This window comes from Cucumis melo, chromosome 1 (genome assembly GCF_025177605.1).
Source record: "Cucumis melo cultivar AY chromosome 1, USDA_Cmelo_AY_1.0, whole genome shotgun sequence".
NCBI classification, from domain to species: domain Eukaryota; kingdom Viridiplantae; phylum Streptophyta; class Magnoliopsida; order Cucurbitales; family Cucurbitaceae; genus Cucumis; species Cucumis melo.
The window spans coordinates 9,387,895-9,459,983 of NC_066857.1; the positions used below are offsets into that span (position 1 = coordinate 9,387,895).

General features: G+C 36.8%; 4 protein-coding genes and 1 long non-coding RNA gene across 8 annotated transcripts in view; 2 read left to right on the forward strand and 3 right to left on the reverse strand.

Moving 5' to 3' along the window:
• Positions 1 to 3,473, reverse strand: part of LOC103500419 (probable U6 snRNA-associated Sm-like protein LSm4) — a 5,495-nt gene extending 2,022 nt beyond the window's left edge. The window contains exons 1-4 of the mRNA XM_008463714.3: positions 2,882 to 3,473; positions 2,639 to 2,680; positions 2,181 to 2,279; positions 1,996 to 2,073 (exon numbers count right to left, since the gene is read on the reverse strand). Of these exons, the coding sequence (XP_008461936.2) occupies positions 1,996 to 2,073; positions 2,181 to 2,279; positions 2,639 to 2,680; positions 2,882 to 2,962 (300 nt within the window). The 5' untranslated portion in view covers positions 2,963 to 3,473. The remainder of the gene's footprint in view (positions 1 to 1,995; positions 2,074 to 2,180; positions 2,280 to 2,638; positions 2,681 to 2,881) is intronic.
• A 15,867-nt stretch (positions 3,474 to 19,340) lies between these two features.
• LOC103500420 (exocyst complex component SEC5A-like) lies at positions 19,341 to 51,340 on the forward strand. Of its 4 annotated transcripts, none has more exons than XM_008463717.3 (21): positions 19,341 to 19,982; positions 20,331 to 20,482; positions 28,268 to 28,362; positions 28,920 to 29,114; positions 29,429 to 29,556; positions 29,642 to 29,800; positions 30,946 to 31,050; positions 31,733 to 31,807; positions 34,559 to 34,696; positions 34,797 to 34,985; positions 35,157 to 35,300; positions 36,106 to 36,232; positions 36,312 to 36,522; positions 37,354 to 37,469; positions 37,565 to 37,796; positions 38,577 to 38,673; positions 48,927 to 49,004; positions 49,161 to 49,217; positions 49,492 to 49,641; positions 49,990 to 50,199; positions 51,010 to 51,340. In XM_008463717.3, exons 1-21 carry the CDS (start codon positions 19,581 to 19,583, stop codon positions 51,217 to 51,219), a joined length of 3,270 nt encoding a protein of 1,089 aa, XP_008461939.1. In that variant the 5' UTR covers positions 19,341 to 19,580; the 3' UTR covers positions 51,220 to 51,340. The 4 variants fall into 4 exon arrangements, with proteins under 4 accessions (XP_008461939.1, XP_008461938.1, XP_008461937.1 ...); XM_008463716.3 differs by having other exon boundaries at positions 19,347 to 19,982; positions 30,940 to 31,050; positions 34,559 to 34,700; positions 34,801 to 34,985; XM_008463715.3 differs by having other exon boundaries at positions 19,347 to 19,982; positions 30,940 to 31,050.
• LOC107991886 (uncharacterized) lies at positions 40,142 to 43,383 on the reverse strand. Its single transcript, XR_001764172.2, has 2 exons — positions 42,685 to 43,383; positions 40,142 to 42,507 (listed from the first exon to the last, which is right to left on the reverse strand). It is a non-coding gene; the product is annotated as an uncharacterized LOC107991886 (long non-coding RNA).
• A 2,962-nt stretch (positions 51,341 to 54,302) lies between the features above and the next one.
• LOC127144513 (uncharacterized) lies at positions 54,303 to 57,260 on the forward strand (the record flags this gene model as incomplete). The annotated part of the gene is made up of 1 exon (XM_051080659.1): positions 54,303 to 57,260. A coding segment is annotated over exon 1 (2,388 nt), but the record flags the coding sequence as incomplete, so codon positions are not given.
• Positions 57,261 to 64,618: 7,358 nt separating this feature from the next.
• On the reverse strand, positions 64,619 to 65,119 carry LOC107991885 (extensin-3-like). Its single transcript, XM_051081831.1, has one exon. The coding sequence runs from the start codon at positions 65,117 to 65,119 to the stop codon at positions 64,619 to 64,621; it is 501 nt and encodes a 166-aa protein (XP_050937788.1).
• Positions 65,120 to 72,089: the final 6,970 nt, after the last annotated feature.

Here is a 72,089-nt window from a genome sequence, read left to right on the forward strand (position 1 = left end):
GCCACACATAACAGGCTATAGTATAACCATATCGTCATTTACATCATACTAACATTGATTTCAGGCATCGTACCGTCTAATCCTCAACATGCAAAATTGGAGTATACATAGTCTCATAATTCTAAGCATGGAGCTAGTAGTAGAATCTCTTACCTGGAGATTTACTTGACGAGTCCTAACCGCGAGGCAGTATGCTTTCCAAGCGACGAGGTCCTAACTGTGTAATATGCCAAGATTCGTAATTAGGTCACCAACGACTAACGGTTCAAGACTCATTTGAAATGACTTACCCTAGAGAGAGGTTGCAGTGCTCAAGCCCCTACTGAAGAAATCCCCCGCTGCAGCAGTTACTTGGTCCAGGACGTCCCTTAAGGAGAAATAATCTAATTTAATTCCAAATTAAATCATTTAGTGCCCAAAAATATTGAATCTTACTGGATAATGCCAAAATAGTTGATTTAATTACCAAAATTAGGTGGAAGGGGCCAAATTAAGCTTGGCGGCTCGGCTGGAAGGAGAACAGGGATCGGCTCGGCTCGGCTTGGCGCAAGGATCTTGCGCGTGCGGCTCGGCTCGCGACAGCAAGGAGGCGCGGCTCGGCTTGCAGTGCAGGCGGCGCGGCGCGGCTTGCACGCGGGGAGAGCTGGGCACGTGTGGGCACGGACGCGGGTTCGGTTTCGGGTTCGGGCGAGCGGGCGTGGAGCGGTTCCGGGTTCGGGTTCGACGGCTGGAGGCGCGCGAGGCTTAGCTGCTGGATTTCAGTCGGCGCGACGGCTGGCTGACGAACGTTCCGGCTGCGCTGCGTCGGATCTAAGCGGCGCGGCGTGGCTGGGCGTGTGAGCGACGGCGTTGCGGACACGGCTGGCTGACGAATCGGCTGCGGCTCCTCAGCGCTGGATCGGAGCGACGCGACGCGGCTGGCTGCTCTTCCTCAGATCGACGCGGCGCGGCGAGTTTCGGCTGCAGACACGGCGCTCGGCTGCGCGGACCGGCTTGGACGATTCTTCCAACGCGGCTGGAAGCTCGGCGACGGCTCGGTTTCGACTGCAGGCTCGGCTGCGCTGCTGAACAGAGAGGGGGGATGCTTGGCGGCTCGGGTTCGCGGCGGCGGCGGCGTGCGGCGGCTAGGGTTTCAATAAAAAAAAATTTTCCTTTGTCTTTTTCTTTTCCCCTCTTTCTTTCTTTGATTTTTTTTTCTCTTCCTCTTTACGCACGAGTCCCAAGGCCTTTTTATAAGAAAAAATGACTCTTTTCTTTTCCTTTTAAAAGCCCAAAACAACCTCTCCTCTCTCTCCCCAAATCTCACCAAAAACAACCAACTTTAGTTTAATAAGGCTTCCCTAATTATTTCCAATAAAAATAAAATAATAAAATAAAAGGTAATACTTATTATCCTAAACAAATAAGGATTCCCAACCTTAATTACTCGAGAAAATCAAAATGGTAAGGTTCTTCCAATAAATTTAAAAATTCCCATAACCACACTTAATATTGATGACAATGGCCAAAACAAAAAGAAATATCGAATTTGTTGGGCGTTACAATAAGTGAAATAGAACATTTCAGGATTGCATGTAAGTGTACACTCAGGTCCATGCATGTATGAAAGAGCTAACAATACTGAAACAGCTGATCAAAAACTAGGGAAGTTACTATAGTTAGGGCAAATTACAAAAAGGGAGTGATATAACTTAAATCACCAGAAAGAAAAATAACAGTTTTATTAAATAACTTTTTGGTGGATGCCGAGAAGATCACATGCAAGTTAAAGATGATGACAAAGTTTAGTACAAGTCAAAGAAGAGAGGAAATAATATTAGAAACCAAGAAATAAAAATGAGATGCGGCCGAGAAGCATGTGATAGAAGTGGAAAAAGAACTAAATTAAGGCAACTGACTTTTTTGTTCAACAACCACATATTATATGTAAGGTACTCTTATGCATCAAACATCACACAATAAAACAGTATAAAAGGCAACAGTTTTCATGAATACCTCATCTGGAACTCGCAAATACTTGATTGTATTACCACGGATATAAAATTCGGGCATTCGCCAAAACCGATCACCGTCCTGACATTTGATAATTGGAAAACATGGTCATTTTAAGTTCAAACTCCTAGAGAAAGAAGAAAAATCCAAAAGAGAAAAAAATCATCCATAAAATAGAAGTGCATTACTTTAGAAGTGCAGATGACTTCCCGAAGATGAATGTTCATCCATGTGTCACAATTAACCAAATGGCCGTTGTATGTCTCACCGTTTTTTAATTCCACCAACTGTTGCAACACAGAAATTATACATTTTTAGAACAAGCACATAAACGAAATCCTAAAGTAGAAGTCCTTGACAATAGCCAGAATAGCTCAAGACAAAGTAAAGCCATATACAACCACTATGTATCACTGTGGTGGCACTAAAGATTTAGCCAAGCAAAAAAATCTAAAATAATAATGATAATAATAACCATAATAGAAGCTCCAGGGGCTCAATTTGAAAAGTATTATCCCACCTATCTGGATATCAAATCAATCGAAACTTCAAAGTAGCAATCAAATGTGATACTCTCTCTTGAACTTACTCTAAGTGCATGTAAGCTCACCCATTAACAGAAAGGCAACTGAAAGAAAACCCTTACCATTGGGTGTCCTTGAGCAGTCTTTAGGAGGGAAAGAGGAAGCTGCAATAAAAAATATCGATTAGAGCACACCCATGAAGGGAAAAGAAAAAACAACAGGTGAGAACCACGCATTTGAAGGAAATAATTCAATTTATCGGAGACATTAAAGGAATAAATACACTCTGAAGTTACACGAGCAAAATTAATCAAGGACCAAAACGAAAACAGGAACAGATGAAAAACAGAAGTTCAGGAACATACCATCTTTAAAGATACGAAGCAGACACTAGAAGACCTGTAGAAAAAAAAAACCCAAGAGAATGCAAGTTTCCAGATGATCATATTTTAGTGTATATGTAAGTATTGGAGCTCATTATTATTCTTCTGCACTTCATTGTAATTCACGGTTTTCAGGAATGCCCATATATGTTGTATAGAATTAAGTAAGGGAGTTATTTAATATTTCACTCTAACTACAACATGGTATCCAAGTAATCTAGGGTTCGGGACATTCGTCTATTTGTTTATTCTTTGACAACTACATTCCGTTAGGGTTTAAGTTTGGTCACCAAGTACGAGTGGCCGTTTGTTGACATCGCACACCTCAGAAGGAGCGCTACCACCATCCGCCCCTATCTGAGTTCTTGCTCGCCAGAATTAGCCGCACGTGACCTTCACGCATCGCCAAAATACATTGCCTCATCCCTAACACGTTGGAGTGCATGGGAGGTCCATTTTGTGTTGGGTTCATCTCCATTTGTGTTTTTTTTTTTTTTTTTTGTTGGTTTGTGCATTTTGTTCCTTTGAAATCTAATCAGGTGTGACGTTATTCAGAAAAATACCCTTTTTTCATTTTAGAGTTTATTTTTGTTCTGTTCCAATTTGGGTTATCATTGGTTAGGTACATATCAGATCTTGGTTTCCGATCAGTTTGTGCCTTCAGTTCCATTGAAATTCATTCGACAATAACAATAATTGAAAGAAAATTGATTGTTTCTAGGCTTTGCGGCTGTTTTAATCTATTTTGTAGCTATTTTTTGCTCATTTGATTTGGTTTGGTTTGGTGTGGTTGTTACTATCCTATAGCTGAACAAGATCCCATAGTTATGTTTAATTTGGTTCAATTGCAAGCTCAATTTATCCATGGTTTGTCTACTAAATCTCAAAAGTACCAAAACTCTCGAAAGCATCTCCTTCATCAATAGCATGTGCCCTTATCTCTTTTCCTCTACACAATAGGTCATAGTCTCCAGTGCTACTGCTTATATGACAGGTAATCCCAAATTATTTTCTAGAACTTCGTCATCTACATCCATTACCAATATTTCCCTAGTAAATGGATTAAAATCTTCTGTTATTGGATCTAACACTATAAATCTCACCTCGATCCCTTTCTCGTTATTTGTCCTACATTTACCTTAGTTTTCAATTAACTTGATCTCTATTAATCAAATCACTTGTGACCTTAATTGTTGTGTCTCATTCTATCTTGGTTATTACTTGTTTCAAGATCATGTAACAAAGAAGATTATTTGGAAAGGACATGAATTTGAAGAACTTTCAGTTTTGATCCACCAAGTATCGATATCAACAACCATTGCTTGTTCCGGAGTTGTTTCTCCTTTTGATGCCCATTGTCATCTTGGTCATCCATCTCTTTCGGCCTTAAGAAATATTTGTCCTCAATTACATAACTAGTGACATCCTTAAAAATGGCTAATTTTAAAACAATAATAAAAAAAAGAGTCGCCACCAATCTTTTTCAATCTTTTTTAAGGTGTGATTGGACACTGAAATAAAATAAATAAATTTTAAATAAAATAAAAAAATTTCTAAAAAAAAACTAAAGTTGAGCTCGGGAGTCATTTGTGTACGGGAAGGCGTTAACTTTCCGTAACATCGTTTAGAAAACGGTGACCAAATTTAATGTCTTGAATTCAAATTATTATTTAAATAAAATTCATTTAGAAAAAAATAACGCCTTATTTCCTTGCTCATTATTCCCCAATGTTTGAAGCAATGATCCCATAAATGGAATACATCATATTAATTAGACTATATTAAGGAAAAATTACTCACCTTAAGAGAATGAGAAATCATTACAATTTCTCAAAATCTATCATATGGACTTTGAATAATTTTTTAAAAATTAATATTGATTAAATTCATTTTTTCTTAAGATCAAATATCGGACTCCCAAAGATATTGATCCCTCGTCTCATCTAGAAATAATGGATTCCTAGAAATTTTTATATTCCATTGTAGGGTTTTACATTAAGAAAAAATTGATTAGGAAAGCTTATGAAATATAGATTTAATTTTGAACTTTGAATAAATACAAAGAATATAATTTTTTTAAAAAAATTAGGAAAGATTAAAAATTATTTGTGATTTAAGTTAAAATATTTTAAAACTTCGAGAAATTTTAAATAGAGGTCAAATAGGGAATTATGCACAATGTAACAAACAAAATCAAATATGTTACACAACAAACATAAGACTTTATTAAAAAATAGTATTGGGTATTAATTTCGGACTTCCAAAGAAATACTCTCCTTACCTCGAGAATTTTGAAATAAGGACTTCCAGATATTTCTAAATTGCGTCGCCGGAGTTTTTTTTTTCAAAGATAAAATGTAAAGAGAAAGATGATATAAAGAAATTAAAGAAATCAAATTATTTAAATATAATGCAAGGCAATTTCATAGTAGCTAGTCAAAATAAATACAAGGTAAATTATCAAAGAAAGCATGCATACATATATAAAGCATAAATAAGAATAACGAAAGAAAAAATAATAAGATCTTCCTTATACACTTTTTTTCTTTCTCAAAAAAAAAAAAAAAGAATAAGATCCCAAAAAACTTACTTATTGTATGAGGTGCGGATCTCTTGAAGTAAATCTCTAACAAATGTAACCTTCAACTAATTTTCCTTCATCATGGAATTAGGTTGTTTAGAACAAAGAAAAAAAATGGACAAAGAAAAAAATGTAATAACGAATAAATGAAACAAGAAATATAGAGATTCTCTCAAAGAATTTTGTCTAAAATAAATTAATTTTCTTTTTTACTAAAATAATAGAAATAAAATCAAATGAGATATCACGAGATTTTGTCTAAAATAAACTAATTATCTTTTTTTCTAAAATTCTAGAAACAAATGGGATATTAATAAATTAATTTTTTCCTAAAATAAAAGAAAATTAATTTTAGGTCAAAAGAATAAGAACAAAGAAAAAAAGTAATTAATAAATGAAAACCATCTTTTCGGTTCTTTAGGTTCTCTCAAAGAATTTTCTTCTCCTCCTCTTGTAGAGATTCTTTTAAAGAAATTTTTCTTCTCCCTTCCAAATGACCAAAGGCGGCTATTTATAGACCTGAAGTGTACCATGAATTAGAAAAATTAAATAATAATCAAATCAAAATAAGATATTATGAGATTTTGTCTAAAATAAATTAATTAATTTTAGGACAAAAAGGATAAAGAAAAAAAATTAATAAACGAATAAATGAAAACTCACTTTTTTTTTTTGCAGAGAAATCGATTCTTTCATTGAGATTCTCTCAAAGAATTTTTTTCTCCTCCTCTCATAGAGATTCTCTCTAAAGGAATTTTTCTTTCTCTTTCAAATGACCAAAGACCGCTATTTATAGACTACCATAAATTAGGAAAATTAAATAAGAATAAAATCAAAATAAAATATTGTGAGATTTTGTCTAAAATAAATTAATTTTCTTTTTTTTTCAAAAATAATAGAAATATATCAAATGGGATATTAACAAGGGAAACTTACATAAATGTAACAAAACATCAAACTATTTACAGCATGTGTAACACAGACCATAAAGTTAGCCATTTTTTAAATATTCCAGGTTTGCCCTTCTCTTCCTCGCGATTTCTCTTCGATTTCTTTCATCGTCTTCCTCTTCGATTTCTTTCATCGTCTTTCTTCTTTTCCTCTTCTTTTTTCTGCGATTTCTTTCCATCATTTTTCTTATTTTTCAATTGTTTTTTTACGTCGTTAAATCTTTCCATTGTATTTTTTCTTTTCTGATTTTGTGATTTCTTTCAACCGTCTTTCTTCTTTTTTTATTCTTTTTTACATCGTTTAATATTTACATCTTCTTCTTTTCTGATTCTTTTTTACGTCGTTTAATCTTTCCATCGTCTTTTTTCTTCTTCTTTTTTTACGCGTTTACATTTGGGTAACTAAATCTAAACAACTATGTATAAGACAAAGAATCTTGAAAAAAAAAATCATTTAGATTGAAGTAGCCAGATGTAAACAATCGTGTAAAAAAAATTGTGTATAAAGAATCTTGAAAAAAATCATTTAGATTGGAGTAGCCAAATGTAAACGATCATTTAAAAGAGTAAACGGTCATGTAAAAAAAACAAAAGATCGTGTATAAAAAATCTTGAAAAAAATCATTTGGATTGGAGTAACTAAATGTAAACGATCGTGTAAAAAAAGTAAACGATCGTGAAAAGAAATCTAAACGATCGTGAAAAGAAATTTAAACAATTGTGTAAAGAAATCTAAACGATCGTGTACAAAAGAATTAAAAAAACTGTGTACCAATTTTTTTAAAAAAATCATTTAGATTTGGGTCCCCAAATCTAAACGATCGTGTAACAAAATTAAACAATGGAATTAAAAAGATAAATTGTAGCCATATCTAAACGATCGCATATAAATTGTAGCAATATCTAAACGATCACGTATAAATTGTAGCAATATCTAAACGATCGCGTATAAATTATAATTATATCTAAACTATCGCTTTGTAGCCATATCTAAACGATCACGTATAAATTATAGTCATATCTAAACGGTCGCGTATATATTGAACCATATCTAAACAATCGCGTATAAATTATAATCATATATAAATGATCGCGTATATATAGTCATATCTAAATGATGACGTATATATTGAACCATATCTAAACGATCGCGTATAAATTGTAGCCATATCTAAATGATCGCAAATATATTATACCGCGTTATCGACGGCGTGGTTGATGGGGCATTTTCGGTATTTTACACGGTGGGCCTCTGGGTTTTTTCCATTTCTGGAATTGTTTTATACAGTGTAAATATTTTACCGCTTTTTTATATTTTTGAAAAGACCCCTATTAATAAATTAATTTTCTTTTTTTCCTAAAATAAAAGAAAATTAATTTTAGGACAAAAAAATAAGGAAAAAAAAAAAGTAATAAACGAATAAATGAAAACCCACATTTTTTGCAGACAAATCGATTCTTTTGGTGAGATTCTCTCAAAGAATTTTTTTCTCCTCCCCTCGTAGAGATTCTCTCTAAAAGAAATTTTTCTTTCCCTTTCCAAATGACCAAAGGCTGCCAATTATAGACTTGTGTATCATAAATTAGGAAAATTAAATAAGAATAAAATCAAAATAAGATATTATGAAATTTTGTCTAAAATAAAGGGAAACTTTCATAAATGTAACAAAACACCAAACTATTTACGGCCCTTGTAACAAAGCCCATAAAGTTGGTCATTTTTTAAATATTTCAGGTTTGTCCTTCCATCTTTCTTCTCTTCCTCGCGATTTCTTTCATCGTCTTCCTCCTGCGATTTCTTTCATCGTTTTTCTTCTTTTCCTTCTTTTTTATGCTGCGATTTCTTTCCATCGTATTTATTCTTTTCCTCTTTTTTTTTTCGCAGTGATTTCTTTCCATCGTCTTTGTTCTTTTTCTCTTTTTTTTCTTTTTTTTTTCTTTTTTTATGTCGTTTAAATTTGGGTAACCAAATCTAAACGACAGTATACAAAAAGTAGTAAATTCTAAATCTAAAAGTTTGTGTATAAAGAATTTTGAAAAAAAAATCATTTAGCTTGGAGTAGCCAAATGTAAACAATTGTGTAAAAAAGTAAATGATTGTGTAAAAAAAAAAAGATCGTGTATAAAGAATCTTGAAAAAAATCGTTTAGATTGGAGTAGCCAAATGTAAACGATCGTGTAACAAAATAAAAGATCGTGTATAAAGAATCTTGAAAAAAATCATTTAGATTGAAGTAGCCAAATGTAAACGATTGTGTAAAAAAAATATACGATTGTGTAGATAAAATAAAAGATCGTGTATAAAGAATCTTGAAAAAAAAAACATTTAGTTGGAGTAGCCAAATGTAAATGATCGTGTAAAAAAAATAAATTATCGTTTAGAGAAATTTAAACAAACGTGTATCAAAAGAATTAAAAAAATTGTATACCAAATTTTTAAAAAAATCGTTTGGATTTGGGTCCCCAAATCTAAGCGATCAAATCTAAACGATCGTGTAACAAATTTAAACGTAACCAAATTAAACGATCGTGTAACAAAATTAAACGATAGAATTGAAAAGATAAATTGTAGCCATTATCTAAACGATTGCGTACCAAACAATAACCAAATCTAAACGATCACAATCGCAAATATATTACGCGTGCGTTGTTGATGGCGTGGTTGACGAGGTATTTTTGGTATTTTACACGGTGAACCTCTGAACTTTTTTCGTTTTCAGAATTATTTTATATAGTGTAAATACCAAATTAAAAAAAAATCATTTAGATTTGGGTCCCCAAATCTAAACGATTGTGTAACAAAATTAAACGATGGAATTGAAAAGATAAATTGTAGTCATATCTAAACGATCGCATATAAATTGTAGCCATATCTAAACGATCGTGTTGTAGCCATATCTAAACGATCGCGTATAAATTATAACCATATCTAAATGATCGTGTATATATTGAACCATATCTAAACGATCGCGTATATATTGAACCATATCTAAATGATAGTGTATAAATTGCAAATATATTACGCGCGTGTTATTGACGGTGTGGTTGACGGGACATTTTTGGTATTTTACACAGTAGGCCTTTGGGCTTTTTCCGTTTTTGGAATTTTTCTATAGAATGTAAATGTTTTTGCCGGTTTTTTATATTTTTGAAAAGACCCCAATAATAAAACTACATCAATCTCCTAAAACCTCGCTCGTGTGAAAAGAAAGAAATCCAAACCTACAAAAAACATAAAAGTACAGTTAGATATATATCATAGGTGAGAAATTAAACAAATTAAAAGTTGAAAAGTACGTACCACAAACGTCTTCATGGTCTTCTCTTTGCCCGACTCATCTCCTCAATCATCTTCCTCATCTTCTCCATTTGTCGTGCGCTTTCTGCCACTTGTCGAGCAGTCTCTGCTATTTGTCGATCATGCTCATCTTCCTTTATTCGTTGTTCTTCAATTAGGTGATTAGTGTTTTCAAGGCTAGCCTTTAGTTCGTTAACCTCTCTAGAGTGCATCTCATGATAAGAAGAGGAAGAACTGGAAGCAGTACTCTTCTGGGACTTGGGCTTGAGGCCCCAACCAAAACCTTTTGAGTAGCCCGGTCGCCTACCCAATATGGTCTTGCATATCTCGTCTTCAGAGAGTGGTTATGAACCCTCTAAGGTGGGTTGGGACTGGAGTTCCAGCATTCGACTCTACACCATACAAGATGTAAGTTGTGAGATGACAATTAAAATTATAAAGTAAAATAAAAAGTTTAATTTCATAAACTTACATGGGCATCTGTTGTCGCCTGCGAAACAAACTCGCCAATTCTACTGGCGTGTTTTTCTCTAAACAACTTGACACGATCCACTAGGTGACCCCGTTCTTCAGCAAGATCGTGTTAGAGCGACTTGGATCCGCTTCTATGGTTGTAAGGTTGTTGTGCTCTAATAGCCTTGTTGACCCTCGATTGCTCCTACATTCAAATAATCAAAATGTTAAGATAGCGAAACAAGAAAAATAATTTATTTACTGTGAAGTAAAAGTAGACAATATAAACCACTTGGAATTGGCGGGTCATGTAATGATCGCAAAGGAAGTGACAATCTTCCACGCGATTCACCCATCTCATCAATGGGTTTGCACGTGCTTCTTCAGGGTCATTGAACTGCTTGAAATGTTGGTGGTTTTCTCCCCTGAATTCCTTCCACGTGTTGAGGATTTGATGTTCAGCAAAATGAGTAAGAGCTTGATCACCGAAATCGAGCTCGAACCAGCGCTACAAAAGAAAAATACATAAGGATAAGTTTTCTACATATGTGAAGAGTAACAAATATGTTGAGTGATTTAAAAACTTACTTGCAGTTCGCCCTTGATGACTCGATGTACCTCCATGTACTTTAGAGATACATCGGCCCACTTGAGGGCATTGATCGGAAATGGGTTTCGCGTTAACACACCAATGGTTATGTTGAACCAAACGACATATAGCAAGATGGGCTTGTCCCCTCTTAGGGCGATCGATATAGGGATCTTCCCGTGTTGTTGTACGTACCGCTCCAACTCCAAGTTCTAGGAGTGCTAATGTCTCCTCGGAGTGGGTTGAGGGACATATACGAAAAAAGAATACTATCAGAAACATAAACTTAATTATCGATTCAAGTGTTTATGTAACGAGACTAACTTGAAGTGTCGCCCACCGATGACGATCCTCCTGCATTATTGAACGCGTCGTCCAACTCTATGTACATATTTGCCTCATGAAAACCGTTGGGAAATGACATAATTCCTAGACACAAGAACCAACAAACGTTAAACATTGTGAGTATCTCTAACTAAATGTATAGAATAATGACTAATGTGTATACGTGAAGAAGACATTATTATTCATCGTTGCTTGATCCGCTTTGAGATGATGATGATTGTTCATCATCATCGTCTATAAAGTCGTCAACGACATGACACACATCCAGTCTTTCAACCACTGTAGGATTAACTTCAGCCCTGCACAGAGTGTCATCCTCAATGTGTTCGTCCACATGATGTCCTCTAAAGATTTCCAATACATTAAGTTGCTCATTCTCAACGTCTTCGACTTTCGGCACATTCCAATTAGTACCATTTTTTGGGTCTTAAGGTAAAACACTTGATGTGCGTAGGTTGCAAGAATCACCGGTTCCTCAACGAACATGAAACGAAACATGTTGATTGATTTATAGTCTAGTTCCATGTGTGTCATATGGTTTTTGTTACTATCTGTGCCGAATCATCTACACTTGAATAGCCAAGCACATCGTCCAAGTGGATATTGAACGTGCAACACTTCATCTAAAATATCATAGAAATTGTTGTCGACACTTCCACCTCCACTACCTTCACTGACGACCGTGACTCCACTATTATGTGTAGTGCGTTGGGAATCATGCTTCAACGTGTGAAATCATACGCCACTAACAATGCATCCACTGTAAGAATGAACCTCAAGTGAAGGTCCCATCGCGAGTGAGAAGAAATCTTGAGAAAGGTTTTCTCTCTTACGCATTTCTAGAACCTAAAATTGATGTAGATGAATATATATATATATATATATATATATATATATATATATATAGTGTGTGTGTGTGTGAAATAAGCATATACCAATTCTCGAATTCATTTGCACTATATACCTGAGCCCTGAACCAATTAGGAAATGCTCGTTGATGTCTTTTCAATACATCAGAAACGCTTTGACTTGACGATGTATTAACCTCAGATCTTTCCTAAAGTATAGAATTGTGAGTTTGTGGGACGAAAATAACAAATACTTTATGATAGCGAATGAAGTATAAAGATGGAAATGTGAGTACGTACTTGCGAAAGTTCACTAATTCATCAACATTCTTGAGTATGTACCAATGAAAGAGGCATTTCTCTTCCTATAATATGCTTCGTAAACTTGACGATCCCAATGGTCTTACTTTCTGAACGAACGCTTTGAACTCACCAATCACCTCATCCTCTAGAATGCTATCATCATTTTATTCATCTCTAGTGAAACGGGTCTCAATCCCATTTAGATGCCTCGAATAAAAAGTTCCTGATTCATTCATCAGATATCCTCCTTGTAAAACCGAGATTCTCTTTGGATTTTTTTAATATAAAAGAAATAATAAAAAATGAAAATTAATTATATAATATTTTTATATAATTAAAGGTTTTTTCAAAACAAAAATATTAAAGAAAAGATAAAAGAAAGAAAGAGGAAAAGAGGGAAGAAATATTTTTTTTTCTTTTTCTCTTTCGGTCATGTTGCCCTCTACCGCCAAAACAACCTCTTCACTATTTTATTATCCAAACTTTCAGAGATTTCATTTGAGAGAAGATTTGGAGAGAACCTGAGAAAGAAGAAGAAGATTTCTTTGTTCTAAGATTAAAGAAGAAGGGGAAAAACTCAAAGGAAGTTTCAATCATGGCAGATTTTCACCCACTCTTCACACTTCTGATTTTTTATTCAATTTGATCTTCTTAAGAAGAACTAAGAGGTGAGGTTTGAATTTCGTGAAAGCTAATTCATTTTTGAATAATTTTCGTGAAGGATGTTTGAGTCAATTTTGTTGTTAATTGGGTGATATTTGACAGAGAAGGCAAAGCAGGTGTTTTCCATGCGAAATCAGATATCCTCTAGTTTTTTGAGTTTGTTGGTGTGTATACGTTGAGTTAAAACCTCTAATTGATATGGTTGGAAAGCTTTTGCAATTTTCTATGACTTTTAAGGAGATGCTGAGAGCCAATTTTACTATTTAGACTTAAGTACACAATCATTTAATATTATATTAAATGATCAGTGTAAACGATCGTTTGGGTGAAAAAGGTCAATACACGTGTTGCAAATAATAAATTTGCATTTATTAACCTTTCAGCGAGTATAACAGAAAGGAACTTTTCCTCTTCCATTCCATCATCTTCCTTTGAAACACATTCTATAAACAGAAACGTTCATTTATACAACACTACATGATTGTTTATGACTAACAACCTCATCGTTTATAGTTTAATGATCGTTTGGGTTTCTTAACAAATCGTTTACTTACATAAACGATCATTTTTAGAATACTAAAAGATCGTTTATGACTAACAATAACCTAATTGTTTATAGTTTATATATAATAACAAGATCGTTTTAATGCACCCAAATATCGTTTGAAATAAGCATACTATCGTTTAACATAAGTACATTATCGTTTAACATATATTACCATCACGTAAAACGTATAACAAGATCGTTTAGATTTACTAGCATGATCGTGTAGGTTTAACAAAACGATCGCTTACATTTAAATTAGATATCATTTTGATTACAGTACCATCTAGATTATTGCATGATCTTAATCGATTGTTTACACTTATCGTGTAATTAGTGAATGTGATTTCAGTTATAAAATTAGGGTATTATGGCCACATGGCAAGCATGTGTAGAGTTTAGGGTTCGTGGGTGAAAATGGTCTAGCGTGTTGTAAATAACAAATTCGCATTTATTAACCTATTAGCAAATATAACGTAAGAAAACACTTCCTTTTCCTTTAAAACCCTTCTTACAAACCATTAGATTTATCAACTTTTCAATTCAGTATTTTTGAAACTTTTCTTCATTCTATCAAAATAAGGGTCTAAATGATGAGATTCAAGATGCTGCTATTTGGACAAGAAATGATAAGATCAAGAAGAAAAAGAAAACGATGTGCAAGGTGCTTCAGAAAATGTCTATAAAAGACTATGGTATTCTCTTAGCAACTTTCTAGATTCCGAAGACTTTTCCGACCCAAGTTGAAGAGGACGAAATTTACAAAGAAAGATGATGTTGGTGTTTGGTACACGATTCTGATGAAGTTGTGCACGAGCCTAGTGAAGTTGTACATCTATTGAAGCTGTTCAGACATTACCAGATATTACCAGACATCAACGAAAACCTTCTTTTTAAAGCCTTTTGAGTTTCTTGAGAAGGAAAAAATGTCACAATGCTTATTGCAATAAATGCAAATTTATGAAGCAGGTAGTTGAGGACAAAATGGTTTGTTGCAGAACTGGTAGACAAGAGCTCCAAAGTTTTTTAACGAAATGATTGTACGATTTTTGCATGGTCAAGATTTATTTCAAAACTGATAGACAAGAGCTCCAAAACTCCGGTGTTTTTTAATGAAATGATAGTACGATTTTTGGATGGTCAAAATTATAAACAACTTTTGTGCATGAACATCTACATTTTATGAATGTTTATTTTACATGTTCTGCATCATATACATACAATGGAAAGTTGGTTCGAGGAAAGTCGATAACATTTACATGTAATAACGTTTACAATCAATGTATAAGAACTTTTCATAACTCCTTTGTTTTATACTTGTTAAATATTTACATTTAATTATTTTGAACTAACTACTGCATAGTTTAACTTGTATAACATTATCGTTTAGATGTTGTATACAATCATTTAAAGTTAGTATCATTCTCGAATAGATGTTATAAACAATTGTTTAAAACAAATTAGTAGATTGTCCACATACATTTAAAACGATCATTTACGGTAACGACAATATCGTTTACGATTTAAGATCTAATGTGTTTATCGTTTTCGCGTATTTAAAGATCTTTTTTTACTTAAATCAACAATTGTGTAGATTAATTACTATGATCGTTTGAAATTATTGGGTTTACTTAACTAACGATCGTTTACTTTTAGCAACACGATCGTTTAGAGCAATCGATTACGGGCAATAATCACAACCTTTACACTTATTGTAGACAAAAACATGCTGACATATGAATGAAAATGATTTCAGTTACAAATTTAAGGGATTAAGGCCACGTGGAGAGCATGTGAAAAATTAGGGTTTGTGGGTGAAAAGGGTAAATACGTTGTTGTACGATTTCGTAACTGCACGATCGTTTAACATTTATTACCATTAGGTAAAACGTATAACAGGATCGTTTACATTTACTAGCACAATTGTATATTGTAGGTGTATCAACAAGATCGTTTATATTTAAATCAGATATCGTGTAGACTATTGCATAATCTTAATGGATCGTTTACACTCATCGTGTAACTAATGAAGGGATTAGCTCCACGTGGCGAGAATGTTTGAGTTTAGGGTTTGTAGGTGATAATGGTCAATAAAGGTGTTGAAAATAATCAATTCGCATTTATTATCACAAAAAAACTCTTTCTTTTTCGTCCTTTCATCTTCCTTTAAAACCTTTCTCACAAATCATTAGATTTAGGGTTTCTAAACTTTTTGTCTCAAACTTTTCTTCATTTTGAGAAAATAAGGGTCTAAATGCTGCGATTCAAGATGTTGCTATTTGGACAAAGAATGATAAAATCAAGAAGAAAAAGGAAAAGACGTGCAAGGTGCTTCAAAAAATGTCTACAGAAGACTATGGTATACTCTTATCAACTTTCCAAGACTCTGAAGCATCGTCCCACCCAAGTTGGAAGTGGGTCGAATTCAAAAAGGAAGATATCGGCCCTGTTTAGCTTATATTAGGATAAATATGATCCCTTGTGGCCAGTGGATCCAACATTGTGGAAAACATACTTAACTTGGAAGAGATCTAGAAAAACAAATAATGAAGAGAGGACAATAGTGTTCTCATTTAGAAAGAAGTAATTTTTCAAAACGCTAGAACAAAACACATGGATACTAGGAGACGTAAGTCCAAATTTCAGTTTATATATACAACTACATGATTGACTACAACATTCTTTACTTAACTAATAATCGTGCAAAAAAGATAATAAATTCTGAATGATCATTTGACAACAATAAACGATAGTATAAAATAAAGTAAACAATAGTATATAATAAATTAAACGATCGTGTTGACTTAGGTACATGATCGTTTAAACACGCTGATCAAATTTAATATTGAAAATGATCGTGCTCATAATCGTGTTCATATAGGAAAAAAATCATGTCTATATAGATAAATGATCATGTTGATAGAGGTAAACGATTAAGTAATTCAATAAAAATTATGGTGAAAAACTTCAAACTATCTATCTTCATAATGAAATACAAAATTCTTATAGTAATTTTTAAAAGTTCTAAACATTTGAAACAATTTTTTTTTAAATTCTTACAAACAACAAAAAACAAAAACGACATTCATACTGAAATATAAATTCTTAGTTCGAGGTGAATGATCATCAAAACCTTCAAACTAACGATCTTCATAATGAAATATATAATGTCTTACACTAATACCTAAATATTCTAAACATTCTATCTTGATATGGAAATATATAATTCTGAATGAAATTTTATAATCAACTAAGAAGTTCAGACAAACACAATCTTTAGAATACTCATCGAAACCAAAATCATTGAGACAATATTGATAGAGTAATATAAACGATCTTGATTGTCCAAGATGACAAGATCAAGAGAAACGATGTTATCGAAGATGATGAATATGAGAAAAAAATGTTGTTGAAAATTATGAACAAGACAAAGAATGATCAAGATGAAATATATATATATAAAAGACGAGATGAATAACTCGAAAATGATCGTGAAAAATCGGGAAAAAGAAAAAGTATCAGATTTGCAAAATCGTTATAAACTGTAAGGGCAAATATGAAATTCTGAAAAAAATAATTACCCTTAATGGACTTGTTATACGAACCGTAAGTAGTTTTGTATTTTGTTACATCCATGAAAATTTTTCTAAAAAAACACAAGTGAATTAGGTGATTTAAAAAAGAATAGAAAGTTAAAAACTTTATGGAGTTTAAATATAAGTCAAAAACAATTATTTTAAGGAAAACACCCTCTACTCTCTTCAAGAAGTATAACAAACCGAAAAATATTTACACCCTATGTAACAATTTCGAAAACGGAAAAAGCCCACAGTCTCATAATGAAAATACAAAAAATGTCCTAGTCAACGATTAATTGGCCACTCGCGCGCGTAATATATTTGGTACAATCGTTTGATTATTCATTGTACATGATCGTTAAGATTTGACTGAATTTTTTTCAAGATTTTTGATCGTTTAGATTTGGCTATCTAAATCTAAACTATTATTCAAATCTAAATGATTGTGTGTAGTTAATCGTTTTTTTGTCGAGATTGTTTGTAGATTTGACTACACGCAATCACTCTCTGTCGAGATTGTTTGGTACACGATCGTTTAGGGCCCGTTTGGTAACGTTTCTATTCTCTGTTTCTTGTTTCTTGTTCCTTGTTCCCTGTTTCCTGTTTCTTCTTTTTTTAGAACAAGAAACAGTAATGCGTTTGATAACTGTTTCTATTTTTTGTTTCTTGAAAAAAAAAAAGAAACAGAAACAAAAAAGTGTTCGATAACTGTTTCTTGTTTATTGATTTTCTTTTAGATTTATTTTTTATTTTTCACATCTACTTCAATTAAACATTAAACAAAAATATAGGTCTATCCATCAAACATAACAAATAAAATTATCAAAAGTTTATTCATTTAATACGAAGAAGTATCAATGAACGAATAAAAATAATAACATAAACATAAAATTATATTTATCCTTCAAATGTTACCAAATTTGATTGGCAATATCATCTCTTACTCAGGCAATTTCTCTTTTTAATCAATCAATTTCTACAATCTCATTGTTATTTCGTGACATCTAGAATTTAATATTAATTTTAAAGTAAGTTATTATGTCTTCAATATTCAGAATTGAAAGAAACAAAACAAAATTTAACCTTTAACTCTTAACCTATGATGCTTTAGAGAAAAACTCACAACGAAAATCCAGATTTGCACAAAGAGAAAGATGAAAACTATGGATCCGACGAAGAGGAACAATCAGGCAAAAACTATGGATCCGACGAAGAGAAAGAGTTCGGGTTGTCGAGAAAGACGGTGAGAGGTGAAGAGGAAGACAATGTGCAAAGAAAAACGATGAGTAAAAGAGGAAGAGGATGATTATTTGGAGAAGACGATGGAGATAAAAGGAAAAGGAAACCAATAAAAATAATTGAAAAAAGAAAAATGAACCAATAAAAATAATTGAGAAAAAGGAAAATAAAAGAAATAAAAATAATTGAGAAAAATGAAAATAAAAGAAATAAAAATAATTGAGAAATTAGAAAAAAGCAAATAAAAATAATTGAGAAAAATGAAAGGAAAAAAAATAATTGAGAAAAAGGAAAAGGAAACAAATAGAAATAAATTGAGAAAAAGGAAACCAATGAAAGCAATTGAGAAACGGAACAGAAGAAACTATTTTTTTTTGTTCCCAATAATTCTTTCTAAAATGAGAAACGTTTCTACTTTTTTTGAGAACGAGAAACAAGGAACGTTATCAAATACTTCTGTTTCTTAAAAAATGGAAACAGAAACAAGAAACAGGAAACAAGAACGTTACCAAACGGGCCCTTAGATTTAACTACACGATCCTACTTAAATTTAAACGAGTACCAATATCCCAATTATTTTTTTTCAAGATCTTTTATATTAGATTTTTTTATATTTGTTAAATTTTGGTTGTAGACAAATCTAACTATCCAATAATTTTTATTCAAGATCGTGTACAAAAATATTTTATATTTGCTAGATCTTTTATATTTGTTAAATTTGGTTGTAGACAAATCTAAACTATGCAACGATCTTGAATAATATTTTTTTAAAAAATAAATCTTTTATATTTATATACGATATTGAATCAACTAATAATTTGAGAAAATAAAACAAAAATGAGAGAAGAAGGAAATAGAGGATGAAAAGGGAAAAAAAAAAAAAAAAGAAAGTAAAGGAAATAGAAAGAAATGGCAAACTTGAAGTATTGAAAAAAATGGCTCTTTTTTATTTTGTTAAAGCTGTAGATAGTGAAAAAGTAAGAAAGAAAAAAAAAAAAAGGAAGTTATTTACCGTATTGATTAAGAGTATTTGTGAGCGGTGTAAATAAGCCACGCGTCTCTCCGGTGAAAAGAAAGCCGGCTTCTTCTTCTTCTTCATTTCGGTGCTTCTTCGATTTCATAATCTCCTCTTGATCTTCTCTTCCTTTTCTTCCTCATTTTCTCAGCTGCTGCTCATATTCAATTTCCAATTTCCCAATTGCCCTATTGATTATAGACTTTCACCACTGATTCTCAGATCTACTCTCAATTCCCAATCTTCCATCTTCACATAATCCGAATCAGCCAAAAATGTCCAGCGACAGCGACGACCTGGACGAGGATGAGCTGCTACAGATGGCTCTTAAGGAGCAACAACAGCGAGATGTCAATTATCTCACTAATTCTCGCAAGCCCGTTGCTAATTACGTCCAACCCCCCTCTCAGTCCCGGAAATCGGCTGCTGCAGCTTCCGTTTCTAAAACCACTGCCTCTAGTGCCCAGTCTAAGGGTGCTAGGAGGGTTGTAGATGACGACGACGATTCAGAGGTGGAGATGTTGAGCATTTCCAGTGGCGATGAGGATTCTACCAGAGATCATCGAACGTCCGCCGCGACCCGCGGCGGTAGGGCGTCTAGGTCCACTGGCAAGGAAGATGATGTGGGATGGGATGGCGAGGAGCCTCATTGCTGGAAGCACGTTGATGAAGATGAGGTTCCTTTGAATAAACGTTACTCTAATTTCGCTTCTACATTTTTGAGTTGTCCAGCATTCACTTCAAGTTTTAAGCTGTTAGGGGAGTGTTTAAAGTTCATCTTCCCTCTTGTTGTCGAAATAATCTGAGAAGTATAATTAGATGGCTTGTGTTTTGGAAATGGTGATTCAGCAACCATGTTTTACCCATTTGGATGGCTGCAATCAAGTTTAATCTGTCACGTTTTTGGGTTCAATTTCTTCGTCTTGTGGAACCTGCCCTCCGCAACTGAGGCGGGCATAATCCTTTCTCATTATCTATTTATTAATGAATTACCAGTTGACGATGAATACTATTTTCTTTCACAGCTTGCTAGAAGAGTACGTGAAATGCGGGAGACAAGAACAGCACCGGCTCCTCAGAAGTTTGATCGAAAGGTATCTGCAATCGGTAGACCGGGACTCAACCATTTGCAGTCCTTCCCTCGTGGCATGGAGTGTATAGATCCACTTGGGTTGGGGTAAGTTTGTTTCTGGCTTGCTTTTTGTAATTGCTTCATGATCTTATGATTATTTCTGCATAAACTTTATTTTTGTAATAACGTTTAGAACAACATGAACTTTGGTGTTTTATTGGTGACATTAGCAATTATCTACTTATGCGCCTTAAATTATCGCATCATTGCAATTTATGCCTTGCACCATACTATAATTGCCCATCTTTTAATTTATAATCTCCCTATTGTTACATTTTTCCATTTGTGTTTTTGAACTTCTTATACGTATCAAAAGCCTAGTTGAAATGTCTGGGTGCATCCCCTGATCCCTAGGTCTCTCTTATTTGTACTCTTAGTATATATCTCTTGTACTTTGGATTTGTTTTGATATAATAAAGAGACAACCTCCTCTTCAATAAAATTGAACGTAGCAGAAGCCAGAATACAAGTTGAATTCCGGTATCAATTGAAATCAATGATGAGAAAAGAGAACATATTTTCTTGAATTTCTATTTCATCTTTAGATCCTACTAGCAAAGTGATGAAACTCCCTTTTTGGTATTTAAATTTCACTTTACTATTCTCAATATGCGGATTACAAAATTCTTCTCTGTTGATCTTCTCTCCAGATTCAACAGCCAGCTTTTACATGAATTTCCTGATGCCTCTCTCCATTAATCTTCTCTTATTTATAGTAGTTCCTCACTAACTAATTTCAGTTACAACTACTAACCATCTAACTTCCTAATATATCACATGTGTAAAAAATGTGATTTAATGTGATTTATTTTTTCTTTTATATACAAACTTAATAGGAGGATGTCTAACATTACCCTCCCCTTCTAAATTCACCTTGTCCTCAAGGTGAAAGGTGGGATACTGCTGCTGTATTTCATCATAGGATTCCCACGAAGCCTCATGGTCGGGTAAGTTCTTCCAGCGGATTAGAACTTCCCAAGCTCCAGCCTTATTCTTCTGATACTGCAACACTTCTTCTGGTGGTGCTTGCCACTCCAAATTTTCATTGACAAACTGGAGGGTTGGTTGGATACCCGTGCAATCCCCGATAAATTTTTTGAGTTGTGACACGTGAAAGACTGGATGGATCGAGGAATCTGTTGGTAAATCTAACTTGTATGCCACTGTTCCCACTTTGGCTTGAATCTCATATGGCCCAAAATATTTGGGGGATAATTTTTGGTTTCGTTTCTTTCGTAAGGATAGTTGTCGATAAGGTCTAATCTTCAATAGTACCCAGTCTCCCACATTAAATTCTACATGCCTTCGTTTCTTATTGGCGTATTGCTTCATTTGTTGTTGTGCCAATAATAGTTGCTCCCGAAGAGCAGCCAAAACCGTATCTCTCTCTTTCACCTGGTCAGCTAAAGTCGAATTAGTAGTGGTGCCATCCCCATAGGATAATAAAGATGGGGGTTTTCTGCCATATAGCACCTGGAAAGGCGAAGTGCCTAGTGATCGATTATAAGTAGTGTTATACCAATATTCTGCCCATGACAACCATGACACCCATTCTTTTGGTCGCTCACTGCAGAAACAACGGAGATAAGTTTCTAGCCCACGGTTAACTACTTCGGTTTGACCATTCGATTGTGGGTGGTATGCTGTGCTCCTATTCAATTTTGTGCCGGCTAGACGGAACATTTCCTTCCAAAAGTTACTAAGGAAAACCTTGTCACGATCAGATACAATGGATGCGGGAAAGCCATGTAGTCGAACCACTTCCTTTACAAACACATCCGCTACTGATTTGGCCGTGTAAGGGTGTTTGAGTGGTATAAAATGGCTGTACTTACTCAGCCAATCAACTACTACGAACACTACTTCAAACCCTTTCGCCTTTGGTAACGCATCAATGAAATCCATCGAAATGTCGTTCCACACTTGTAGTGGGACTTCTAGAGGGGTTAATAACCCAGCTGGGGATAGAGCCATGGTCTTATTCCGTTGGCAAACTATACATTCTTCACAATATTTCTTGACATCCGTCTTCATACTCGACCAATATAATTCGCTTGTTAGTCTTTTGTAAGTGCGCAAGAATCCTGAGTGACCCCCCACTACTGAGTCATGATACGTAGATAATATGGCTGGAATTAGTGACGAAGATTTGGATAAAACCAGCCGGTCTTTATAATGCCACAAGCCGTTTTTTTGCAAAAACTTAGCTTGTTGCTGGTTGGTTTTTTTTTCCTCATCGGTGAACATCTTCTGTAGCATTTCATCCTTTTCAACCTCCTCTTTAATAGTATTGAGATCTACTAAAGTGGGAGCTGATAAGCCAAAGTGTAATATCTCATCCGGTTTTCTTGACAGGGCATCAGCTGCCTTATTCTCTAAACCGGGTTTATAGACAACAAATGAATATCCGAGGAGTTTAGCCACCCATTTTTGGTATTGCGGTTGAATAGTCCTTTGTTCTAGCAAGAATTTGAGTGACTTCTGATCAGTCTTAACTATAAATTTGGTTCCCAACAAGTATGGGCGCCAACGTTGGACTGCTAGTACCACCGCCATTAACTCTCTTTCGTAAACCGGTTTTGCTCTATCTCGCATGGCCAGTGTGTGGCTATAAAATGCTATTGGTCTGTTTGATTGTGTCAGTACTGCACCCACCCCCATGCCCGTAGCATCTGTTTCGACTTCAAATGGTTTATTAAAGTTGGGGAGGGCTAATACCGGTAATGATGTCATTGCTTCCTTTAATCTTCCAAACGCTTCTTCAGCTTCTTTGTTCCATGTGAAACCTCCTTTTTTAAGAAGCTGTGTTAGTGGTGCGGCTATGGATCCATAGTGCTGTACGAATCGTCGATAATATCCGGTTAGGCCAAGAAATCCTCTGACTTCTTTAACAGTTTTTGGTATCGGCCAGTTAGCAGTTGAACGTATTTTCTCTGGGTCTACCTCAACGCCTTCTCCTGAAATTATGTGTCCCAGATATTCTATTCTTGGTTGGGTAAAGCTGCACTTCTTTTTATTGGCGTACAATGAATATTCTCTTAAGGTTGAGAGAACTATTCCCAAATGGCTCTTATGTTCCTCCTCATTCTTACTATAAATCAAAATGTCGTCAAAGAATACTAGAACAAACTTTCGCAAGTAAGGCTTGAATACATTGTTCATTAAGGCTTGAAAAGTAGCTGGTGCGTTAGTCAATCCGAAGGGCATGACAAGGAACTCATAATGTCCTTCGTGTGTTCGGAAGGCTGTTTTTGGGATATCTTTTTCTTCCATTCTTATTTGATGATAACCGGATTTGAGATCAATTTTGGAGAACAAGGAGGCCCCATTCAACTCATCAAACAGTTCTTCCACAACCGGTATTGGAAACTTATCCGGAATAGTTGCATTATTGACTGCTCGATAGTCTACACAAAACCTCCAGCTTCCGTCCTTTTTTTTGACAAGTAACACTGGGCTGGAGTAAGGGTTTTTGCTTGGCCGTATTATTCCTGAGGTTAACATTTCTTCCACCAATTTTTCCATTTCAGCCTTTTGATGGAAACCGTATCTATATGGTCTCACATTGATTGGGTTGGTCCCTTCTTTAAGACAAATGTGATGCTCAATCTCTCTTTTTGGTGGTAGTGTTTCTGGCCAATCAAACACATCCTTATATTGTTGAAGTACTTCTTGTAGCGATTCTGTTCCCTCGAAGGTAGACTTGCTTTCATCTTGTGATGAACTTACTGATTTTGTCACTTCTATTGCTCTACATTCGATAAAGTAACCTTCATCGTTATCATTCCAAGACTTGCACATACTTTTGAGACTAATTCGGGCTTTAGTTAGGCTAGGATCTCCCTTGACACAAATCTGTCTACCACTGTTTGTGAATGTAAAGGTTAGATTCTTCCAATCCACAATAGTGACTCCAAGTGAATGTAACCATTGCATCCCTAATATTACATCCACACCCCCTAATTCTAAGGGTAGGAAGTCCTCGGTTACTTTCCAATCGGCCAAATGGATCTCCACAGCTTGACACACTCCTTTTCCTTGTATAGCTGTTCCGGATCCGAGGATAACCCCATAGTGAGCTGTTTCTTTGGTTGATAGCAGTAATGTTTTTACTAGCTTTTCTGAGATGAAGTTGTGTGTTGCTCCACAATCAATCATCACAATTATTTCTTTGTTCAATAATTTCCCTCTTACCTTCATAGTACCGGGATCATTTAGCCCCACCACTGAGTTAATTGATAGCTCAGCGAAATTTCGGTTTTCATCTATCACTTCTAAGGTTGCTAATTGTTTCTCTGCTGTTTCTTTTTCTTCAATAATTTCGTATTCTTCATTCTCTCCAATCACGACAAACATCCTCAATTCGCGTAATTCTTTCATTTTGCATTTATGGTCCGCCGAGTATTTTTCATTACAACGAAAGCAGAGTCCCTTTTCCTTCCGCGCTTGAAATTCAGCATCTGGTAGTCGTCGAAAGTTTGTTTCCTTTCTGACTTCGTTAGCGTTCGAGTTTCTTAGGGTAATCGTACGTATTGGGAACGTGGTATTCCCTCTGTTTTCGGTAGTAATATTCCCAGTCGTCGGTTTGCTGCTGTTCGTAATCTGCGGATTATATTTCCCGCCGGGATACCCATTTAATTTTGCTTCATTTCGTACAAATTCTTTGTTTTCGACCAACTGTGCGATTTGCATCATCTCGGCCAGTCCTTTTGGTCGACCACAGAAAACCTCTGCTCTTATCCAAGGTAATAATCCATTCATAAATGTATCTTCGACAACTTTCTCCGGTATGTCTGGAAGTGGGGCGACAAGTTTATCGAAGAGATTTCGATATTCTTCTACGGATGATTCTTGTTGGATTCGAAGGAATTTTCCCAGGACTGTTCCATCAAGACTTGATCGGATGCGAATTAGCAGTCTTTCTTTCAGATTTCCCCAGCTTAGAAACTTATCCCTCTCTTCTTGCGATCGGTACCAATTAAGCGCCGGGCCGTCGAAACTAATAGTAGATACTAGCATTTTTTCGGATTCAGTAAGTTTATGAATTTGGAAGTACCTTTCAGCTCGGAATAGCCATGAATCTGGGTCATCTCCGCTGAACACCGGCATTTCTACCTTCTTGAATTTGCTCCGATCAGTCGCTGGTTCATCGTTATCGGTTTTTCCGTCAACTCGCCCTTCCTCCGTGTTTCGGGTAATTTCGGTCGATTTGCTCGTCGACGCTTCCTTTTCCTTTCCTTTATCAGTCGCAGATTTGTGCGTCGCGGATTCCGTTGTCTTGTCGGCAATTGTTTCCATTAATATCAGCAGGTTCTTTGATATCTCGTTTAGGCTGGATTCCATCGTCGGCAGTTTGCTAATTTCCTTCTTCATCGTTGAAATCTCTTGATCCATTTGATCGAGTCTTTCCTCAATTCTTGTGTGCACCATCTTTTGCTCAGTGATCGACGCTCTGATACCAAAATGATGAAACTCCCTTTTTGGTATTTAAATTTCACTTTACTATTCTCAATATGCAGATTACAAAATTCTTCTCCGTTGATCTTCTCTCCAGATTCAACAGCCAGCTTTTACATGAATTTCCTGATGCCTCTCTCCATTAATCTTCTCTTATTTATAGTAGTTCCTCACTAACTAATTTCAGTTACAACTACTAACCATCTAACTTCCTAATATATCACATGTGTAAAAAATGTGATTTAATGTGATTTATTTTTTCTTTTATATACAAACTTAATAGGAGGATGTCTAACACAAAGTCAAAGGGGATTTACTTGTTTATGATTTTTCAAACCTGGTTGATGTTGTTAGACTAAACCAAGTTTGAAGGATGAAGAGGTTGATTGTGATCCGTTAAGCACTAAGTTTGAGTTCCTTCTGACAGAAAAGATGCATCCACAGTCTGTCAGAAATCCATATGACAAATTGGAAAATTTCAACAAGTTAAAGCTTCAGAATCATCCGGAGAACATGTCATATTTAAAGAAGAGAGGAAAATAAATTTAGTCTTGGAGGGAACAAAGCCGAAGAAGTTGAAGAGGAGCATTTACCTCCTCAGTTCAATTTGGTCGGTTCAACAGGGAAGACAATCCAATTGGAGAATGGCCTATCTTTTATAACTCGAAATTCATCCATTTACAGGTGACCTCCCCTTGCTTCTTCGAAGCCTTTAGCTCCAATTTACATTGCTGATTCAATGCCCACTGAAATTCCCACCGAAAGAGCTCCAAGCTCCAACTCTTCATCTGGTTCATTTCTTTGTCCTTGGGTCATCCTCGGCCAGATCTGGGACAAGAGCCAAGTCTAAAGACATCCGAATTCAAGGAATTTCCCGAACCTCTTTAAACCATTTTCAAAACGTTTTGTTAGAAGAAAGAGGGTAAGGGAGGCCCCTAAAAAGAGAATTACAAAGGCAAAGTTGATTTCAGATCAAAATCCTGATCTTTTAGAGGCCAAGTTGCCCAGATTGAAGCCCCTTTTCTTTCAAACAGATCAGATCCCAGGAGCATTAGCCATAAAAAATTTAATTACTCTGTTTTTTCTTTACCTAATTCAAAGGTAAAATTCTTGAGAGGTTCTCCTAGCAAAACTCCCGTGCTTTCCTCTTCTTCAAAAAAGAAGTTTGTATCAGATTTTGATTCTCTATTTAGTGTGAGCAGTGTAGAAGATGATCGATTGATAAGATCAGTTGAGGAGGAAAATTTGGATCATATCCTTGGGAGGTTGCCAGTTCTGTTTTGGAGCGTTTTCTTTAGATGTTTGGCTATTTGTTCGTTCACAAGAGAGGCATTAGTGCTATGATCGAGAAGTTCCTTTACAAGAATGGGGAGAAGAGTCACTTTTTATGGTTAGATGGGACGTGTTTGATCTTGTGGTTTTTGTGGAGTGAGTGGAGTGGTAGGATCTTTAGAGGGATGGAAAAGGACCCTAGCAAGATTTGGCCCCTCCTTCGTTTCTATATTTTCTGGTGGACATCTGTTTTGAAGACCTTTTGGAACTATTCTAAAGGTGTTATCTTGCATTGTTGGAGCCCAGTCTTGTAGGAGTGTTGGCTTTTTTACGGCTTGAGTTTTTTTCTTTATGTTAGTGTATTCTTTCGTTTTTTCTTAATGAAAGTGGTTGTTTCTGTAAAAGAATGACCCAACATCTCGAACAACCTGAATTGCCCAACTCAAACCGTAAGTGTTTGGTTAACTTAGTTTTATTTTTGGGTTGGGTTGGGTTGAAACTTTTCTACCTTTGTTGGTTCGGGTTTGGTCTAGGGTTGTTTTTGTTGTTTTTTTATCCAACCCAACTCGAATTACATATGTATTAATAAAAAATGTATGCTACATATTTCATTTAGAATCGATGAATTTGTGAATTTTAATGTTTTTCTTTTACGAATGTTTGTCTTTGTTTAAAATTTGTTATAGATCCTACCATAGATATTTGGTATTTAACATTTGAGTTCGATGAGATTTTAGTTATTAGAAATGTGTTGTATATAAATGAAAACATGTTAAATTAATAAGAAAAGAAAACAATAACCCAACACTGACCCAACCAGAATTGGGTTGAGTTGGGTCAAAGACCTTTATGCCAACCCGATTGACCCGAATTTTTAGGTTGTTCCAAAAAGTCCCCATAATTCAACCCGCCCATATATACCCAGAATGCTTTATTTTGGCTGTTGCAATTTTTGGTTAATTCTTCTTCTCACTCAGTTTGTATCTTTGATTTTTTTTCTTTTTTCTTTTCACATATCAGCAAAAAGCTTGTTTTTTGTGAAAGGAAAATAACTTATATAAATATCACTCTTGCTAATGTGGTTTTGTGTTGCATTTTCAGAGTAATAGACAATAGATCATTAAGATTGATCACGGAGACATCTGAGAGCTCTCCTTCTAAATCTGAAAAAGAATTCATTGATGCTACCTTACGAGGTATATCTTCTTTTTTGGTTCTGGTGTACAAATTCATTTCACATTGTTATTATTTCTCATAATTCAATGAAGAGACCTGTTTTCATTTCAAAAAAAAAAAAAAAAAAACACATCCATATTGTTTCTCATGAGATGTGAACAAGTTGATCATCCATGGCGATGCTCCATTGCTTGGTATTCCGAATAAACTTCTTTGGGCTTGAGCTGTAGCCCTTGAAAAGGCCATTGTTCAGACTTCAGAGTCATCTTAAGTTCTTTCAGTTTTGCTCCTTCTGTTCGTTTAATGAGGATTATATTCAGTTTCAGGAGAGTGTTGTCTATACTACTTCTCCCTTGGTTGCCCCTAGAATTTATATCTCTCTTTGCTCCAACTGGCTATGAAATGTTCTCTTGCTTCGTTTCTAGTCAGTGATTCTTATTGTAACTTTGTAAGACCATAGTTTAGATTAAGACGTGGCTCGGCATCCGCACTTGATATTCTTGGTGGTTGGATAAGTTAGGTACTTCAGGCTACCACTTGTCGTTGGTCCTGACATATTTTATATGCATGTTGGCAGAGAAGTTGCTGTATTTCTCTGAAAAATTTGATGCCAAGCTGTTCATTTCTCGGATACACCAAGACACAAGTGCAGGAGACTTGGAGAAAGGCGCTTTTGCTTTAAAAACTGACCTTAAAGGACGAACACAACAAAGAAAACAGCTAGTCAAAGACAATTTTGACTGCTTTGTATCATGCAAAACGACAATTGATGGTATGCAACAATCACTTGGCATGTTTATCTTTAGTTGATTATGACTATTGGCTACAGTGATGACTGAATTGGGATTAGGAAACCTAATCTGACATTCTAATTCTCGAACATTAAACACCCTTGAAACCGTACTGTCACATCATAGATGCAAAATGAAAAAAATACCCCTCCTTAATATGTTATAGAAACGATAAAATTGGAAAATATTAAAATTACATCAAAATTATTGAATAAAATATAATAATAGTTTGATGTGCTTGACGGTTCATATCACATCGTAAATGGATCACGATGGTAATGTTTTTAATTCTTAGATATTGAGTCCAAGTTGAGACGAATTGAAGAAGACCCTGAAGGTTCTGGAACTTCACATTTGTTTAATTGTATTCAAGGAGTAAGCAAGCAAGCCAATCGAGCTTTTCAGTCTCTGTTTGAGAGACAGGTCAGTATAGTTTCAAATCTGAGCAGGGGTATTGAAGCTTTGAACTATTGATTGGAAGTGGATCATACAAATTTTCTTTTGTTAGGCACAAGCTGAAAAGATCAGATCAGTCCAAGGAATGCTGCAAAGGTTCAGAACACTTTTTAACTTGCCAAGTACCATTCGGAGCAGCATTAGTAAGGGTGAATATGACCTGGCAGTTCGGGAGTACAAAAAAGCGAAGTCAATTGCTTTGCCATCTCATGTAAACTTCAGTTTTATACTCTCTCATATTTGTTACATAATGTCTTACCGGAGTAATTTTGATTTTTGGCCTGAAACCACTCTAACTTTCTATCAACTGTCAAAAGAGGTGTTTTCTAAATCTGCTTTTGCAAGGGAACCTTAATATTTTGGCCTCCGAAGCATTGAATATAACTTCCTCATTCATCATGCTTTTGACCAAGTCATGTCAAATTTGGAAAACATATTATACCTCTCTGCAATAATGGTTTCCATGTTCAAAGCTGAATGAATGTGGTTGATAAGTTTTAAGCTATCTTTTGGATCTCTACTTTTGGTTTTCTTTAACCAATTCAAATTGTGCTGTGTTGTATATCTCATGTATTTATTTCTTGTGTATTTTCTACATTTATGTAAATTGTAAGTTCTTTGTTTGAATGGAGAAATATATTGGTTTGCATCCTGCAGTTTATTTTACCTATGACTGGCAAAATTAGTGGACTTGTTTGTCCTTAGATTATTCTGTATCTTAATGTCCTTATGTCTGGTACATATTTGTACTGTATTTTTGTAATAGAATGTTACATATTATGTTAATGATAACTTATGGGAAGATTTCCAGTGAAAGGCAATTCAGGATATTGGAGACGTTATCTGTGCAATCAAAGCACCTAAAAGTTTGAACTATCAAAGTATCAAATAAACAAATGAGAAACCCATGATGTTGAGATAGTTTTGCATTGGATCATGGCTTCCAGTTTTGCATTGGATCATGGCTTCCTGGAAATCGAAGATAGAACTGACGAATGATATTTCCAGCATAGTTTCATTCTTCTGAATTTTTAGTTTGAGTATTAATTTTCCCCACTTTGCTGATGCAACTCCTGCAAATTTCTATAGACACTATCGTCAGTCTGACTATGGGAATATACTAGGTTTTGTCCATGTGTCTTCATTGTTTTGCACAGTCAATCTACTTCTTTGTTTCTAAGTATCATTTCAATCTACTTCTTTGTTTCTAAGTATCATTTCATAAGATTTGATGCATAACGTTGTATAGTTCCCAAGGTCTAATGTATAACAAAGGTAAGTTAGAGATATGTAGTTGAATATTGGTAACTTGTTGGATGACAGTTAAATTTTCTCATTGCTACGTGTTAGTTTCAGGTGGGAATTTTGAAAAAAGTTCTTGAAGAGGTTGAAAAAGTGATGCATGAGTTCAAAGGCACACTTTACAAATCAATGGAAGACCCACAAATAGATTTGACAAACGTGAGCTTTCTTTTAACTATTTTTTGTTATTTTAACTTGTTCCGTTACAGGATAGACAATTTTGAATACCTTCCCGATGCCTTATGGCTATCACAAGCATCTTTATAGTCTATGCTGGGACTGGGAGCAACACTTATTGTTCACAAATTGAAAGAGTCAGCTCTTTTTGTAGTATTTAAGCTTGCTGCAAGATTCTATTTATGGAAATATATTTCAGATAACTTCATATACCTGAAAAGAAAAGATGTTTGCATCTCTGTCAGTTCTAGACTTTCCATCATGGCTTTATTTCATTAGACTGATTGCATCATACACGTGGTTGCTTAAGATGGTTTAATTTAATGTACTATTTAGTTTCAATTTAGTTCATTACGAGAGGATTTTGCATTATGCTTTGTAATTAGATTTCTTCGGATATGGTTTTGTTTAGCTTGATATCTTCTATGTTTAACTTGGTCTCTTCTATTTGGAATTTGTTTTGTAGCTTTTTTTGTAGAGGTAGACTGAATTTTCTCTTTTATTTTGCTTTTAGTATAATACTCTTGTACTTTGAGTTAAAGACTATTTTATTTATAATAATTTAAGAGGCTTGTCTCATTTAAAAAAAAAAAAAAATTTAATGTATTATTTATTTACTTTATCTTTTGGGGGTGGCTACTCATTCTTTTGATATTTCATATAGCTTGAAAACACTGTGAGACTACTCTTGGAGCTGGAGCCTGAATCAGATCCTGTGTGGCATTATTTAAACATACAGGTAAACATATATCCATATTTGATGTGAGATCAATATTATTATTGAAAGCAATAAGCACAAACACGAGGCTTTACGTGGAAACCCGAGAGTCGAGAGAAAAACTACGATATTGTTAATTTTATGATTTTCTGATAAATGAATACATTAGGTACAAAGAGGGAGAATAAATAGAATACACTAAGGAATGAAAAGGAAAAGATTTAGGAAATAAGATAAATCTCCCCACAATCTTTCCATAAATACTTTAAGGGCCCGACCCACTAATTCTAACACTTTCCCTCAAGGTGTGACATAAATATCAATGAGGCCCAACTTGCTAACGCAAAAGTTGAAGTTTGGTCTGAGAAGTCCCTTGGTGACAACATCAGCAACCTATTGACTCAAAGAAATGTACGGAATGCATATGCTCCCACTGTCAAGTCTTTCTTTGATGAAATGCCGATCAATTTCAACATGTTTAGTTCTGTTATGTTGAATTCGGTTGTTAGCAATATTAATAGTGGCCTTTTTTTTTATCACAAAAGAGCTTCAATGGTGTCACATTCCTGATGAAGATCAGACAAAACTTTTTGGAGCCAAATTTTCTCACATATTCCCAAACTCATAGCTTGATATTTTTCCTCGGTGCTGCTTCTGGCCACAATACTTTGCTTCTTACTCCTCCAAGTTATAAGATTGCTCCAAACAAAGGTACAACAACTGGAGGTAGACTTTTTGTCAACAATAGATCCTACCTAGTCCGAGTCATTATATGCCTCAATGGTCTTTCTGTCTGTCTTTCTAAACATCAACCCTTTACCAGGTTTAGTTTTCAAGTATCTCAGAATTTTGTTGACAACTTCCATGTGTTCCTCATAGGGGACTTGCATAAACTGTTTGACAATATTCACAGCAAAGGATATATCAGGATGAGTATGGGATAAGTAAATCAATTTTCCCACTAAGCATTGATATTGTTCTTTATCAACTGGAACTTTATCATTAGAGTTTCCTTGTTTATAGTGAATTCAATAGGAGTGTCAGCAGGGCGACATCCCAACATACTTGTCTTGGTTAGCAAATCAAGGGTGTATTTTCTCCAAGAGACGGAGATGCCTTCTTTAGATTTGACCTCCATTCCAAGAAAATATTTTAGATTTTCCAAATCCTTGATTTCAAATTTATCACTCATTCTCTGCAAGTTGATTGATTTTTGCCTGATCATCTCTAAACAATACAATGTCATTGACAAACTATTAGAACGACAATCTTCCCTGTCTTGGAAACCTTTCTAAATAAATTATGATTAGAGTGCCCCTGGCTGTGTCTTTGGGACTTGACAATGGTAGTGAATTTGTTAAACCATGCTTTGGGTGACTGTTTCAAACTACATAGGGATTTCTGGAGTTTACACACCTGCTGATCCAACTGGGCTTCAAATCCAAGCGGGGGCTCGTGTAGACTTCTTCCACGAGGTCTCCATTCAGAAAAACATTCTTAACATTCAGTTGGTATAGAGGCAAATTTTTGTTCACAGCAACATATAGCAGGACTCTAACAGTATTCAATTTAACAACTGGAGAAAAAGTTTTTGAATAGTTTCCACCATAGGTTTGAGTAAATCCGTTTGCAACTAACATTGCCTTGTGTCTGTCAAGAGTTCCATCTGCTTTGTATTTGAGAGAGAACACCTATTTGCATCCCACAGTTTTGCGTCCTTTGGGTAGAGCACAAATCTCCCAAATTCTATTCTTTTCAAGAGCCTTCATCTCTTCCGTGACAACGTTCTTCCATTCAAGACACTCTAAAGCAATGTAGATACTTTTTGGTATTATGGTAAAGTCAAGGCTTGCTATAAAAGCTTTGAACTGTGATAGTTGCAAATGGGATGTTTAGTACAAGATTTGGTACCTTTGCTTAGAGCAATAGGAATGTCAAGGGGTGTCAATGCAGTTGAGATGTTTGTGTGGGCTTATTGATCTTCAGTCTTTTCATTTGGGTGCTCTTTGTATATCTCTCATGTACTTTGAGCATTAGTTTTGTTTTATTAATCAAATTTGAGACTCGTCTCCTTTTCAAAAATAAAAAGGAACAACCTCTTTATTAATAATATTAAAGCTCAAAGTACATAAGGTTCATACAAAGAGCGAAAATAAAGAGATCAAAGGATCAATGAGCACACTTGGACTTCTCAACTAGGTTGACACGCCGTTAGTGCACTCATTACGTGAAGGATAATCTTTTGTTCTCACTTATGCTTCTTTTCTTGGGTGACCTCTTTGAAACTTTTGTAGGAAGCCCGTGAGTGATATTTGTAGTTTCTATTTGTCACTTTCCACAGAGTTTGTTATCTTCATTTTTCTTTTGTTAGAAGTTGAGCACTTATTTTATTTTATTTGAGTTCAACAATTGTGATATTGGAGAACTGAACCATGAGTGTTGGGGATGGTATTAACTAATAAATGTTATATTCACATGATAAAAAGTGTTGTTTTTTTCCTTAAAAATACTAAAATAGTGTCATATCCACACTTGAGGGCGGAACACATTTTCTAAAGCCCGGGAATGAAATGCTCCCCATTATTTCATTTGTTCAATGAAATGTTTCTTCTCTAAAAAAATAAAGGAAATAAAATGCTATTTTCTGATCTGTATATTTTCCTTCTTTTTCTCCTTTTCACGCATAAGTGAATGGATTACTTTGGAAGTCAAGGTTTTAGAACTAGTAAAGAACGATCAGCTCATCAAGCTACTTTTTGTTTTCTTTTATAGAATCACAAGATACGAGGTTTGCTTGAGAAGTGCACCTTAGATCATGAATCGAGAATGGAAGCATTGAATAATAAAATGCGTGAAAGAGCTCTTGCTGATGCAAGATGGCGGCAGATTCAACATGATCTTGATCAATCTGTAGGTGAAATCTACGATTCTTATGATGATTTGAGCAAATTTGTTAATATGACCTTTTCCTTAATTTATATTTTTGTTTTTTTATTTTTATTGTTGTCAGTCAGATGTGGATCATTCATCTTCTGTGGATGGGCATCTCCCAGTAAGTGTGGAACCTGTGGAAGTACACAGTGAAGAAGTTGATGCTCTTAGAGCTAGATATATTAAGAGAATGACTGCCGTACTTATCCATCACATACCAGTGTTTTGGAAAACTGCTCTATCTGTTTTCAGTGGGAAATTTGCCAAGGTATTTTGACATGCTTTTCCCGTCAAAATGCCAGATCCATTCACGATCTACTGCAAGTTGTCTTGAATATGCAAATCTGTTATTTTTAAATTACTTCTCTAATTCTTAGTGCTTGTTAGGATAGTTTTGCTTAGTTTCTATTATCTTGATGCTCAATTTTGATTATTTCAGTCTTCTCAAGTTTCTGCTGAATCAAATGCTAACACCTCGGCTAGCAAAACTGAGGACAAGGTTGGTGAGGGGAAGTACTCAAATCATTCTCTCGAGGAAGTTACGGGGATGATACGCAATACACTATCTGCATACGAAGTGAAGGTGAGAATGCAGTTGACGGATATGTTTGTGTCTTGATAATGACTGTAATACTGATATTGGATTATTGGACGATTTCACCTCAGAGTATAATTTTACTGATGATAAGTGTTTTGGTTATCACTATTGGCTCTGTTTTTAAAGGACACTCTCCTATCACCCGTGAAGAGATGACTCTTCAAGACAGGGAGAGTGTCTCCCCAAGCAACCAAGGAGGGGCTATCATTCATGTAGTTGGCTTCTGTTACTGTAAAATTTTTAGTTACCGTTTATTTTCTTTTTACATTACTAGCAGGGGGACATATATATATACATAACCTTGGGAGGATGACTAAATATCTGATAGACCATCTATTATTTTACAATTTAGTAGAAAGAGGAACAGAGGAAAGGCACCTGTGAAGGAAAACAAAAGCATTGAGAACGGGGACCACACTAGGGCTCAGGGTAGTTAGAGGTTATGCTACTGTTATAAGGGGAATTCGGAAAGAGAGAGGGGGGATCATTTTGTTGAGTGTTTCTGTTTTCATCCTTGAGAGATGGGATAAATGGAGAGAGAGGGAGTCTCGGTACATTTACGTTTTCCATTGTTTTTCTAAGAATTGATCAGTGAATCAATTCTCCATTGTAATCCTTTTACGAATATCAATTGAATAAGAACACTCTTTCTTGGTGTTCTATCAATATCCTTTTTGTATTTTCTAATTAATACAATCGATATTATGCCTACTTTCTACGTTCATCACAATTGATTCCTTCATGGTGTACATGCTCTTGGCAAATTTATGCAAAATACTTAACTTGTCAGGTTCATAGCACCTTTCGTGAGCTTGAAGAATCAAATATCCTTCAGCCGTACATGAGTGATGCCATAAGTGAAATATCTAGCGCGTGCCAAGCTTTCGAAGTGAAGGAATCAGCTCCTCCAAGTGCTGGTATCTAGACATCGTTTACAACTAAATTTTTTCTGCCAGCTGCATTATTCACATTTTTTTTTCTTTTTTCTGAACACAGTAATTGCACTGCGAACACTCCAATCAGAGGTGACAAAGATTTATATTTTAAGGCTTTGTTCCTGGATGCGAGCCTCTATTGTAAATATTTCAAAAGACGAAACATGGGTCCCTGTGTCAATTATTGAGAGGAATAAATCTCCATATACTATCTCTTTCTTGCCTCTAGCATTTCGATCTATCATGTCTTCAGCAATGGATCAAATAAATTTGTAAGTCTCCGGTGCTTTCTGTTATACACATCTTCAATATTTCTGCACAAAGAAGATAATGAATAAAGCACAGGTCTTATCACAGGATTTCATCTGTTGTGCTCTTTGACAACTGTTCTATATACATTAATTCCTTACAATGCCATAAAAAATTAGTTTGGGCTTGTGATATGAGATGTGTTCATATATGGGGTTTCATTTACATTTAGAATAGCAGGAATTTCTAATTGCATTGCTTTCATACGCTAAGGGTTTAAAATGTTTGTGACTACCATGCATAAACGCTGAAGTCAAGCAATCATGGTGAGAATAGAATTTGAAAGAAATAGAGAAGGGAAGATATGAAATGCCACCCATAAGCTGATTTGATATCAAATAGTTTCATTTTGGATAATAATGCAATGAAATTCATTAGTGCTATAATTAATTATCCAACATTTGATAGATTTAGATATGCGGTTTCATTTTTTTTCTTCAAATAATCAAAATTCCCTAATTGCATTGCTTTGATGTTCTTTATGTACGTGCTATTGTGCATTATGAAACAGAAGTTATATAGTCATTGTGTGGATAAAATTAATGAGAAACAAGAACGGAAGATAAATTCCTGGTTCATAAGTGACAAATTGGCATTTGGGCATAAAGTGCCATGACCTATTCTCTTTACTAGAATGAAGTTTCAGTTATTTATTTGAGAAATTTAGACATGCAAAACCGTTCTAGCAAAATGTCACTGCAAGATCTATTCTTTGGAGATCTAGACAAAAACTTCCTTTTGAAAGAATATTACATATTTACTTTTAACTGATTCTCAGTTGCATTAAATTTCAGTATGGTTCAGTCTTTAACGAGTGAAGCTTCGAAATCAGAGGATATATTTCTGCTACTTCAAGAAATTGAGGAATCTGTTAGACTTGCATTTTTGAACAGTTTCCTTGATTTTGCAGGTATTATATGCTTCAACTGTTTTTGCTATACTTGCATGGAAGATTTTCTTAATCATAGCTCTTGATGTACATCATTTTATGCTTACCTTGTCCAGGTCATCTGGAGAATATTGGAAGTGGGCTTACCCACAAACAAAACAAAGACAGTCCACACTTACAGAACGGATTTTCTCATGAATTGCAAGAAAAAATACTTTTAGATGTGTCTGGGAGTCTTGTGAATCCGCATCAACAATTGTTAATAGTCTTGAGCAACATTGGTTTTTGCAAAGATGAGCTTTCATGTGAATTGTATGGCAAGTACAAGCATATTTGGTCGCATTCTAGGTAGAGATTAAGGCTTACTTTCCCTAGCAGTTATACTTTTTTATCCTTCAGGTTTCTAATAATACTTCCTTAGATGCAGTGTTTTTAAAGGCTCAAGGCGCACTAAGGTGCAATTGTCCTCTGGAGCCTAGGCGCACAAAAAGGCGCGAGCTTTTTTTAACGAGGCGCACTATATAAACAAAAAAATAAAAAAAAAACACATATATATATATGTACACATACATACATACAAAATTGAAAGGAGCAACAATGTATAAAATATAAGTAAATAACCAATGTGAAAATGAGAATTAACTCTAATGTATTAAAATATTAGAATATTAGTTTTCTACCCAAAAAACAAAACATAATAGAAAACTAGTCGGAATATGTTCAGTTTAAAAAACAAATACAATAATTTTTTTTAAAAAATTAAAGCCTAGCCCAAATGTTAAACAAAAGCCTGTGCCTTTGGGCCATTTTGTGCCTGGAGGAAGGCGCGCGCCTCAGCAGAGGCCATCATCAGCGGCTCGCCTCTCCATAATAAGCCCGAGCTGTGCGCCTTGCGGCTTGGAGCGCCTTTTAAAACACTGCCTAGATGTGGTTTAAAATTTCATGGTTGACATGTGATGTAAAATATTTAACTGCAGTGCTTTATATGTTTTTAGTTTTGATTTACCTTAGTGCATCAATTTTTTTACTTTAGTTTTTAATTTACTTTAACTCATTGTGATTGAGACCATGGATGCTGAGAGTTATATATTTTGCGGGTTCTCCACTAACGCCCTCCCATCATTCTAGGGTAAAAACTGAAGAGGATAGCAGTGACCTCCAAGATCTTGTTATGTCCTTTTCAGCACTTGAAGAAAAGGTCCTTGAACAGTATACATATGCAAAGGTATTTGCCAAAATCCATTCTAAATCTAAGTAATTAACTTTAAAGCGACAACTCTCGATACTGATTCCTGCTGTTTTCTTAGAAGTATATCCTTATCATCCCTTGATCCCACCTGTCTTGCATATATTTTGAATAGGAGTGAGTAATTCACCTTTCTTGCATATATTTTGAAAAGAGTAGTGAGTAATCCACATCTTCACAAACCTCTTAGTATTGGTGGGGTCCAAGTTTTTTCATTGAAAAAATGAAAAGGGACTAATGTTTATGGAAAAGTTACATAAAGGAGAAAATACATTGGAAGAATGACTTGAAAATACAAAAGATACATAGAAAAACACAAGAGTAACAAGGACAATGCAAAGAAGCAAAGAGAGACCAGGAACAGTGTTTTAAAAAGTCCTCTTGGGCACGCGCCTAGGCTCAAGGTGTATGTCTGGCGCCTCATCTTAGGCGCACCCTTTTGTGGAGCCCCAAGGCTCAAAGCCTTGGATCTTGGGGTTTGTTCATTATTTTTAAAAAATAGTAATAGTTAAGGGTTTTCCTTCTTTATTAACTAAAAGAATCCAGGTTACTAAGCTTAAATGGATAGTTCCTTGTGCTTGTAGTTCTTTTTCCCTCCATATTTCCACTTCAATTATGCTTTTTCCTTTTAATATAATATTCTTTCTATGTAGGGCCACAAAAAAAATCTACGCCTCTTTGTGCGCAATGTACCTAGGCTCCAGAAGGCCATTACGCCTTAGTGCGTCTTGGGCATTTAAAAACATTGACCAAGGCATCATAAACTATTTGAGACTTTACCATCATTCCAAAACTTCGTGAGACGAAAGATCCTTCCTATCGAAAGAACTACCAATGGAGGGGAAAACTTCCATCTAAAAGAATTTAGAACATTGACTGCGAATGAAGCTTAAAATTGAAGCCCAAACAAACTCTCTTGGTGTTCAATCATAAACACCTCTAGAAATAAAACCATCGATGCAGAATATTCTAAACTGGCTATATCAATGAGTAGGGTTCCATCATTGTGTCCTTAAAAAACAGAGTGAATAGTGAGTAGGGTTACCCTAAATCCTTTTTTATATCATTATGTATTCTATTTATTTTCCCTCATGGTTTTTCTCCCGGTACTCGGGTTTCCACGTAAGTTTGTGTTTCGTGTTTTAATGCTTTCAATAGTATTATCTCTCCTTTTTTCGTGCCCCTACTTCGGTGTGAGAATATGGAGAAGCTCACGATAGATTTTCGCTTGGAGGAGGTGGACGAAGGGCAAGGTTCTCATTTGGTTAGGTGTGAGGTGGTTAGGAGATCTGTAAGAGGAGGCGGGGTAGAGCTAAAAAATCTAAGGTTACATGACAAGCTCCATCGGTTAAATGGGTTTGGTGCATTTCTTGTGAGCTTGAATCTTTTTGGTGTAAGATTATTGCTAATAAGTATGACCATCCCATTGGATATTGACACATGGAAATGAAAATTGGAGAGCTTTGATACATTTCATTGAAATCGATGATCCAACACATGATAAAAGAAGCTGGTCACTAGAATCTCATGGGGTTTTTAAAGTAAAGTCACTTACAAAGCGCATAGCTTCTGCATCTTTGATGGATCTACAATTGGGAAAATGCCTTAGCAAATCTAAAATCCTGAGGAGGGTAAATATAACCCTATGGATTATGTTGTTCGGGAGTTTAAATTGTGCTTCAGTTATGCAAAAGAAACTACCCACTCATTATATTTCACCACATATATGCTCATTCTACGACACATTTTTTATGACTATGTATATGTCGAAGAAATTTGCACAAAAGAAAGACACTCACTTGGAAGAAAGAAACTTTTATTAAGAAATTTGCAAAGGATGGATACTTTTGGAGAGAACACTCTTTTACTCTCAGAACACTCATTCACTTTCGCTTAGAGTTCATCATTAACTCTCTTTCTTTCTTCCTCTTTTGCTTTGCTTTCTTTTTTTTGCTTGGTTTGCTTTCTTTGCTTTGTTCACAAATGAAGACACAACCCTTATTTATAGGTGTCAGATCCTTGGAACCCAAGTCAAGGATTTCTCTAGAATTCTAACTATTCTAGATATTCTTAGTCTCATCCTTATCTAAAGGAACTCTGTAGAATTCCTTAACCTAAATAAAATTTAGGATATTTCTAGATTTTTTCTTTTAGATATTCATTTACATCTTTTAACATAATTCTAGAGAAAATCTAATTTACACACTAATGACATATTATGGATACTTCAAGACTCTTCTAGACTAGTTAGTGTTGCTATATATTTAGCACTCCCCCTCTACATTAACTATTCTAGCCTTCTAGCACTTTGCATGCTTGGATGGACTTAGCATTCTAGCCCTTTGTCCTAACGTCTATGTATTCTCAATGTGTCCACTTCTTCCATGGCTTTTCTACATCGGATATTTTGTGACACTTCTTCGTATGTTGTCGGTTCTTTAAACTTTCAATTTATGTACCTAGAATTTGGTATTCTTTGTTTGGTTGATCTTTGTAACTGGTTTTTTTTATTATGTACTCCACTTTGCCAAGGACTTTGTGTCCTTAATTGTTCTTCGCCTTTGTCATTTTCTTCTTCACCTTCGTCATTTTATTCTTTACCTTCTGTTGGATCCTGTTATACTCGACTTATCTCATCTTTGGATCCTTCTTCAAAAGACCTCTCATCCTTTGGTGTCTTTTCTGATTCAAGTACCTTCTATGATAATACTTCATTAACTGTATGACATCGTTCATCAATGGATCAATGCACTCTGTCATTGGTTGCCTTTGCTTATCCATCTAAGCGTCTTCTGCTAACATGATATAGATGGAATCCATTTCTCGTCCTCCCATCAATAGGTTGCCACTAACTTTCAGATCTTGGTAGACCTTGATACCATCTGGTCCAAACACAACAAATTTGTCTGCAAATGTCAATTGAGATATTGGCAACAAATTCTTCTACATTTCAGGCATATAAAGCATGCTTTCCGATTCCACTTGATTGGAATTGGAACGAGGCATTACGAGAGTTTTGCCAATGTGGGCTATTGGAAACTTTGAGTTGTTTGTAGTTACAACAACTCAGCTTTCTTTGTACTCTGTTGTGTTTTGCAGCTTTTGCTTATCTCCTGTCATATGGTTAAAGCATCTTGAATCAACATTCCAATCATTTGCATAATTTACCTCTTCTGCATGAAGAGCCAACACTTCATTCTCCATTACATTGGATGTCGATTGGGGGTTAGGATCTGTTATCTCACAGCAATCTGCATCTCATCCTTCTTCTCTAATGCTCTCAACCTGGGAGGTGACTGCGTTGCTTTCTGCCGTCTTCTACTCTGTTGTGTTTTGCAGCTTTTGCTTATCTCCTGTCATATGGTTAAAGCATCTTGAATCAACATTCCAATCATTTGCATAATTTACCTCTTCTGCATGGAGAGCCAACTCTTCATTCTCCATTACATTGGATGTCGATTGGGGGTTGGGATCTGTCATCTCACAGCAATCTGCATCTCATCCTTCTTCTCTAATGCTCTCAACTTGGGAGGTGACTGCGTTGCTTTCTGCCGTCTTCTTCTTTTGACGACATTCTTTGTCATAGTGACCTATCTTTCCACAGTTGTAGCATTCACTCTTCTTTCTATGGCTGTGTTGACGATCATTTTTACTAGCTTCCCCTTCTTGAGGGCATTTTGGAGTCTCCTCATCTCCTTTTGACCCTGCTTCTTTTGAAATTTTGAATGACCTTTTCTTTAGCGACGAAAGAACGCTTCTTCATTGTTGCTTTTTATTGTGACCTCCAACATTTGCTTGGCCAATGCTTTTTGGCTGGCAAACATATTTTCTAGGTCAATCAAAGAAGGTTGGAATGCCCAACCTTGAATAGCAGCAATAAAACTTCTATATTCTGGTTTAAGACCATGAATAATATTTTCTTCTCATTCTCGATTCTGAAATAGCTCAAGTAGGATCTAATTCAGAGATTTCACAACATAGAGTTTTTACCTTGGTAAATATTGGTTGATAGTCATCTTCCTTTGAGCAATTAATAAGAGCTTGTTTTCTAAAAGCTGCAATCTTGCATCATTTTGTTTTGATAAATGTGAGGCAAACTTGTGCCATGCTTTCTTTGGTGTCTCCATAATACTAATGTGCTCTAACATTTCTTCATCAATTGTAGTTTTAATTGCAAACATTGCCTTACGTGCCTTGATATTCGATTTCTTCAAAGCAACATCCTCAAGTGGATTAACTTTTGTGCCTCCTACAACATTCCATAAGTCTTGACCTTGGAGATCTGACTTCATGCATGTGGACCATGCTTTATACTTTTGGGTGTTAAGCTTCTTGATTCCTTCGACTTGAAGGTCTCCCATCATCATGTAATGTTGAATGCACTATGCGATTAGCCGTATCCTAGACAACAAGCTTCATAGTCCCAAACTATATTTGATCTTAAAGAGCTCCAACACCGCAAGCTTGGCTTTGATACCGCTTGTTGAAGAAATTGGCACAAAATAAGAGATACTCACTTGGAAGAAAGTAGCTTTTATTAAGAAATTTACAAAGGATGAATACTTTTAGATAGTACACTCTTTTGCTCTCAAAACACTCACAGACTTTCACTCAAAGTTTCTCATTGACTCTCTTTTTTTTTTCCTCTCTTTTGCTTTGCTTTTTTTTCTTTGCTTGGTTTGTTTTCTTTGCCTTGCTCACAAATGAAGACACAACCCCTATTTATAAGTGTGAGATTCTTGGAGCCCAAGCCAAGGATTTCTCTAGAATTCTAACTATTCTAGATATTTTTAGTCTTATCCTTATCTAAAGGAACTCTTTAGAATTCCTTAACCTAAATAAAATTTAGGATATTTCTAGATTTTTTCTTTTAGACATTTATTTACATCTTTCAACATAATTCTAGAGAAAACTAATTTACACACTAATGACATATTATGGATACTTCAAGATTCTTCTAGACTGGTTAGTGTTCCTATATATTTTAACAGTATGTGCTACCAAGTGCTGGAGTAAACTCTTTCGCACCTTTAATCTCTGCTGGATTCTTGATAAGTAGTGTCATCTTAGTGTTAGTCATCTACTTATTTGCCCAGTTATGGAAAAAAATGGTTCCCTGATTTGATGCAAGGCCATCAAGGCAATTTTGGTGAAACTGTGGTTTGAAAGAAATCAACGGGTTTTTCATAATAAAGTCTCCTCCTGTGATAGATATGAGTTTGCACGGCTGAATGCCTCTTCGTGGTGTTCTCTCTAAGTAAACAATTTAAAGACTTCTCAATGCAAGATGTCCTCCTAAATTGGTAGGCCTTCATTTCTCCTCGTTTGGTGCTTCAGTTTTGGCTCATAATCTCTGATGCTTCTTCCTTTTACAACATTTATCTTTGTTTGACTATATCTTTATTGCTAGTCTTGTTCGAGTTTGTGTCTATGTTTTTTATTGAGATGTATCGGCTGTGGTTAGCCCTCTCTTGGACTCTAGTTGGTTTTTGGTCCTTTATTATGTATGGATATGATGAGGGTGCTAAGGGTGTGTCAAAGTACATGAGGGGTATACAATGAGCAAATAACCTCAAGATCAGTAGACACATCTCGACTAGGTCGACACGCATTTAGCGTCCTCATCATGTCTGAAAACAATTACAAGAAAACTGATTACATCAAAATCACAAGGCCAAAGCATGTGCGAGTTAAGTTCTCTCTCCTCCTCCTTTATCCTCCACCTTCCTTTTTAGTCCTCTCCCTCTTTTCGGTAGCTCCATGACGACTACATGCCAGATTACGAGCATTTAGCCCTCCGCTAAAGACTACCCTCAGACCAATGACTAAAGTTCTGGTGGTTGAGTTTTTGTTTTAATTGCACAGGGAAGTTTAGAAGCGAGACTGCAATGGAAGTGGTTGGAAAGTTCTTCAATCGTATTATCTATTTGGTCATAAGATGATAGCTTCCTTGTCGAAGATGTGGAAGCTCGAAGATCTTTATATGTGTCTAAAGATCAACTGAGTTGGATCCTGGAAGCATTATTGGAGTTATTAAGAGGTCCAAAGATCATTTCTTCCAAAAACGAGGGGGAGTTAGACCAAGGAAGACTGAAGTTTTCGAAGTTCAGGGAAAAGAAGGGTTGGGTGTTATGTTGTGACCTTTCGCCATTGTCAGGTGGACACTCCATCATTTGAGTGTGTTCAGGAGAAAACAAACAGGGGTGGTTGGCGTTTCACAAGATGTTGGAGAATTTCCTTTCAAAAGAAGAGTATATAAGTTGGTATTCACCTAAAATTGCCACGTCCTTTAATCCAATACAGGCTAAGAGTACAAGCTTCACAGATAAAACTAAATCGGATGGTATCTTAGCCCATAAAAATAAAGAAAAACAGAGTGCCGCCATTAAAGTTGATTATCATTCTGTCACCAATGATGAAGGAGAAAGTTCTCAGGTTTCCTTTGCTTTGAAGACAGCAAAACAGAGTCAGTGGGTGATAAAGAACTGGAAGGTTATTCGAGCAAAGTTTGAACATCTGTGGATCATTATAAGACTCTTTCCACTGGATGACGGGGGAGAAATTCGAAAATTTCTGGAAATCTATTTGCAAACAAGAATTATCAACAACCCACTGTTTGATAAAAACACTTTAATTAGTCTAGACCAGGGCTTGGTTGAAGACTTCATCAATGAACCTGGGATATGGCAGGAGATGGCAGAAGATGGGGCCGTTCCACCTTAAGTTCGAAAAATGGGATAGATTTAAACACGGCAGGCCATTGGTAATGAAAGGATTTGGAGGATGGTTGAGAATTAGAAACCTTCCTTTGGACTATTGGTGTAGAAAAACCTTTGAAGCCATAGGAAAGTTTTTCAAGGGTGTAGGAAACATTGCCACACAAACGCTTAATCAAAACGTTGCCACAGAAACGCTTAATCTAACCAATTGCGCGAAGCTAAAATTCAAGTTAAATAGAATCTATGTGGTTTTTATACCTACTACCATTGAAATTACAGATTTAATATAGGTAATTTTTTCTTTGATTTTGGTGATATTGAGCCTAGGGATCCCCAAGTATTTTCAAGGGAAGTCTTATTGTTAAGGATTTCAAAAACCCAATTGATTAACTAAGGGTTAGGCAAGCTTTGGAAGATCAAGATGTTGATGTTTCATTCTTCCCTCCAGAACTTTGTGTTTAAATCCACTAAAACAGCTCCCTCCTTTTCAAGAAATCCATTTGAAGCTTTGAATCACATTCAAGTTTCCTCACCGGCGCTTGAGGAGAAGATAGAGGCTGACGACCTGATTGGAAATGGAATCTGTCCACTAGAAATTAAAAAGCCGCATTCAAGGGAGAGAAAAATCAGTAGAAGATAACTATGGCTTTAGTTCATTGGGCTTTGGTCTCCTGCCAATTAAACCTCAGATGGTGGAGAAATCAAATGGGGCTCCTTTCGAGCATGGCGTGAACACGGAAAAAGCATTATTGAGGAAAGAGAATGTGGATGGAAATGATTCTTCCATCCATAAGGGCACGAAAAAGGAGTTTAAAAAAGAGGCCGTTGTAGTTCCTCCGTTAGTCCCCTCAAAAGACAGCTCAACAACATTAACTAATCACTTAAGAACCCTTCCATCTTCCAGCCGTGTTCTCATTTCTTCCTCTGCCTCAGAATCCGACTATTCCTTGCCATAGTCCAACCAATCAAACAGTAAAGTGAATCTAACATTCCATTCGTCCAATGATAATTTGACTAATGATCTTCAGTCTCCATCCCAATATACGAGTAGGGGTGAAATAGCTTAGAAGTTTCCGATTGATATTCCCATGCATCGATGAATGAAGAGAAACAAGAAGTGCAAGATTTCTAAAATGTATCGAACAAGTTCTTATTTGTTTAAGCCTTTCCGAAAAAATTTAGCTAGGAAAGGGACTTCTTTTAACAATTATTGGACAAAAATCACAGACCACGACTTGCTTGAGGCATGTTGTGTCAAGATCCAAGTCCCTGGACTAGAACAAAACAGATAAACTTTCTTACTTTTATCGAATAAACCCGGTTTCCATTTCGGATGTAATTCTCTAGTCTTTCAATTCTTTTGCGCGAGGAATACATTGCACTTTTCAAACAACTTCTCATAAAGCTTTGAAAGACTTCGGTGAAGAGTCATTCGCAAATGTAAGCAGTGAAGAACTGGAAAGAGAAGATGACGAGGATATAAAAAATATAGATAAAATGCCGGACGATATGAACAAGTTTTTAGGTATTTTATTCCAAACTGAAGAGGTTCAATTACATTCCGTGAAGGAAAGCTTCCCCTTTACTCCACTAGAAATTAAAGACATACATCAAAAAATGCATTCCATATTGGAAGCCTGTGAAATCTCCTTAGCCTAATCCAAAGGCAAACAGGTCATTCAGTGGATATCTTTCAGGTTTGGAAAACGAAGATTAGCTATTGAATTATGCGGAGGCTTTGGGCAAAAATCAATATGGCTGATTCTTAAAAGTTTTCTAAAGAACTTAATCTGGACATTGTACTTATTCAAGAATCTAGAAGAGACAGCTTCAATGAAGAAGTCATAAAAAGCATTTAGAGCTCAAAAGATGTTGGCTGCACTTTAGTTGGAAAGTTTAAGGAGTTTCGGTGGCATTCTTACAAGATGGGATCAAGGTTTTCTCAGAGACTGACATTAATAAAGCAGATTTCTCTTTGACTACTGCAGTACAAGATGGGATGAAGGTTTTCTCATAGACTGACATTGCTAAAGCATATTTCTCTTTGACTACTGGAGTAAATTTGTTGAAGGCAGTGCTGGCAAGATCTTGTGGATTAGAAGACTGCTTTGAGTTCCTCTGGGCATTGGATTGCAATGGCAAGATAGTGTTGAGGCAGCTGTTTGCATCTTCTTGGCTCTCTTTCTCCTTTCATCTTGAAGATTTGGTTGGGCAAGATTTTAGATTTGAGTGGGCTAATTTTGAGAGAAAGTTTAAGTCTTGCTTTGTATTTAGCTTTCTTCTGATGTATTGTCTATGATGGTTTTGATTAGCTCATTTATTTTCTGTTTGTGTTTGTTTTTAGGTTTCCATCATATTTATGTTGCCCGAATATAGTTTTTGTTTAAATTTCAGCTTGTATCTTCTCTTAGTTCTTTTGCTCTTAGTATAATACTCTTGTACTTTGAGCTTTTGTTTCATTATCATTAATAAAGAGGCTTATTTTCGTTTAGAAAAAATCACAAGGCGCAATCGAGCCTTTTCCCCATAAGCTAAGAGATACACACTAATAAAATAGCAAAAAGATATACTTTCTAACACTGGAGAATTTAAAGGAAAACACAGATAACATGGAAACGTCTCTTTCTATCGGTTGGGAGATGAAGGCCATGGGAAGATTTGGATAAAGAACACCATGACGAGGCATTTAATTGGGTATACTCGACATGATGGTTCCAGCTTGAACACTTGTCATGGAAGACTCGCTGATTGAACCACATCTCTACTAGTTATGCCTTGACTGTGTTGCATCGTAATAGGAGGGCATTTTTCTTCATGAGTGGACCCGTCAAGAATTTTGCGGAACATTATTTCTGATATTATTGTCAAAAGCCCAACAATACTGAATATTTGCAGCGGCCGGTTCCAACAGTTTACCGCATAAGCACGGTCAAAAGAGGTGCTGAAGATTTTCCTAGTATAGGAGACGGGGCACATGTGGGGTGAAAGATAATGGGATTGGAGCTTTTTCTGCGATACTGAAGCACAGTTCAGACTACCATACAGCATTATCTATACTGAAATATTAGCTCTCATCGGACTTTTAGTTTTCCAAAGACTCCTTTCAGTGCATTGTCAATAGGTGAAGTTGAGGATAGATGAAATTTTTGGTTCATTTGAAACTTATTTGTTATTTTTATCTTGAATTTAATTAATATATAATATCTGTAAGTGTTGTTTTTAAATATAGCAAATTGAACCAAAATATTTACAAAATATAACAATATTTTAGAATCTATCAATGATAGACATTGATAGATTTTGATAGATGTGTACTGGTGTCTATCACGATAGATCTTAATTTTCTTTTACATTTGTAAGTATTGAATAATTGTAAGCATTGAATATAAATCTTACAGCAACTTTTCTATTTTTACTTTAAATTATTTACAGTTGTTATTATTAATAATATCTTTTATTTTTTTTCGATCATTATTTTATTCATGCACTAATCGTTGATTCTACTTGCATCAGGCAAACTTGATGAGAACAGCTGCAACGAACTATTTGTTGGATTCCGGGGTCCACTGGGGAGCTGCTCCTGCAGTTAAAGTAAGTATGCTCCACTGCAGACTGTTCGCATGAGTGGTCCTATTGATAGCACCACCTCTTATTTTCGTTATTTAATAATCAGCACCTAAAACGGGTGCACTTTGTTTTTTTATTTTCTCCTTTTCCTTTTCCTTTTTTTTCTTTTAATTTTTGCAGGGTGTGCGTGATGCTGCTGTAGAGCTACTCCACACTCTTGTGTCTGTCCATGCTGAGGTAATCTTATCATCAATTTAGGATAAAACCAAAGCTATGCGCAAGAAGCGAACAATTGCATTCTCATTATTCAGATTTTCCTTCTGTATGTTATAACTATTTTAAGTATGTGCTCTTTCTAATTTTCTTTTATGCTATCCTGATGGTCTTATTTCTATTGTCGAAAGGCTCTCACACTTTTCTTGTTCCCTTTCCATTTGCTTCTTTCCTTCGTTCTAATTAGCAGTTCTGGCTTGTTGACTCTTGTAGTTTCAATTTTAATACATTGTTTCAGGTTTTTGCTGGTTGTAAGCCCCTTTTGGACAAGACACTAGGCATTCTTGTTGAAGGTTTAATTGATACTTTTCTCAGTATCTTTGATGAAAATGGAACAACCGAGCTACGGTCATTGGATACAAATGGTTTCTGTCAACTCATGCTTGAGGTAAAAGTAATGTTTAACATTAGGGGAGGGAAATCTGCGTTAGCATACAATTCTGGTCGAATGTAGGATGTCTTTCATGTATTTATATTTCAGTTACGGTAGACGATAGTGGCAAGAAAAGATGAACCGTTGGTCTGTATCAACCGCAACCAAATAACTAAATTGTCCATCCTCCAAACCCAACAGGACAAAAATGGTAAAATAACAAGTAGCTGAAGGAAAAATACCCTGTATCTCACATCCCTTCTTCGTTCAACGGGCATTTATGATAACTAGTTAATGTGCATTGGCGCAGTTTCATTTAGGTTGACCTGTAATGGTATTTGCTGCCTTGTGTTCCTTTTGCAGCTCGAGTACTTTGAGACTATATTAAATCCTTATTTCACATCCGACGCTAGAGAGTCCTTGAAGTCTTTGCAAGGAGTGCTTTTGGAGAAAGCTACTGAAAGTGTGGCAGAAGCCGCTGACAATCCAGGCCATAATCGTCGGCCAACTCGTGGGAGTGAGGAAGCTGTAGATGAACGACAACAAGGAGCAACTGCCCCAGATGAACTCATTGTAAGGATCATCTTTTTACATTACATCTTTTTCCATTTTAGTCTCTTCTTTTCAACTTGTAGCACTTCCCTTGGTGCACGTTATAATTGGTCAATGATAACTTATGATATTTGGCAATATGATATATGGTATCAAAGTCCATAATGTAGAAATGAACCTTTGGTCCAAAAACAAAATTGGGATAGACACAGGTGGTGAACCCAAAGAGGTAAGCATTTTCGGTGGACATATTGACTGTTGAGGATCTCACATTGGAAAAATCAAGGGACCTTACAATCTTAATAATATAGATGAACTACTTTGTCTCATTGTCAATTGTTTGTGAGATAGAATTATCTAATATTAAAAAATTCAAAGGAATTAGAAGCTTATCATTTGCTCAGTTTAAAATTTACCAAGGGACTACTATGGGTTTAACCTAGTGGTAAATAGGGGGCGTGACCTTGATAGGCATGGATTCAGTCAATAGTGGCCACTTACCTAGGATTTAATATCCTATAAATTTTCTTGACACTTAAATGTTCTAGGGTAAGATGACTTGTCCTTAAAAAAAAAAAGAATACCTTAAAAAAAAATTTAGATGTAAGGGACTAGATTGAAAGAACAAAAAAAATAATAAAATACTTTGATCATTTCTCTAATTTATAATGAAATGGTTTGAAAATTAGGAGTAGAAGGACTACATCAACTTCTAGAATTAGTATCATTTTACCAATTGCCACATGATAGTTGGTTCATGTCAACCATGTCTTTTCTTTTACTACAGATCTGTGCATTTGGCTATAGTCGAATATCTTTTCTATGTTACAGGCACTGGCGCAGCAGTACAGCACAGAATTGCTTCAACAAGAGCTTGAGAGAACACGAATAAACACTGCTTGCTTCGCAGAGTCAATTCCATTGGATTCTGTTCCTGAACCTGCCAAGGCAGCTTACACTTCATTTAATGCCTCTTATAGAGGAAGCACAACTCCCACTGGGTCTCCAAGTTTCTCATCTCGGAGCAGGCGTCGCTTATAGCGTTATTCTTGTTTGTTTGATTGATTTTCCATGTCAATGCATGACTACTTTTTGGTTTCCTTCATTCTTGTAAGTAATTAAATCTTCATTGGTAATCCTAGTATAATTTTTTCCATGGTCAGTTTTTGCTGTATTTGATTTGTCTATTATTTATTTTCAGTGACGTGGCGCTGTTCATATTTTGTCCTGAGTTTTATACAACGTTTTTCAACAAATATTTTTGCTAATAATATGTTTGATTTCCTCGGTTATATGCAGTTATTGCTGCCTACTTTCCATCTTACAAATATCAAATCTTGACTGCCTTAAATTTCTAGAACTTGCTGGATTGTCGTCGACAATTTTTCAAAAATGATTCATGATTTAGTTTTCTTTCGTTCATCTATGGTGTGCCGAAACACTGAATAGGTAACCCATCCCGGACTTGTTGAGGGTTAATGCCAAAGTTTGGTGTCTTTATAGTTTATACTAACTAGAATTTTAGGTCTCATTGATATTAATAAAACTGAATATGACCAACAGATGCAACTCATAATGTTTTATTGCCAAAACATAGGACTTGAAAAATGAAAATATTTACTTTGATCTTATGTTGAAGGCTTTGTAGTGCTAAATTGCAAGTAATACAAACTAATAAAGAAATTGAGGCACATGGACATGGCTATATTTTTACCCTCTAATGAAATTCTGCTCAAAGTTTCTAATATTTCTATAAAGAATGGATTCTGTTTGCCCCTTTTTTCCCCAAAGTATTCCTAGATTTTTGGGACCCATTTTTGTGAGATTTTGTCAACGTTTGTCAACTACTTCTTCCTTATGGTTGGAGATCTAACTTTATATCCTAGGGGTCAAGCTATACACTTAGTAATGTAATGTTTGGGGATAAGACTTAATGACACAAATTATTCTAACAAAAGTTATATATACTATTAGAAATTCTAAATCAAAATATTTACGAAACTAGATAAGTGGTTACTATGTAAATTAAATTTAATATATAATTTAATAATTATGGTAATTGATTGTGGGACAGTTAATATTTTGGCTCATCGTTTGATTATTTTTGAAAATTACATTATTCTCAAAAGATATGAGAATTGAGGTAATGATCTGTAACGCCCAACATTTTCGGTTTCCTTTGTTATTTTGGACCTCTAATAATATTAATCCTAAGAGTGTTTATTATTGGTATTAAACTAAAGTTTTTATGGTTTAATTATGAAGTTAGGGGGTGAAATAAATTAATGGCTTAGCAAATAAATGGCCTTGGAAAGGGTCAAAGGTGGTTAATGGAGGAGAGAGGAAAGAGGGTTTTAGGGTTTTCTTTTAATTATTTTTTTTATTTCTTTTAAAAAGAGGCATGGGGAAGTGTGAGACTCTTCACCTTCCCAAAGAAAAGAAAGAAAAAAAAAAAATAGAAGAGGAAACCCTAGCCGCCGCCGCACGCCGCCGCACGCCGCCGCACGCCGCCGCACGCCGCCGCCGCCAGCTGAAAGAATAACCCTCGGAGCCGGCCGTAGTAGAGCCGACCCACCGCGCGTCTGCAAGCCGAGTGGAAGCCGAGCCATCCTCCGCGCGTCTGCAGCCGAATCCGCAGCCGCCAGCCGAGCCGGAACCCGCCGCGCCGTTTCGACCTAAGGAAGACCGCCGACGCCGCGCCGCTCCGATCAGGAGGATAGCCGAGCCGCGTCGCGTCGCTTCGATCGAGCCGATCTGTGTAGCCGAGAAGCTCCGTCAGCCGCGTCGATCCGAGAAGCTCCGTCAGCCGCGTCGATCCGAGAAGCTCCGTCAGCCGCGTCGATCCGAGAAGCTCCGTCAGCCGCGTCGCTCCGATCGAGCCGAAGGGAGCCACTTCGATCCGCGCCCAGCCGTCTCCCGCAGCCGCCACTCGAAGCCGATCCGCCGCGCGTGCCTCCAGCCGACGAACGAACCCGGAGCCGCTCCACGCCCGCGCGCCCGAAGCCGAAACCGAAGAGCCGCGTCCGCGTGTGAAGCCGCGCCGCGCGCTTCTGTGTAGCCGAGCCGCGTCTCCCCTGTTGCAAGCCGAGCCGCGTCTCCCCCTGTTGCAAGCCGAGCCGCACGCGAAATCCCTGTACCGAGCCGAGCCGCGTCTGCCCAAGCCGAGCCGGTCCTGTCTTCTTCCAGCCGAGCCGCCAGGACTAAATTGGCTCCATCCACCTATATTTTGGTAAGCTAATTAATTATTGTGGTTTTTCCGGTAAGACTCCATGCTCGGACGTTAGTTAAATTAATTTGGATCTAAATTATATTATTTTCCTCAAGGGACGTCTTGGACCAAGAAATTACTGCAGCGCGGGATTTCTTCAGTAGGGGCTCGAGCACTGCAACCTCCTTCTAGGGTAAGTTAAATTCAATTGAGTCTCGAACCGTTGGTCGTTGGCGACCTATTTACGAATTTTGACTTATTAAACAGTTAGGACTTCGTCGCTTGGAAAGCGTACTGCCTCGCGGTTAGGACTCGACAAGTAGATCTCCAGGTAAGAGATTCTACTACTAGTTTCATGTTTGAAGTATGAGACTGTGTATGCCCTATGTTGCATATTGAGAATTTGACAGTATGATGCCTGAAATAAATGTTAGTATGATGCAAATGACGATATAGTTGTGCTATAGCCTGTTATGTGTGGCAAGATTTATTATGGTTACGACGAATGTCGGGACGGAGAGTGTAGAAATGATTTATGTGACATGTTATATGCTGATGCCATGTGTATGTATACTGCAATTAGGGTACCTGTTAGCTCGATTCTGTTAGAGTCGTACCTGCATGGGTGTCCTTCGGGATCACCACCTATTGAGGACTGTGTGGTCCGACGGGACGCCAGTCCAGCATGATATAGACATGACTCGAGTGACTCGACGGGGTCCTCGCATCCCGACTGTCCTAGGTGTCCCCCGGGCACCGAAGACCAGAGTTACGTTCCTACGGGAGCGCATGATTGCACGTGTTCGGGAACGTGCCAGAGATTGGGTACCAGTTATCAGGACTCTAACAGGAAGTTAACAGGCACCTAGTGGGACTAGTAGTGGGTCCCTTACTGAGTATTTTTATACTCATTCTCTCCATTTCATGTTTTCAGGTAGAGGACGAGGCAAGGGCAAGGGCAAGCTGGCGAGCGACCCGAAGTGAGACCGAGGAGGGCCATAGGGACTACCGCTTCCGCTTATTTCTTATTTCAGATTTTAGCATTTGAGTTTGAGTACTTTTTATTTTTCACTATCTTTTATGTAGATAGGGCCCGAGTAGGATTTCAGAACGTTTTTACATTTTTGCATGACTACCTTGTTTATGTTTTTATAAATGAATTTCTTGAACCGTATGCTTTTAATAAAATTTTTAGACTTAAACCACTTGTTCTATATTTAGTAATGACTTCGATTCAGCATAAGGAGTTGGGTCGTTACAGTTGGTATCAGAGCACAGTGTTTTAGGTTCTGTAGACTGACCTACGATGTAAGTCATTTTTGTTTGGTTTTACTTCACCCTATGGCTATACGGTCCTTCGGCACTCGCCAGGTATGTCTAAAGCCTTGCTAATGTTAAGATTACAATTTTGCCTGAATAGTCTAAGACCTAGATATAGGGTGTTAAGTTCTTGTGGTGAGAAGTTTGTTGGTGAATTTTAGGGAGAATGCCGCCACGTAGAGGTACACGCCGAGGAGGTGGTAGGGGAGGCAGAGGAGCCGGTCGTGGCCAGCCGGAGGCGCCACCTGTTGCACCGGCAGTCGACCCAAACGCACCGGTCACCCAGGCGGATCTCGCCGCAATGGAGCAGCGTTATCAGGACATGCTGCAAGCTGCTTTGGCGCCTTTCCTTGCCGCCCAGCAGAACCAGGCCGCCCCTGTTCAGGCCGAGGCCGCCCCTGCTCAGGCCCAGGCCGCCCCTGTTCAGGCTCAGGCCGTCGCTCCTCCAGCCCCTGAGGAAGCTCAACCAGTACCAGTTCAACTGTCGGCCGAGGCGAAACACTTACGGGATTTCAGGAAGTATAATCCCAAGACCTTTGACGGATCCATGGACAACCCCACAAAGGCCCAAATGTGGTTGACGTCCATAGAGACCATTTTCCGGTACATGAAGTGCCCAGAAGACCAGAAGGTGCAGTGTGCAGTCTTCTTCTTGGAGGACAGGGGCACCGCCTGGTGGGAGACCGCGGAGAGAATGCTAGGGGGCGATGTAAGCAAAATAACATGGGAGCAGTTCAAGGAGAACTTCTATGCTAAGTTTTTCTCCGCCAATGTGAAGCACGCCAAGCTGCAAGAGTTCCTAAACTTGGAGCAAGGCGACATGACGGTGGAGCAGTACGACGCCGAGTTCGATATGCTGTCCCGCTTTGCTCCCGATATGGTAAGAGATGAGGCTGCCAGGACGGAGAAATTTGTTAGGGGTCTCAGGCTAGACCTTCAGGGCATTGTCAGAGCCCTCCGCCCAGCCACGCATGCTGATGCACTACGTATAGCACTGGATTTGAGCCTGCCTGAGAGAGCCGATGCGTCTAAGGCTGCCGGCAGAGGGTCAGCCTTGGGACAGAAGAGAAAAGTTGAGACGCAGCCTGACGTAGCACCGCAGCGAACACTAAGGTCAGGAGGTGTCTTCCAGAGACACCGACGGGAGCTTGCAGCAGCCGGGAGGACTCTGAGAGAGCTACCCGCTTGTACTACCTGCGGGAGAGTCCACGGAGGTCGTTGCTTGGCTGGAAGTGGAGTCTGCTTTAGGTGCAGACAGCCGGGGCACACTGCTGATATGTGTCCTCGGAAACCCTTTGAGACGACACCGCCCCAGCCTTCTGCGGCCCAGCAGGGGAGAGTTTTCGCCACTACCCGGCAGGAGGCCGAGCGAGCTGGCACTATGGTGACAGGTACGCTCCCAATTTTGGGGCACTATGCTTTTGTGCTATTTGACTCTGGGTCATCCCACTCGTTTATATCCTCCGTTTTCGTTCAGCATGTGGGTTTAGAGGTAGAGCCTTTGGGTAGTGTTTTGTCGGTTTCTACTCCATCTGGGGAGGTCCTGTTATCCAAAGAACAAATAAAGGCATGTCGGGTAGAGATAGCGAATCGTATGTTAGACGTGACCTTGCTAGTGTTAGACATGCAGGATTTTGATGTGATACTAGGCATGGATTGGCTATCAGCCAACCATGCAAATATAGACTGTTATGGCAAGGAAGTTGTCTTCAACCCTCCCTCCGAGGCTAGTTTCAAATTCAGGGGGGCAGGCATGGTATGTATACCCAAGGTCATCTCAGCCATGAAGGCTAGTAAACTACTCAGCCAGGGTACTTGGGGTATTTTGGCAAGCGTAGTGGATGTGAGAGAGCCGGAAGTTTCCCTATCTTCCGAACCAGTGGTAAGAGAGTACCCCGACGTTTTTCCAGACGAACTTCCAGGACTTCCGCCTCCCAGAGAAGTAGACTTCGCTATCGAGTTAGAGCCGGGCACTGCTCCTATCTCGAGGGCCCCTTACAGAATGGCTCCAGCTGAGCTAAAGGAGTTGAAGGTCCAGTTACAGGAGTTGTTGGACAAAGGCTTCATCCGGCCCAGTGTGTCGCCTTGGGGAGCCCCAGTATTGTTCGTGAAGAAAAAGGATGGGTCAATGCGCCTTTGTATTGACTACCGAGAGCTGAACAAGGTGACAGTCAAAAACCGCTACCCCTTGCCCAGGATTGATGACCTGTTCGATCAGTTGCAGGGAGCCACCGTCTTCTCCAAGATCGACCTGCGATCAGGCTATCACCAGTTGAGGATTAGGGACGGTGACATCCCCAAGACGGCCTTTCGATCGAGGTACGGACATTACGAATTCGTTGTGATGTCTTTCGGCTTGACTAACGCTCCTGCAGTATTCATGGATCTGATGAACAGGGTGTTTAAGGAGTTTCTAGACTCGTTCGTCATAGTCTTCATTGACGACATCCTCATTTACTCAAAAACTGAGGCGGAGCACGCGGAGCACCTACACCAGATTTTGGAGACCCTTCGAGCCAACAAGTTGTATGCCAAGTTCTCCAAGTGTGAATTCTGGTTAAGGAAGGTGACGTTTCTTGGCCACGTGGTTTCCAGTGAGGGAGTTTCAGTAGATCCCGCAAAGATTGAAGCGGTGACCAACTGGACCCGACCGTCCACGGTTAGTGAAATTCGAAGTTTTCTGGGCTTGGCGGGTTACTACAGGAGGTTCGTGGAAGACTTCTCACGTATAGCCAGCCCGTTGACCCAGTTGACCAGGAAGGGAACCCCTTTTGTCTGGAGCCCAGCTTGCGAGAAGAGCTTTCAGGAGCTCAAACAGAAGCTAGTGACTGCACCGGTCCTGACAGTGCCCGATGGTTCGGGAAACTTTGTAATCTATAGTGACGCCTCCAAGAAGGGACTAGGTTGTGTCCTGATGCAGCAGGGTAAGGTAGTTGCTTATGCCTCCCGCCAGTTGAAGATCCATGAGCAGAACTACCCTACCCATGACTTGGAGTTGGCAGCTGTAGTCTTTGCACTGAAGATATGGAGGCACTATCTGTACGGTGAGAAGATTCAGATTTACACCGATCATAAGAGCCTGAAGTACTTCTTCACCCAGAAGGAGTTGAACATGAGGCAGAGGAGGTGGCTTGAGTTGGTGAAAGACTACGACTGCGAGACCCTATACCACCCAGGTAAAGCGAATGTAGTGGCTGATGCGCTAAGTAGGAAAGTTGCACATTCAGCAGCGCTAATCACCAAGCAGACCCCCTTACTCAGGGACTTTGAGAGGGCAGAGATTGCAGTCTCAGTAGGTGAGGTTACCGCACAGTTGGCTCAGTTGACAGTCCAGCCAACCTTGAGGCAAAAGATCATTGCTGCTCAGCTGAATGATCCTTATCTGGCAGAGAAGCGTCGCGTGGTAGAGACAGAGCAAGGTGAAGGCTTCTCCATATCCTCTGACGATGGCCTTATGTTTGAAGGACGCCTCTGTGTGCCGGAAGACAGCGCAGTTAAGACGGAGCTTTTGACTGAGGCTCACAGTTCCCCGTTTACCATGCACCCTGGGAGTACGAAGATGTACCAGGACTTAAGGAGTGTCTATTGGTGGAGGGGCATGAAGAGGGATGTGGCAGACTTTGTCAGTAGATGCTTGGTGTGCCAGCAGGTGAAGGCACCTAGGCAGCATCCAGCAGGGTTGTTGCAACCCTTGAGTGTGCCAGGGTGGAAGTGGGAGAGTGTGTCGATGGATTTTATTACGGGACTGCCCAAGACCCTAAGGGGCTACACGGTGATCTGGGTTGTGGTCGACAGACTCACGAAGTCGGCCCACTTCGTGCCAGGGAAATCCACTTACACTGCCAGTAAGTGGGGGCAGCTATATATGACAGAGATTGTGAGACTACATGGAGTACCCGTATCCATCATTTCAGACAGAGACGCCCGTTTCACATCGAAGTTCTGGAAAGGACTTCAAATTGCATTAGGTACAAGGTTGGACTTCAGCACGGCATTCCACCCTCAGACTGATGGTCAGACAGAGAGATTGAACCAGATTTTAGAAGACATGCTGCGAGCCTGCGTACTAGAGTTTTCAGGAAGTTGGGACTCCCATCTGCATCTGATGGAGTTTGCCTATAACAACAGCTACCAGGCTACTATCGGTATGGCACCGTTCGAGGCTCTGTATGGCAAGTGCTGTAGATCCCCTGTCTGCTGGGGCGAGATTGGAGAGCAGAGGATGCTAGGCCCCGAATTAGTGCAGACGACCAACGCAGCCATACGGAAGATCCGAGCTCGTATGCTGACAGCCCAGAGCAGACAGAAGAGTTACGCTGATGTACGACGTAAGGACCTCGAGTTTGAAGTGGGAGATATGGTCTTTCTGAAGGTTGCACCCATGAAGGGTGTTCTGAGGTTCGCGAAGAAGGGGAAGCTGAGTCCACGCTTCGTAGGGCCGTTCGAGATACTGGAGCGAATTGGCCCCGTGGCTTACCGCTTGGCGCTACCCCCATCTTTTGCTGCAGTGCACGACATATTCCATATCTCCATGTTGAGGAAATATGTTGCAGACCCAACACACGTGGTGGACTTCGAGCCACTGCAGATTAGCGAGAATCTGAGCTACGAGGAGCAGCCTGTCGAGGTCCTGGCAAGGGAGGTCAAGAAGCTTCGCAGTCGAGAAATCCCACTGGTTAAAATCCTTTGGCAAAACCATGGAGTGGAAGAGGCAACGTGGGAGAAAGAAGAGGATATGAGAGCCCAGCACCCCGAGCTGTTCGAGGATTAGAACTTTCGAGGACGAAAGTTTTTTTTGGAGGGAAGATTGTAACGCCCAACATTTTCGGTTTCCTTTGTTATTTTGGACCTCTAATAATATTAATCCTAAGAGTGTTTATTATTGGTATTAAACTAAAGTTTTTATGGTTTAATTATGAAGTTAGGGGGTGAAATAAATTAATGGCTTAGCAAATAAATGGCCTTGGAAAGGGTCAAAGGTGGTTAATGGAGGAGAGAGGAAAGAGGGTTTTAGGGTTTTCTTTTAATTATTTTTTTTATTTCTTTTAAAAAGAGGCATGGGGAAGTGTGAGACTCTTCACCTTCCCAAAGAAAAGAAAGAAAAAAAAAAATAGAAGAGGAAACCCTAGCCGCCGCCGCACGCCGCCGCACGCCGCCGCCGCCAGCTGAAAGAATAACCCTCGGAGCCGGCCGTAGTAGAGCCGACCCACCGCGCGTCTGCAAGCCGAGTGGAAGCCGAGCCATCCTCCGCGCGTCTGCAGCCGAATCCGCAGCCGCCAGCCGAGCCGGAACCCGCCGCGCCGTTTCGACCTAAGGAAGACCGCCGACGCCGCGCCGCTCCGATCAGGAGGATAGCCGAGCCGCGTCGCGTCGCTTCGATCGAGCCGATCTGTGTAGCCGAGAAGCTCCGTCAGCCGCGTCGATCCGAGAAGCTCCGTCAGCCGCGTCGATCCGAGAAGCTCCGTCAGCCGCGTCGATCCGAGAAGCTCCGTCAGCCGCGTCGCTCCGATCGAGCCGAAGGGAGCCACTTCGATCCGCGCCCAGCCGTCTCCCGCAGCCGCCACTCGAAGCCGATCCGCCGCGCGTGCCTCCAGCCGACGAACGAACCCGGAGCCGCTCCACGCCCGCGCGCCCGAAGCCGAAACCGAAGAGCCGCGTCCGCGTGTGAAGCCGCGCCGCGCGCTTCTGTGTAGCCGAGCCGCGTCTCCCCTGTTGCAAGCCGAGCCGCGTCTCCCCCTGTTGCAAGCCGAGCCGCACGCGAAATCCCTGTACCGAGCCGAGCCGCGTCTGCCCAAGCCGAGCCGGTCCTGTCTTCTTCCAGCCGAGCCGCCAGGACTAAATTGGCTCCATCCACCTATATTTTGGTAAGCTAATTAATTATTGTGGTTTTTCCGGTAAGACTCCATGCTCGGACGTTAGTTAAATTAATTTGGATCTAAATTATATTATTTTCCTCAAGGGACGTCTTGGACCAAGAAATTACTGCAGCGCGGGATTTCTTCAGTAGGGGCTCGAGCACTGCAACCTCCTTCTAGGGTAAGTTAAATTCAATTGAGTCTCGAACCGTTGGTCGTTGGCGACCTATTTACGAATTTTGACTTATTAAACAGTTAGGACTTCGTCGCTTGGAAAGCGTACTGCCTCGCGGTTAGGACTCGACAAGTAGATCTCCAGGTAAGAGATTCTACTACTAGTTTCATGTTTGAAGTATGAGACTGTGTATGCCCTATGTTGCATATTGAGAATTTGACAGTATGATGCCTGAAATAAATGTTAGTATGATGCAAATGACGATATAGTTGTGCTATAGCCTGTTATGTGTGGCAAGATTTATTATGGTTACGACGAATGTCGGGACGGAGAGTGTAGAAATGATTTATGTGACATGTTATATGCTGATGCCATGTGTATGTATACTGCAATTAGGGTACCTGTTAGCTCGATTCTGTTAGAGTCGTACCTGCATGGGTGTCCTTCGGGATCACCACCTATTGAGGACTGTGTGGTCCGACGGGACGCCAGTCCAGCATGATATAGACATGACTCGAGTGACTCGACGGGGTCCTCGCATCCCGACTGTCCTAGGTGTCCCCCGGGCACCGAAGACCAGAGTTACGTTCCTACGGGAGCGCATGATTGCACGTGTTCGGGAACGTGCCAGAGATTGGGTACCAGTTATCAGGACTCTAACAGGAAGTTAACAGGCACCTAGTGGGACTAGTAGTGGGTCCCTTACTGAGTATTTTTATACTCATTCTCTCCATTTCATGTTTTCAGGTAGAGGACGAGGCAAGGGCAAGGGCAAGCTGGCGAGCGACCCGAAGTGAGACCGAGGAGGGCCATAGGGACTACCGCTTCCGCTTATTTCTTATTTCAGATTTTAGCATTTGAGTTTGAGTACTTTTTATTTTTCACTATCTTTTATGTAGATAGGGCCCGAGTAGGATTTCAGAACGTTTTTACATTTTTGCATGACTACCTTGTTTATGTTTTTATAAATGAATTTCTTGAACCGTATGCTTTTAATAAAATTTTTAGACTTAAACCACTTGTTCTATATTTAGTAATGACTTCGATTCAGCATAAGGAGTTGGGTCGTTACATGATCTTTCATAGTTTTTGTCTTCTTTAAACTAATAAGAAAAGTTATGGATTTGCAACGTGTCTATCTTGCTTGGCTTTAATTTGGACCATTCTAGTGTATATTGTGTTTATTGGACGAAGTTGTAAGTTTGAAGCACTACAGAAGTAGAATGAAGCACTAAAGTGAAAACCTGGTGTCAACAGCCCCTAATTCAGCAACCAAGTCAAAGAAGAGGGAAAATGACTAAAATTCTTTAGGAAATGCATTGAAATTATAATGCGCAAACACGACATGCGAGGCATATGCTGCGGAGGATTAAGCTTATTGATGCAACGTAACGCTGCTCAAGGTCGTGAAGCATTGATATATTGCAATGATATATTCAGCTACATAGTCTCTTTCCTTTTTAAGTCATCTATCTTTCCATTTGCATCAACTGATCTCTTTGGCATTTGGAACTGTATTATCCATGTTTTGGAGCTTCAATTAATATTAATTCGGACATTCCCATTTATTGTTTATTGCGAGGGATTGCTTAATTTCTAGAACTCCTTATCCAACTGCTTGTAGTTCTTGTGTCCTATTTTTGTTTCTATGCTGTTATGCTTGGCTTGATCCTTATCATTGCATATTTACCCTTGCTTTGCCAAAGATCAACCCATATAGTTGGCCCCAATTAGCTATGTGTTTAATCACGTAAATCGATGGATGCTTAATTATTTGTTAATGCCATTTAGATTAGCCCAATTTACAAATATTGCATAATCGGTTGGATTAAGAATGAAATCAGTGAGTAAGCTTAGGTATAACCTCTTTAGGTAGAAAATTCAAAACCATTCTTGATCCATCGACCAAGTCTTATTGTTATTAATGATACCATTTTTAAATTGATTGTTCTGTAAACTATTGTAGTTGTTTGTGAGAGTTCTCGACAAGTTCTTGCTATCAGAAATCATACATTTAACAATTATTAGGAGCAATTCAAACCGTCACATATTTTCAGAGAAGATTTTCATCCATTAAGATTATGTGTTCTTCAGTACTGTTAAACGATACACAAAAATCTCATGAAGAGTAGTAGAAGTGGTAGTAGTGATATTTGGTAAAATAGATTTAAAATAAAATTGTTTGAATCACTTTTACTAGTACTTTAAACCTGAATCCTATGAGCATTAAAATTCTCTTAAAATCAAGTAGAACTATTTTATTAAGGTTTATTTTTCAATAAAAATAAGATTTATTTTAGGAGTCTTTTAGAAAATATAATAAAGTGACAAAATATTTACATCGTAAATAACAATTTTTAAAATAAAAAAAGCCCATAGACCCAACGAAAAATACCAAAAATGCTTTCGTCAACGACGCGTCTAATATATTTGGTACACGATCGTTTAGATTTGGTTATTTTTTGGTACACGATCGTTTAGATTTGATCATTATCCAAATCTAAATAATTTTTTTTCAAGATTTTTTGTATAGAATCGTTTAATTTGATTCGTTTAGATTTGGTATACGAACATTTTGATCGTTTAGATTGGGCAGCCAAATTTAAACAATTTTTTTTCAAGATTCTTTGGTACACGATCGTTTAAATTTGACTACACTATTTTTTTTCAAGATTCTTTTTGTACACGATCGTTTAGATCTGACTACACAATTATTTTTTTTTTGTTCACGATCGTTTAGATGTTACTATTTTTTATACACGTTCATTTAAATAACGTTTTTTTCAAGAACTTTTATATATTTACACACGATCTTGAACAATCAAATAATAGTTTGAAAAAAATAAAAAAATAGATATTTTATATTTGGTATATGATCTTGAAACATATAATAGTTTGAAAAGAAAAAAAAAGAAGAGAAGAAGAGGAAGAGAAGAAAGACGATGGAAAGAAAAAAATCGCAAAAGAGGAAGAGAAGAAAGATGATGAAAATGACGGACAAACCTGAAATATATAAAAAAGAATGGCCATCCTCGTAGGCTTTTTCATTTTGTTACATAGAGATTAAATATTTTGTGGGTTTGTTATATTTATGAAAATTTTCCTTTATTTTAAGTATTTATGCATTTTTCATCTAATTGATTAAATCTATTTTGTATTTTCAAAGTTTCTACCACTACAACATAAGGGTGGAAGCAATTTTAAATTATACAAAATAAAAACTTCAACAAAATAATTTTAATCTAGTAACCAAGCATTTTTTGATTTCACAAATAATATGTTCTATTATTTATATTATATTTATATCGATGAGATATTGATGATCAGTTTTTGTGTTTTGTAGATTTTTCTACGATATAATGCAAATATTGAAATCTATTAACCTCTTATGTCGATGTCAAACCCTTAGAAATGTGAAAACAATGATGAAAATATTGACATTTTAACGAAAATTTAATACTTTGACTACACCTAATCATTGCTCATAAAATTATACCGTATTTTCTATTTAATATTTCATGTGTCGCATAAGAATAAGAAGAGCTGATTCTTTTTTTCCCTAGGAAACACACGAAAGTAAGATGGACTTTTATTTAATCAACGGAATACTAAAGACACACGTAGAAAACACGTAGAATCATAGGTATAGCAAATAGATGAAAACAACCTTCTTTTTTACACTTTTAAGTTGTTTTCTTTAGTTGACCTAAATACATACTTCTTCACTTCTTTATTCTTTTTCCTGCAAAAGAAACATAAAACTTCACGTAAGATATTGCATGTTGAGATGTACGCATATGTTTGAGTAATGGATTGAGTTGTGTATTATTTAATATATCACCTTCTTTTGGTTTATAGTCGATGAGAATTCCTTATATTGACCTAATTAATTGTGAGGGGATCGTGGTGAAGAGGGGACTTGTCCTTATGCTTCCTTGGTGGTGGTGGTGGAGGATAGGAGTCATATTCGTGTTTCTTTGGTGGCGGTGGTGGAGGTGACTTGTTATCACGCTTTCTTGGTGGTGGTGGAGGTGGTGACTTGTTATCATGCTTTCTTGGTGGTGGTGGAGGGGGAGACTTTCTTGGTCGTGGAGGAGTCTTCTCTTTTGGCGGTGGAGGAGGAGGTGACTTGTTATCGTGTTTTTTTGGAGGTGGTGGAGGTGAGAGATATTCATTTCTCTTTGGTGGTGGTGGAGGGGGGGACTTCCTTTTGGACGGAGGTGGCGGTGGAGGAGACTTCTTTCGAGACGGTGGGGGTGGAGATTTGTGTTTGTCATGATCCTTAAAGGTAAGCGTTGAAGAGTAGGAATCTTGGTAGGCTTGAACAGTTGTATACGATAGGCTTAGAGCTACCACCAAAACGGAAATAACAAGAGAGACCATTATAGGAGGACCAATTTTTCCTTGCATATCCACAACTCTTGGGTTTTCTTAATTGTGATTTTGATTTGAACCCATCTTTGCCTTTTAGATATATATAGATATAGCTTTGAGCATCCTTCTTCATTACCTCAACACTTCAAAGCTAAGCATGTCATTGTAATTGTAATCTATTTCAAAAGGTTACTTAATATTTACACCTAATTAAATGTGGAATTGCAAATTAAAAAGCATTAACGCAGAAGGTAGTTTGTAATTTAGATTATCTATTAAAAGAAAAAGAAAAATACTTAGGTACATCCCGAATACCACTTATTTTTGTGCATCTATCAAATTATCTAATCATAATTTGTCATACGTTAAACTTTAATTAATTTTTTTTAAGAAATATTAATTTTTTTTATGAGCGAAAAGAATAAATGTATAAAAATGGGTGCATTGTAGCCAAATATTACCCAAAATAATCAAAATCTGGAGAGAGAGCAAACAAAATGTTGTGTCTTTTTTACATTAAAAGAAAAGGTTAAAGTAACAAAAACATTTATGGATTATGGAGTGGTTTCACTTATGCCTCAATATTGAAGAATTCTACACACTTAAATTATATAAAAAAAAATTAATATTTTAAAGGTTTGGTTTTAACTATGTTAGTGCTTGAAGTTTATTTCGAAACAATCCTAATAGGTTTGTGCAGTTAAATGCGTAGATTGAAAAAAAAATTGTATATAGTAATTGTCAATAAATCATAAAACATATGTGAAAAGAAAACACAGACAAACGACACGGGATAGTTGCAAATGTAGTAATTATATTCAAAATAATTAAGTATATAGCAACATTTTAAAAGAATTGCAAATATAGCAAAATCTGTCAAAATCTATCAATGATAGAAGTCTATCACTGATAGACAATGTGACAAATGTTGGTCTATTACTGATAAACTATAAGAGTCTATCAACGATAGAAGTCTATCACTAATAGACTTTGCTATATTTGCAATTTTTTTAAAATATTACTACATACTTAATAATTATTCTAAAAATTGTTACCTATTATAATTACCCAACTAAATTCCTACCTAGTCCAATGATATCTTTTATAAGGTTAAATAATGATTTGGTCCTATACTTTTGTTTTTGATATTTTCATTTTAGTTTTTATACTCTCAAAATATTCATTTTAGTCTGTACATGCAATTCTAATTTGATTCATTTTAGTCATTAAATTTCAAAATATTCATTTTAGTAATTGTATTTTAAACTATGAAGCACTTTGGTCATTGTATTTTCAAATGGTCACTTCACTTTTATTTCATTTTAAGTTTAATTTTAAGGAATCAAAATAGTCTCTCTTGAAAGTTCGAGATAAAAAAACCAAATTAAAAGTAGGAACCAAAATGAAAAGTTAAAAAATACATGGAACAAAATATATGATAGAGATTTATTACCCTAAAAAAGTCTCCATATATGTATGAATTATGATATTGATCACTTTGAACATAAACCTTCATGGCTTTACTTTTGGTTTCACCCTAAAAGGTACTCTCTCGTACCAATAACGATTATTGTTCTAAATTATATACCCACGATCATCCCTTTTATCTAATTGATATGGAACTTTGATCGCATTCCCAACATAATAGGACTTCACTCCTTTTTTAGTAATCGTAAAATTAGGGTTCATATAGTAGTACTCTCATATGTTAGGACTCTTCTTCTATTCATTTTTCATACTCATTGTTAACTAATCAAATACAATAGTATTCTCACACGATATAGAATTCTTTTTCTCATTCAACCCTACATACTTGAGATTCCTCCTAACTCTTATCTGTTCTCACATTCACGCTTATCACTGTAAACCTTCATTAAAGGGTGTTCAAAGGACAGTATGTGTTAGAATGCCTTGGATTCTAATCAAAATTGGTTTTGGAAGATGTGTTTAATTAATTATAGAATTGATTCTTTTTTTGCTTTGGGTTTAGATAAATGTGTTCTATAAACATTTCAACACATGAGGAATTTTGTTCATCCTAGAAATTTTGTAACATTTTCTCTAGTAAAATTGTTCTTCATCTACCTCATGGATGTAGCCAACACATTGTTAGTGAACCACGTAAATATGAATTCTGATCTTCTATATTATTTTACATTCTTTTGTATTATTTCAATTGTCGATTTCGTAACAAACTGGTATTAGAGCCAAATCTTTTGGTTTCAAAATTCCACATCGATAATAAAAGATGTCTGAAGTGAACATAAAATTCAACAAATTCACCGGGAGGAATAATTTCAGTTTATGGCAAATCAAGATATGATCCCTACTAAAGCAACAGAGGTTGTGGGCTCCACTGAGTGTTAAGTCGAAGAAGACAACTGTAGATGACGAAAAATGATAGACTCTAGAGGAGAACACTCATTCAACGATCATGCTAGTCATCATTGAGGTAGCAAATGAAGAAACTGTCACTGGTTTTTGATTGAAGTTGGAAAGTCTTTACATAACGAAAGTCTTTAACTAAAAGGTTGTTGATGAAGAAATGTTTGTATCATCTCATATGGAGGAAGGTACGCTCTTCGAGGTCATCTTGATTAGTTAAATAAAATTTTGTTAGATCTACGTTGTGAGAAGATGCTGCCTTAATTGTATTGATATCTTTGTCCCCATCATAGAAGGTATTTTTGACACTTTTGACGAGGTTAGAAATGTTCCATTAATGATGAAAATTTTGATATCTTTTAGTGTGCTTGATAATAAGTTCTACCATTTCAAAAGTAAAAGCGGAGTGATATTATATGTCTACAAGGGCTCTAAGGTGATTTATGAGAGACATAAATGAAAAATTATATTTTTTGTCAGGTTTCACAATAACAGAATATAATGCTATCCCATCGTCTCTTGTTAACAAAGAAGATATGACTAAGTTGTGACATATGAGACTTGGTCATATAAGTAAAAAGGGGATGAAAATTTTGTTAAAAAGGGATCTTTTATATGGGCATAAGGTGTAGAATCTTGAATTCTATGAACATTGTGTTTTTGGGAAGCTTTAGTGCAACAAGTTTCTAAGAGGTATTCATTCTATAGAAGGGACACTTGATTACATCCATTCAAATTGTGTTGGGGACCTTCTAGAGTTGAGTCCATTGAAGGCACAACATGTACTTTATGTCCATAATTAATGATTACTCAAGAATGACTTGAGTCTTTAATTTATGATGAAATATAAAAGTGAAACTTTCAAGAATTTCAAGCAGTAGAAGGTTTTGATTGAAAATCAAACTAAAAAGAAGATCAAAATGTTGCAAACTGATAATGGTTTGAAATTTTGTGGATCTGAGTTTAATAAGTTTTGTAAAACGAAGAGGATTGTTAGTCATGATATTGTTATGGACATTCACAGCAAAATTGGATTATAGAGTGTATGGACTAGACATTATTGATGAGTCTTAGATGTATGCTCTCTAATGCATAATTGACTAGAAGGTTTTGGACAGAAGCAGTAAATACAACATGTTATTTGATTAGCTGTGGACCTCACATAGGTATTGATTGCTAAACAACTTATGAGGTGTGATCTGGAAAATCTGCAGATTATTCTTTATTGAGAGTTTTTGGTTGTATTTTCTACTGCCATGTTAATAAGGATAAATTAGAATATTGATAACTAAAAAAGGTATATATATGGGATTTAGGAATGAGGTCAAGGGATATAGAGTTTGGTTGCCTAATAAGAGAAGACTTATACTTAGTAGGAATGTGATCTTTGATGAAAATTCCATGCTTAACTTAACTAGGCAATCTATTGTGACGTCTATCGATGAAGGAGAAAGTAGTATTGTTGATAAACAAGTGGAGATGTAATTTACTCCAGTTGTGAATGAATTAGAATACAAAAGTGGAGAAGATCAACGCGTTACTACAGAAACTAACATGCAACCAAAAACTAAATAATTGAAACTTTAGAAGTTATTTCGTTTGAGAGTTCTAGTTCACAAGTAGATCAACCAAGTATAGGTTGTGACAAAGCTAGAAAAGTTGATGTTAGACCTCTAAAGAGGTATGGTTTTGAAGATATGGTCAATTTTGCATTACATGTTGAAGAGGGGCATCCTCTTGAACCATTCAGTTATGAAGAAGTTGTTTCATGCATAATGAGTCTACTTAGTGGCTTGCTACTGTGGGGAATGAGATGGAATCCCTTGATAAATACCAGGCTTGAAATTAATTAAACGATCTAAGAAGAGGATGATTTTCACTTGTAAATGGGTCTTTAAGAAAAAGAAAGGAATATCACCTTCAGAGGGCATTAAATATAAAGCTTGAGTTGTTGCTAGAGGGTTCATACAAAAAGAATGAGTTGATTACAATGAGATATTTTCACAAAGTAGTCATGTATACTTCTATTAGGGTGTTACTGGCCATAGTAGCACATCAAAATTTTTAGAACTTGAGCAACTAGATGTGAAAACAACGTTCTTACATGGAGAGTTGGAAGAACAGATTTATATGATCCAACATGATGGATTCCAGTGCTCAGACAAAAAAAGATTATATTTTCAAGTTGAAGAAATCCTTGTATGGGCTAAAGGAGTCTCTAAGGCAATGGTACAAATGGTTTTGCCAGTTATATGTTTGGACTTGTTTATAATAGAAGTTTGTATGATTGTTGTGTATATCATAACAAAGCTGATGAATGTTCAATGATTTATCTACTTCTATATGTAAATGATATGCTCATTAACTGCAAAGTCCAAGTCTGACATTTAGAAGTTGAAGAACCTTCTTTTGAGTTTGATACAAAGGATTTGGGTACGTTGTTGCTAATTTTTTTTTGGTATATAGATCTAAAGAGACAAAGATAAAAATAAGTTTTTTTTTGTCACAAAAAGGTTATATTTAGAAAATAATATACATGTTTGGCATGTCATCAACTAAGCCTATAGATACTTCTAGTGCTGCAAATGATTGTTTGTTATCTATGCATTCATCAAGTTTGAAGCTAAAGAGTATGTCTGAAGTTCCTTATGATAACATAGTGGGAAGTTTGATGTATGCTATGGTATGTACTATGTTTGATCTTGTCCATGCTGTAAGTGTTATTAGCAGGTTATAGCGTTGGGTGTTATGTCCTAAAACTCATAGGTAGTAAATGTAATCTATTGACGGTTATCAATATCAAGTGTTATTATTGTAATTTCAATAAATGTTATTGATTATTTTATTAGTTTTATCTTAATAGCCTAAATCTAATAAACTTACATCCTAAGCTACTTTATGAGTCTTGAGCTGTATATGAAGACATACATGGATCAATGTTCAAGATACAACTTAAAGGAGTCTATAGTATATGTATGAGGTTAAGGAATCTTTCTGGTAACACACTATGGATACGATCCACTTTATTTTTTATACAAACGCAATGATCCAACATGTTCGTGTAGGTGACCTGCGAGTGTGGGTATCATATTCAATGAGTTTGCATAAGACTGGATCACAAAATAGTAATCACTAGATATAACTTCGTTGACTAGTTAGATTTCTATTTCAATAGGATAACCTAGACAACTTAGTCTTAATCATGAGTATAATATGAACACCTGTTCGTGAGGTATTGACCTTTAATTTGTATGAGTGAGAGTGACCTGATTGCTGACTCAATATACCTACCATTTTGGGGAAAGATGAAATGGAGAGCTGAAAAACATAATCACACTAGATGAAATTCGCTCATTCCTGATTTTAGGGTAGGTAGATGAGTGTTCTCATAAAGGATGTTTTTGGGAATTGAACAAAGGTACCTACCCTCTCTATGACACGATTCAAATTATAGAAACACTGATATTTAAGAACTAAGAGGTAACTCAAAGGAAAAATGGTAAATTGACCCAATGGGTGTTATGGACACTTGAGAAGGATTTACTTGCTATTATTGGTATATATATATCAATGAACACAAAAAAATATCTATAGTGAGAGGAGTTCAGCTGTGAGTCCTTAGTGAAGTGTACACATAGTTAACGAATATTGATTAATGTGGTCAATGAGATTAGCCAATTAATATCATATCATTGTAGTTGATCTGTAGGTCTATTAGGTACCATTCATAGCTCATAAACAATATTGACGTTATATATCTTGGATGAAATTTGAATCGTTCAAATTCCCTTAGGGATATAATATAATGTATGATGATGTATTATAATATAAAATTTATATTTTAATTAAACTTTATCATATAAATTTAATTCTCAATTTTATTCAAAATTAATTTATGAGAGAATACAATAAAATATTAATTTAATGTGAATTAGAGAATATTAAGACTATAAGTCAAAATTAATGCATATATAATATATATTAAAACTATTGATTCAAATATGGATTAAATTAAATATACGATATTTAATTTAGTAATTACTTAATTGAAGAATTAATTAATTGTTTAATTCAATTCAATTTGATTTAATTGAATAAATTGAATTAAAATTATAGCTTAGGCCAGAGATATTCATTTAAATGAATTAAATATTAAATAAATATGATTTAATCAAATATTAATTTATTTGATTTATTTAATTAATTAATTATATTTAACTTAATTTAGTTTAGTTTGAAATTAAATTAAATTAACAATAAAGGAGATAACTTCCACATTATCTCCCCTTTTAACGTGAAAATCTTCAACGTTTTCTCTTACATGCATCAACCACCTACTTATTGTTCTTCTTCGATAACCCACAAAAGATAAAGGGGGAGGCAATACATAATTAAGAAGACTACGAAATACAAAACTCCCTCAATTTCTTCTCTAGAAAAATCATTTCTAATTCTAATTGGTTCCCACAAGTCAAAAACCTTATTTACTCAGAGAATAGAAGAGGTTTCTAGTGGTGGTGTACGGAGATTGAATGTAACGTTCTGAGTTTAGAAGGGGGATATGAATGAATCCATATCACATATGAATGAGAGG

Coding starts and splice junctions, on each gene's coding strand:
- LOC103500420 (XM_008463716.3), top strand. CDS start 19,581: ATGTCCAGCGACAGCGACGACCTGGACGAGGATGAGCTGCTACAGATG. Junction 29,557..29,641: donor AGTCTCTGTTTGAGAGACAG/GTCAGTATAGTT, acceptor TTCTTTTGTTAG/GCACAAGCTGAAAAGATCAG. Junction 37,797..38,576: donor CATATTTGGTCGCATTCTAG/GTAGAGATTAAG, acceptor CCATCATTCTAG/GGTAAAAACTGAAGAGGATA.
- LOC107991885 (XM_051081831.1), bottom strand. CDS start 65,119: ATGGTCTCTCTTGTTATTTCCGTTTTGGTGGTAGCTCTAAGCCTATCG.